The sequence below is a fragment of the Lathyrus oleraceus genome, chromosome 5 (genome assembly GCF_024323335.1).
Source record: "Lathyrus oleraceus cultivar Zhongwan6 chromosome 5, CAAS_Psat_ZW6_1.0, whole genome shotgun sequence".
Taxonomy (NCBI): domain Eukaryota; kingdom Viridiplantae; phylum Streptophyta; class Magnoliopsida; order Fabales; family Fabaceae; genus Lathyrus; species Lathyrus oleraceus.
Window position 1 is genome coordinate 643703168 of NC_066583.1, and position 72089 is coordinate 643775256.

At 40.3% G+C, this 72089-nt stretch overlaps 4 protein-coding genes and 1 non-coding gene across 5 annotated transcripts; 4 read left to right on the top strand and 1 right to left on the bottom strand.

The window, feature by feature from the left end:
• The first annotated feature begins 18300 nt into the window (after positions 1–18300).
• LOC127082640 (uncharacterized) lies at positions 18301–20157 on the top strand. The gene is made up of 3 exons (XM_051022870.1): positions 18301–18650; positions 19152–19452; positions 19567–20157. The coding sequence occupies exons 1-3, from the start codon at positions 18301–18303 to the stop codon at positions 20155–20157; spliced, it is 1242 nt and encodes a 413-aa protein (XP_050878827.1).
• Positions 20158–23263: 3106 nt separating this feature from the next.
• LOC127082641 (uncharacterized) lies at positions 23264–23971 on the top strand. Its single transcript, XM_051022871.1, has one exon. It carries the CDS (start codon positions 23264–23266, stop codon positions 23969–23971), a length of 708 nt encoding a protein of 235 aa, XP_050878828.1.
• Positions 23972–25527: 1556 nt separating this feature from the next.
• On the top strand, positions 25528–26316 carry LOC127082642 (uncharacterized). The gene has a single exon (XM_051022873.1). The coding sequence runs from the start codon at positions 25528–25530 to the stop codon at positions 26314–26316; it is 789 nt and encodes a 262-aa protein (XP_050878830.1).
• A 45-nt stretch (positions 26317–26361) lies between these two features.
• LOC127082643 (uncharacterized) lies at positions 26362–28455 on the top strand. Its single transcript, XM_051022874.1, has 2 exons — positions 26362–26631; positions 26818–28455. Exons 1-2 carry the CDS (start codon positions 26362–26364, stop codon positions 28453–28455), a joined length of 1908 nt encoding a protein of 635 aa, XP_050878831.1.
• A 27632-nt stretch (positions 28456–56087) lies between these two features.
• Positions 56088–56194, bottom strand: LOC127089133 (small nucleolar RNA R71). The gene has a single exon (XR_007790907.1). It is a non-coding gene; the product is annotated as a small nucleolar RNA R71 (small nucleolar RNA).
• Between the last annotated feature and the right edge of the window lie 15895 nt (positions 56195–72089).

Genomic DNA, 72089 nt, shown 5'->3' on the forward strand with positions numbered 1-72089 from the left:
TGCACAATCTTCTTTATGTTCTTATTTGCTGCCTCAATAGCGTCGTTCATCTTAGGACGATAAGGGGAAGAATTGTGATGTTGAATGTTGAAGTTCTGGCACAACTCCTTCATCATTTTGTTATTGAGATTAGAACCATTATCAGTAATGATTCTTTCGGGAATCCCATAACGATAAATGATTTCTTTCTTAATGAAACGGGCAACCACATGTCTGGTGACCTTCGCAAATGACGCTTCTTCGACCCACTTGGTGAAATAGTCGATGGCAACAAGGATGAAACGATGCCCATTGGAAGCAGTCGGCTCAATCTTTCCAATCATATCAATGCCCTACATAGCAAACAGCCACGATGAAGACATCACATTCAGAGGATTTGGCGGCACATGCACCTTATCAGCATAAATTTGGCATTTATGGCACTTCCGAGTGTATTTGAAACAATCAGATTCCATGGTCATCCAGTAATAACCCGCTCTCAACAATTTCTTAGCCATTGCATGTCCGCCAACATGAGTACCGAAGGAGCCTTCATGAACTTCCTGTATCAACATGTCCGCTTCGTGTCTATCCACGCATCTGAGCAGGACCATGTCGAAGTTCCTCTTATACAACACATCGTCTTTGTTCAGGAAGAAACTGCCTGCCAATCTTCTGAAAGTCTTTCTGTCATTGTTAGATGCCCCTGCAGGGTACTCTTGATTTTTCAGAAAGCACTTGATGTCGTGATACCAGGGCTTGTCATCAACTACCAGTTCAGCAGTAAACACATACGCAACCCTATCAAGGCGCATAACATCGATTCTTGGAGCATGGTTCCACCGAATCACCTTGATCATGGAAGATAGAGTAGCAAGAGCATCTGCCATCTGGTTCTCATCACGAGGTATGTGATACAACTTTACTGTTGTGAAGAAAGTCAACAGTCTTCTCGTGTAATCTCTGTAAGGGACCAGATTAGGCTGGAGAGTATTCCAATCACCATTCACTTGATTGATTACTAGAGCTGAATCTCCAAAGATGTCCAGAGTCTTGATTCTCAAATCAATGGCTTGCTCAATACCCAAGATGCAGGCTTCATACCCAGCTTCATTATTGGTGCACTCGAAAGTCAGACGAGCAGTGAAAGGCATGTGAGCACCCTTCGGAGTAGTAAGGACAACACCAATTCCACTTCCTCTGGCATTGACGGCCCCATCAAACGTTAAAGTCCACTTTTCATCTAGATCAGGTCCCTCCTCAACAACTGGCTTTTCACAGTCTTTCATCTTGAGGAACATGATGTCTTCATCTGGAAAATCAAACTTCATTGGCTCATAATCATCAATTGGCTGCTGAGCAAGATAGTCTAACAGAATACTCCCCTTGATGGCTTTCTGGGATGTATACTGGATGTCGTACTCTGTCAGTACCATTTGCCAACGAGCAACCCTTCCGGTGAGAGCTGGCTTCTCGAATATGTACTTGACTGGATCCATCTTGGAGATCAGTAAGGTTCTGTGAGTCAGCATGTATTGTCTCAATCGCTTAGCAGCCCATGCAAGTGCACAACATGTCTTTTCAAGCATTGAGTACCTCGACTCGCAGTCTGTGAATTTTTTACTCAGGTAGTAGATGGCATGCTCTTTCCTACCTGTCTCGTCGTGTTGACCGAGAACACAACCCATGGAATTGTCTAGTATTGTCAAGTACATAATCAGCGGTCTCCATGGGACTAGAGGCATGAGGATAGGAGGATTCTGCAAATACTCCTTTATCTTTTCGAAATCTTTTTGACAATCATCATTCCACCTGATAGCCTGATCCTTTCTCAACAACCTTAAAATTGGCTCACACGTGGCTGTTAGGTGAGAGATGAACCTTGCAATGTAGTTCAACCTTCCTAAGAAACCACGGACTTGCTTCTCTGTTCTTGGCTCAGGCATCTCTTATATCGCTTTTACTTTGTTAGGATCCACCTCAATCCCTTTTCCACTAACAATGAAACCCAACAATTTTCCAGATCTCACCCCGAAAGTGCACTTGTTCGGATTAAGCCTCAGCTTGAATTTCCTTAACCGCTCAAACAGTTTCTGCAGATTCACCAAATGTTCTTCTTCTGTCTGAGATTTGGCAATCTTATCATCAACATAAACCTCGATTTCATGATGAATCATATCATGGAAAAGAGTTACCATAGCTCGTTGATATGTCGCCCCAGCGTTTTTCAAACCGAACGACATCACCTTGTAGCAGAAGGTGCCCCATGGGGTTATGAAAGTTGTCTTCTCCATGTCTTCTGGTGCCATCTTAATCTAATTATAGCCAGAAAAACCATCCATGAAGGAGAATACCGAAAACTGAGCCGTGTTATCCACCAAAACGTCGATGTGAGGTAATGGGAAATCATCTTTGGGACTAGCTCTGTTCAGATCTCGGTAGTCGACACACATCCGTACCTTTCCATCCTTCTTAGGTACTAGAACAATGTTTGCAACCCATGGCGGATAGTTTATAACTGCCAGAAACCCTGCATCCAACTGCTTTTGCACTTCCTCCTTTATCTTGACAGCCATCTCTGGTCTTGTTCTTCTGAGCTTCTACTTGACCGGAAGACAACCCTTTTTGAGAGGCAAACGGTGTACCACAATGTCTGTGTCGAGCCCTGGCATATCCTGATAAGACCAAGCGAAGACGTCAACATACTCTTGCAGCAGTTCAATCAACCCCTTCTTCACATCGTCTTCCAAAGCAGCCCCTATCTTGATTTCTCTCTTGGCGTCCTAAGTGCCGAGATTAATCACTTCAGTAGACTCTTGATGCGGTTGAATGACCCTTTCCTCCTGTTTTAACAGCCTGGCAAGTTCTTCAGGGAGTTCACAGTCTTCATCACTCTCTTCTTCAGCTTGAAAGATCGGATTTTCAAAGTCGACGCGAGCCATAGCAGAACCGTTATCAATAGGATCCGGTGATGTGCATCTGCATGAGTGATGGTATGTGCTTATGAGTGTGAACAGTAAGTGAAAACTAAACAAACATTGCCAAAATGTATTATTATTTTTTTTTTTAATTTTGAAAACTGCAAAAATAGAAAGATAGTGAACAAAATATTTGAATGCAAAAAGACGTCCTTCATTTATGATAAACAATGCAGGTATTCACATAGATGGGCCCTACAATGAGTCATTACGCCCTGGGCGGAACATAAGACTTGGACATGCATGAACAAACATAGAAAATTACTCTTCGAGAAGAGTGACTTGGACAATCACTTCAGAAGACCAATTGTCGATGACTTCACCCGGGATCCTCGGACGCACCCAGTTGTCGATGTCACAATCACTATCCCCATCTTCATCGTTGATTGCAGAGATTTGGCCATACTAAATGATGCCAGCGCTGGAGAAAGTAATCGGCCCCTGTCGAGTCTGAGGTGCTGAAGTTGTAGAAGTCAGAGTTGGCTGATACCCAATCCCAAACTTGTCTTCCTTCATCGGTAACTCCAACAAACGTCCCCAACCGGGAGCAACACCTGAGTCTACCAAGGCCTGTGCCTGCTTGAATGACGAGATAGAGGCACCCGCTTTAACCTCTTCCGCCGGAGCTGCGTCCTTGATCTGAACCGCTTCGAAGGCTTGACACATGGTCTCATGAATTTCACCTTCTACTTCTACATACTTGAATGTAGACAGGTTACTGACCAGAATGTCCTCCTCACCACAGACAATGATAATTCGTTCGTTGACTGGGAATTTGATCTTTTGATGCAGAGTTGAGGAGACTGCCCCAGCGTTGTGGATCCACGGACGACCCAGCAAACAACTATACGAGGGACTGATATCCATCACATAGAAGACGGTGTTGAAGGTTTGTGATCCAATCAGAATTGGCAATTCTACCTCTCCAAACACCGACCGCTTAGAGCCATCGAAAGCTCTCACCACGAGATCAGAAGGCTTCAAGACTAAACCTTCTACTTCTAACCTTGACAGAGCTCTCTTGGGTAACATGTTGAGAGAGGAACCTGTATCCACCAGAACATGTGATAACACAATATCTTTGCATTCCATCGAAATGTGCAAAGCCCTGTTATGATTGCGTCCAGCTGGTGTTAAGTCAGAATCAGTAAAACCCAACCCGTTGCTTGCATGAACATTTGCAACGATCCCTTCTAGTTGGTTTACTGAGATCTCCTGAGGCACATAAGCAGCATTAAGAACCTTCAGCAGTGCCTCCCTGTGTGCCTCCGAACACAACAGGAGTGAGAGAATAGATGTCTTAGACGGCATCTGAATCAACTGATCAACTACCTTGTTGTCGCTTTTCTTTATGATCCTCAAGAGCTCGTCCACATCCTTCGCAAAAGTAGGCTCAGAACCAGCCTGGGGTGCAGAGGTACCCTCGTTTACAACTTGCTTGCCCTTGGCCTTCGCCGCGGCATCAGCATTATCAGTTTGGGTGACGGGTGGTGAGAACAGTCTACCACTCCTGGTGAATCGCCCGATTCCACCAACGTTGTCCACTGCGGGACCTACTATCTCAACTTCAGATTCAGACTTCTCCTCTATTTTCAGTGGTTGCTCCACTCCATGATCGTGCGTGTACACATTCCCCTCATAATGCCAAGGAATGGCCCTTTCGCTGGTGAAAGGTAAAGGACCAGGGGTCGTGATGGTCATAGTGGATGGTCGCACTGGTGGCACTGATTGTGCTTCTGGCACATTGATCTGAGCAGTTGGATAGAAAATGGTGATAGTAGCAACATCACAGTCGTACTCAAAAATCTCATTCATTGAAACATAAACATCCGAAACATCGGAATCAAGTTCAATTACATCAGCATCAACCACATTGTTTGGGATATCAGCAACAACATTGGAAAAATTAAATACATTATCAGGAATTACACAATCAACAGGATCATCATTTGTGAACTCTTCAGCAGCATCTTCAAATACCTCTTCAGCAACCCCTTCAACGGATTCTTGGACAGACAAGTCTTCAGTCTGGAGGATATCATTGTCAAGCAAGGCCTGGATACCCTGCTGCAGCTTCAAACAATCTTTGCTCTATGTAGCACAGTCCAAACAACCCTTCCCACAACCGGGGAAAACATCGGCCTTCAGCAAGTGTTCTTTGATCTCCAACAGCGGAGTCTTCAACTTCAACACATCCTTGATGGACTTGGCTTCTCCTTCCAGTATATTAACATTTGCACCACCATGCTGCGGCATGGGATTGTTGACGACATTAGGAGCCGGCACAAAGTTGATGGCCTTCGAGTCAATGAGGTCCTGAACTACGTGCTTAAAAGCTTTGCAGTTCTCAATATTGTGGCTAGGTGCCCCAGAGTGGAAATTACACCTAGCGTTGGCGTCATATCCCACTGGAAGCCTACCAACGGGAGGAGCCAAAGTGCGTAACTGCATAAGTTGTAATTGTTGAAGGCTAGGAAGCAACTGAGCGTACGACATTGGAAGAGTGTCGAAACTCCTGTCCATCATCCTTTGCCTCTGTTGATAGGCGGGTCTGTTACCCGGTTGCTGTTGATACTGAGTTTGTTGACGTTGTGGTTGTTGTTGTTGCACTGGTGCTGCAGCCGGAATAGTCACAGCCGCAACATACGATTGTTGGTGATAGTTCTGAAAGTTGTTTCTTCTGATACCTCTGCTCTGATATGAAGACAAAGAATTTACATCCCCCTCTCTCCTCTTTTGTCCCTGAATGAACGACTTCTTCACCCCTAATGATCTAACCCCATTCTGGATCTTGCACATCTTCAAGTAGTTCTCCACCCTCTCACCGGTAGAGACTACATCAGCAAAGTTGGAGGCATTGCAACCCACCAGACGCTCCAAGTAAGGTCCGGGCAGAGTGTTCTTGAACATGTCAGCCATTTCCTTCTCCAACATAGGAGGTTGAACATAGGAAGCTGTCTCTCTCCAGCACTGAGCATATTCTCTAAAGCACTCATTGCTTTTAAGAGACAGATTCTGAAGTTGGGTTCTGTCTGGAGCCATGTCTGCATTATACTGATACTGCTTAACGAAGGCCTCATCCAAATCCCTCCAGCAACGGATGTGGGCTCTGTCCAGCCTCAGGTACCATTCCAGGGATGCCCCAGCTAGGTTGTCTTGGAAAAAGTACATAAGCAGCTTCTCGTCATCGGAGTATGCAACCATTTTACGAAAGTAGGCTTGCACATGGGTCTTTGGGCAAGAGTTGCCATTGTATTTGTCAAATATCATAACCTTGAATTTCGGTGGCACCCTCACGCCTGGGACCAACCCCAAGTCAGCAACGTCTACCCCCAGAGGATTCTGTCCTTCCACTGCCTTCAACCTCTCCTCTAATCTCCTGAACATGGGGTCCATGGCATGGCCCATGCCAAAGTCTTCCTGCATCTGGGTGAACTGATCGTCCTGATCATCATGGACGGGCTGTTGACCGGAGTTGACATGTGGGATCGGGGTAGGCCCCGGTCCACTGGGTCCGTTAACCTCTCCAGCTGGAGGATCAGTCACCGTCTCTGGTTGAGTAGTGGCGGGATTCCTTTGTATCATCTGTCAGAGATCTTGCTGTCCTTGAGCCACCCCCTGGACCACATTCATGAATTGGTTCATGCGGATCCTCATCTCGGCGAGTTCTGCCTGTAGGCCCTCCATAGCTATATGCTGGTTTCTACGGGTACCGTACCGGTGGATTCCTGAATCAGCTATCCTGCTAGTGGAACACCAAATAATATGAGAACACCGCAGCGGTACCTGTTATGCAAGACATGCAAATGAATATGTAAATGCAATGACATGTTTATCAAATCCAAAGGGTATTCTACCCCCTTGATTCCAGTCTCACGAGAAGATCGAGTCATGGATAAACTTCGGAGATCGAGATGCAATAAAGGGAAACCATCATATAAATGAATCCAAGGAGAAGGGCCTTAGCCAACAGTATATCAAAAGAGGATTTCCACAACAAGCCCGTAGATCATCACTACAAAGCAATAAAGACACATAACAAGTAAAGTGAGGAATAGAAACCAGGAATCAGCCTCCTGTATATAACCCATAAGGACTGCTCCTCACTTCAGCCAGTAGTGCCACTGTGTCAGGATGATCTGGAGATTCTGTCAAACGCCGGATAAGCAGATTCCTCTTGTGAATAATCCCATCCAGTTCGTTAATGTGCTCTATGTAGTAATTCTCATCATCCTCTCCGAAAACCTCTTTAAGTCTAGACTTCTTCAGACCTGCCAACACCTTGAGTTCTTCAATCTGCTCTTGAGCCTTGTTGAGTTGATCCGTGATGTAACCATTGGTTGAACGGGCGCATAGAAGCTCATTGCTCTTCTCTTTCAACAAAGTCCTCAGTTTCTCCATCTGATCAGTCAATTGAACCACCATCTCTTCCTCTTTCGCCTTCCGAGAAGCTGAAAATGCATCCCATTGCTCTTGCCACCCAGCTAACTTACCATGAGCATCCGTTAACTGCTGCTTGACTCGCCTCAACTCAGAACTGGATGACCCTAAGGCTTTGTCTGTCTTCCTGAAGAAATCCACCTCCACAGCTAATTTCTTCTCTGCTTCCTCTAGCAATCTGATAGCTTCCCTCTTCTGATATTCCGCTTCATGGTACAAGTGCATACAGTCTTGCAATTTCATAACCAACTCCGAGTTTTCAGTTTGAAGTTCTCCCATGGCTTTCTTCAATTTTCCGTACTCCTCTTGGCTTTCCATTGTTGACTGCTCAGGAGTAGGTGGATACCAAGGTTCTTCAATAGGAAATGGCAGACCAAACTCTTCAACTCTTCTCTGAAGCCAATCTTCATATGGAGAATAAGTCCTGCAATCTCATTTTCCAAGCACAGTCCTTCCTCTCTTGATCACCTTGAGCCAGGCCTCAGCTACCTTACGGGATATAGTCAAATCAAATGACGAATGGAAAAACAGAGATTCTTCCACATATTTTTCCAAAGGCGGAGTTCTTAAAGCATATCCAAACTATCTAACTACTAGAGACGGATTATAGTTGATACCTCCTCTTCTTCCTACCAACGGTACATTTGGGAAGTTCCCACAACTGTGAACGATATCCGCCCGAAGCAAGTTCTGGTCTAACCACCAAGAAATATCCTTAGCTCTTATCCCCATCAATCTCTTCGACCAACTCAACGAGTCCTTGAAGTCAACGAACGCTCCTGACTTGGGTAGGTGGGAACTGAACCACTTATAAAACAAAGGCGCACAACAATTCACCAATCCTCCTTTTCTATTCTCATTCCTGTGATGCGTTGAATGAAAGAAATCTCCCAACAAGGTCGGCACTGGATTTCCCAACACGGAGAGGCGTATTGCGTCTATGTCCACAAATTTGGCAACATTAGGGAACAGGACAATCCCATACACACAAAGAGCCAACACAGTATTGAAACCTCTCTGATCACCATCTTCAAACTTCTTCTTGGCTTCTCCCACTAAGAAACTCAAATGAAAACCACTGACTCCTCCCTTCTGACACATATTAGACCTCAAGACTGATTTCCCCAAATATGTGGCTGAAGCAACCATGCTGAGATCGGGCGTAAACTCAGAACTGTAGAATAGCAACTACGGCTTGATAGGAACTCTGAGAAAACTAGCAACCTCCTCCAAAGTAGGGACCCCAAGATATAATCCGGGAATGTAAAACACCTTAATGGAGGGTCATAGAACTGCAACAGTGTAAAGAGAGTATCATGTTGATCTTTGGAGAGAACCGTGACGAAACTTAGAATCAAACCGTAATCCTTCCGGAATCCTTCTAGAGAATCATGATCCATTAACTTCATCAGCTGTTGAATAGGCTCCAAACAAACCACAGGAAACTTGTAGGCGACATGTCTCTTTCTGCCAATGTCCATCTTAGAAAAACCAGAGAACCCCGACCGGAATCAAGAAGAAGATATAAACCCCTAGAAACGGATAAACACGTGTTAAATGACATGAATGCAGAATGATGTGATGCAATGCAGTGACATGGAAATCAGGACTGCTGTATCTGCTTGAACAACTGTCAGGTTGCATTGTCTGAAGAGAAACCCACTGAAGAATATAATACGATATCAAAGTTCTGCTCCAGAAAACCGGGTTGGTTGAAGGTTAAGGTTTCCTGAATTTAGGCCGCCTCTCACTGGTAGGTTCTAAGAACAGAAGTTTGTCAGCTTTAGCCCTTCAGTCGAGAATAATACGTTTACCACTGAAGGTTTGACGTTACTACGGGATAAAAGACCTCCACTGACTCCCCTCAACAGGACATCATAAAGCAAGTTCCCAGTCTCGGGGTCCTCAGGTTGAGCAGCGAGAATGCGCCCAACAAAGCTAACATAAACGCGTCTCGGAGGAGAGGCCTTGACTGAGTCCTCGGGAAATGGTCACCAGAGTCGACGATTTCTAGAGGAACATCTGTCGTTATGGAACACCCATAGAACATAATATATCCAAAGAAACCTCGTCTGGATGTGGGTCTCATGAACGACTTAACGTAGCAACATGCCACGCAAGCCTCATGACTATCCACTCTAAAACCTGTGTGTACGCTCAAGCCTGGGTAGTGGGCTTATCTCTCATACAACATCCCACCCCAACAAACAACCAACCTACAACACCCACAGATACAACAAACATATGTACATGAATGCAATAAGGTAAAGCAGGTAAATAAATAACTGTACAAAAGAATAAACACCCAACAAACAAGAAACCTACAAAAGCTAGGAGGGACTCGCTTAGGGAAACCGGGTCCCCAGCAGAGTCGCCAGCTGTCGCAACCTAAAAAATATAGAGGTGCGAAAAAATCAACCGGCGAGAAAAGAATGAAAGAAGAGTCGCCACCGTGCGTTATTTATCCCAAATGAGGGAAAGGAAACGCTCGAAGTAAACCTGGAGAAAAGAAAGGAAAAGACAAGGTCTCGCAACCAAATCTTGGGTTCGGGAGTCGATTATGCGAAGGAAAGGTATTAGCACCCCTACGGGATCCACTCTTGTTGTTCTTGTCTAAAGGGTGTGTGTTTATCTAATGTATTATTTACTAAAAGAGGGTCAAAGAAAATGACTCGCACAGATGTCGCATCCACTGCATACGTATCTCATCTGAGTATGAGAATCAGAGTCTTCGTAGTTCGGCTACCTATGGGTTAAAGAAAAGTGTGCTTGCTAAGACATCGCGTCTTATGCCTACGTATCTCATCGGGAATGAGAATCAGAGCAAAACGTAGTTCAGCTAACTACGGGAACAAAGGTCTCGATTGCAACTAGGGCAAGAGAAAGGGAAGGTCTCGATCGCAACGAGGGCGAGAGAAAAGAATCGCAACAAGGGCGAAAGCAAACAAGGATTAGTTGTTAGTTGTCAGTCAAAACTCGACAAGACATCGCATCTCGTGCCTACGTATCTCATCTGGACATGAGAATCAGAGTTGTCGTAGTTCGACTACATAGGGATTGAGGATTGCCATTTGAACATGGTCTTACAAAGGAGGACACTAGTTGTGTCAAAAGAGAGTGGGCAATGTGTTCACGTCCTAGCAGTAGGTGTCGCAGCTCGCTGAATCGAGTCTTAGGCAGTTACCTCTTTGCAATAGGACGGAGTACATGCCACAGGATCGGAGACGCACAGAAGGTCTAAAAAATGGGGAAGCTCTGGCCTAGAGTTGTCATGCAATATGTACTTAAGTGTTAGAATTTACAAGTGGGAACATCTAGCTAATGTTAGCATGCAAAGAAATAAGGGAATTCTACCTATGTTATCATACAAAAGAATAAGGGAATTCTACCTATGTTATCATACAAAAGAATAAGGGAATTCTACCTATGTTATCATACAAAAGAATAAGGGAATTCTACCTATGTTATCATACGAAGGGGTTCTACCTAATGGGTGCTACTTAATCGGAACAAGAATCGACGAATGGAGCAAGGAGAAGAGTCACTGGTAAGGGTAGATGGCGATGCATGAAGAAATCGACTTACAGGTGGTAGATGGCGATGCCTGAAGCAATCGACTTACAAGAGAAATGGCGATGCATGAAGCAATCGACTTACAAAAGAATGGAATGATTACGTGCTGGTTATGTTAAGTTTGGAAAATGATTACTCGATGTTGAATCGAGGTTTTGATCTTGTTATGAAATGGTTATCGGATGTTCATTTTATTTCTTGTATTAACAGATGAATAAAGAATGAAATAATAAACATTATACACTTCATGGGAGAGGGGTACATTTGTTATGAATGGGGATTGTCCATGGCAATTAAGAAATACAAATATATGCCTCATACACCATACAAGTAGGCAACAATTATCAAACAAATCAGATAAGATATAAATAGGTATATGATCAAATCAAATAATAAAAGAATGAAATAATGAAGCATTAAACAATGCATGAGAAGTATAAACATGTTAAACAATCAAACAATAGAAGCATGGATGAAAGAAACAAGCATAAAAAATATCAGATGAACCAGACAAGTGAAACTATGCAAACAAAGGATCACTGAATAATTTAATCGGGAAATGATGCAAGGATCAAGTAAAATCAAGATGAAAAGCCTCTAATATATGGCATATGAGATGAACAAGGGAGGATCAAAAGATCTCTTCAATTGCCTTAAGCACCTAAGTCAAACATCAATCATAGAAAAGTCAACTGAAAAGTCAAGTCAACTTGAAAATTATCAAATAAATAGTAAATTAATTAAATAAATTATGAAAAATTAAATTAAATGAGGTGGAGTCAGGATATCATCATCCCCCAAAAAGATTTCAAAAATAATGAAAATTGGTTATTGAATTAATTGAATCAAAACAAAGGTCAAACCGAAAGTCAAACAATAAGACTAGGTTAGAAATAAATCAAGAATAAATAGTAAATTAATCACAAAAATTATGAAAAATTAAACTAAGTTAAATGGGGTCAGGACATCATCATCTCCCAAAAAGATTTTAAAAATAATGAAAATTGGTGTATAAATTAATTGAAATAAAATAGAAGTCAAATGAAAAGTCAAACAACAAACTAGGTCAAAAATAAATTAAAAATAAATTAAAAATGGGAAATAAAATTCCAATAAAAGGTCAGGTTGATCATGAGACATTGGTCAACCCTCATCCCAAAAATCAGAAGTTAAAAATAATTCTAAGTCATGAAAATAAAATTAATACAAATAAGTGTGTTAAAATGGACTATTTGAAACAAATAATTAAAATAAAATATTAGCATTAAATAAAAACGAAAATAAAAACTTTAGATGAGTGTATCTTTCAAGCCAATAAATTCAGCCTATGATAACAACTTTAGATGAGTGTATCTTTCAAGCCAATAAATTCAGCCTATGATAACAACTTTAGATGAGTGTATCTTTCAAGCCAATGATCCAAATTGGGTGGTTCCAAAAATGTGTGAAAGAGGACATATCAAGTTACAATTGTCATGAAGAAAGTATTTTCAAAAGATTCCTTGAAGTGCAAGAATTCGGATCCATAAGTCTTGACAAAGTTTGCAGATTTTGGACTTAGAAAATTTTCGAAGTGTTCTAAAATAATGTCTTACTTTGACCAAGCATATCTTTCTCAATTTTAATCCAAATGAAACAAACTTTATATCTCTAGAAAGCTTGGAACAAGAAGAACAACTTTCAGGTTGGAGAAATTTTCAAATGGAGCTTTCATCTTGATGGAATATAGGCTTAAAGTGGGTGCAACAACCATAAAAACTTGCCTTAAATGGAAAGTCAACTATTTCCAAATTTGGTAACTTTTCCAACTCCTGATTAAATGATGAATCCATGATCCAACCTTGATAAAATTTCACATGTAGGCTCCCTTAGGCATGAATTTTGAGATTCCACTTTTAAAATGTCAGGAGTTGACTTTTCTGGCCTCACAGTTGACTTTTCCCAATCTGTTTGATTTCTGATTCCATTGGTCAGTTGAAGCACCTCTGGCTCAAATAAAGAGCTGATTTTTTGCATGTAGATCCTTGTGAACATGTGGAGGGCCATGGAAATGAGTTTCACTCAAGGAATAAGAAATAAACCGATTTTATACCAAACCCTAGTTTAGGGCAAAAATGCTCAAGCACTGATTGCACTGACTGCCAATGGATCTTTGTGAGATGATTGTGGATCTTTCTATGCCAAGATAGCCACGAATCCCTGATTTCTGATTAAATGCAGATGCACACTCTTGGAGCTCTGAATCTTCCACTGATGAACTATGGACCACAATAGGATACTTGGACTCCCTTGAGACCCTTGAGACTTGTATATTTGGAGAATGAAGTTCAATTCTCAGTCTTTCTTTGTGTGGGCTCCTTCTGGTAAGGAGTGATCAATCAAACCCTGATTTCCCAAGTCACTAATGCAGTATGTAATGAGTATGACCTAGTATGATGCTAATGCAATGTGAAACATAATTCCATGATTTCCATGAACAATGAAGGGTAAATTTTAGGGTATTACAGATGTTTCTAACTATGATGACTGGAAACCTCGTATGATAGCCTTCTTGAGGTCTCTGGATAGCAAGGTCTGGAGAGCTGTCAACAAAGGATGGGAAGATCCAACGAAGACAGGTAAAGATGGAATCATTATGCAAATTCCTGAAGAAGAGTGGGACAAAGAGCAAGAGGCATTAGCCCTTGGAAACTCTAAGGCTTTGAATGCACTATTCAATGGGATAAATAAGAACATTTTCAGACTGGTGCATCACTGTGAACTGGCTAAGGAAGTTTGGGATACTCTCAAAACAACTCATGAAGGTACCTCCAAGGTAAGGATGTCTAAACTCCAGATGCTGACTACTAAGTTTGAAAATCTGAGGATGAAAGAGGATGAGACTATTCATGACTTCCACATGAATATTCTTGAAATTGCCAACACTTCTGGAGGCTTAGGAGAGAAAATGTCTGAAGAAAAACTTATAAGAAAGATTCTCAGATCATTGCCCAAGAGATTTGTCATGAAGGTTACTGCTATAGAAGAGGCTCAAGATATCTGCAATATGAAGGTTGATGAGCTTATTGGTTCTCTCCAAACTTTTGAAATGGGCTTGTGTGAGAATGTTGAAAAGAAAAACAAAAGCATAGCTTTTGTATCAAATACTGAAGAGGATTCAGAAGAAGGAAATATTGGAGGTGATGAAAGTATATCAGAAGCTATAGCCATGCTTGGAAGACAGTTCAACAAGTTCATAAAGAAGATTGGTCAAAAAGGTAGACCAAATGTCAAGAACACTTCATCTGACATCAGTAGAAGATCAAAATCTGAAGAAAAGTCCAACCAAGGCAAGGGAATCCAGTGTCATGGATGTGAAGGTTTTGGACACATTAGAGCTGAATGTCTTACCTTCCTCAAGAAGCAAAAGAAGGGACTATCTGTCACCTGGTTTGATGGAGACTCAGAGTGAATCAGAAGGAGAATCTGCAAAACATGTCACTACACTAACTAGTGTATGTGCCTCTGATGATGACTCAAGTGGAGATGAACTTGCATTTGATGAACTTGCTGCTTCATATAAAGAGTTATGTGTCAAAAGTGCAGAAGTGTGTCTACAAGGAGAAAAGCAGAAGAAACTTATCAAGGAGCTGGAAGCTGAGAAGAAGAAGCATCTGACAGTCATAGATGATCTAAATGGTGAGATAACCTTGCTGACCTCTAAGCTAGATCAAATGACAAAATCCATCAGAATGCTGAATAAAGGAACTGACACTTTGGAAGAAATTCTAAAGGTGGGACAGAAATCAAGAACCATGTCTGGTTTAGGCTTTGTTAAGGAATCCTCATCTAATTCAAAAGCTCAAAGGCCGAAGTTCAGAAAATCAAGCAGAAGTCACAACCAATGTCACAACATCATGGAAACAGGAGGATTAACCATCAAAAGAAGAAATTTCAAAGATGGAGATGCCACTACTGTGGAAGATTTGGTCACATAAAACCCTTATGTTACAGGTTGCATGGTTATCCTAACCAGACCCCTCAAGTCAGACCTAAGCAGAAGGCACCTAAGCATAATGCCCCTATCCAGAAACAACAATGGGTTGCTAGAATAGCTCACACATCTCTAAGGGCATCTACCAAAGAAGACTGATATTTTGATAGTGGTTGCTCAAGACATATGACTGGGATGAATAACTTATTGGTAGATATACAACCTCATACTACCAGTTATGTGACCTTTGGTGATGGAGCTAAAGGAAAAATCAAAGGTGTTGGTAAGCTGGACAGTCCTGGAGTTCCAGAACTGAATAATGTGTTGTTAGTAAAAGGACTAACTGCTAATCTCATTAGCATAAGCCAGATATGTGATCAAGGCTTCAATGTACAGTTCACTAAGGAAGAATGTGTTGTGACAAATGGAGAAAATAAGGAAGTTATGAGAGGATCCAGATCCAAAGATAACTGCTATCTATGGGAGCCTAAAGTCTCAAACTACTCCTCAATGTGCTTCTTAGCCAAGGAAGAAAAGGAAGTGAAGCTGTGGCATAGAAGACTTGGACATCTTCATTTAAGAGGAATGAAAAAGATCATATCCAAGGAAGCAGTTAGAGGAATCCCAAAGCTGCTTATTGATGAAGGAAAAGTCTGTGGAGAATGTCAGGTTGGCAAGCAAACCAAGCTGTCACATCCTAAGCTTGGACATCCTACAACATCCAAAACTCTGGAACTTTTACACATGGACTTAATGGGACCTATGCAGGTTGAAAGTCTTGGTGGGAAGAGATATGCTTATGTGGTTGTTGATGACCATTCCAGATACACATGGATAAGCTTCATTAGAGAAAAATCAGATGCATTTGATGTCTTCAAAGATCTATGCATAAGACTCCAAAGAGAAAAGGATAGTAGTGTTATCAGAATAAGAAGTGACCATGGAAAGGAGTTTAAAAATTCCAAGTTTGATGATTTCTGCTCATCTGAAGGAATAAGTCATGAGTTTTCCTCACCTATTACTCCTAAGCAAAATGGAGTAGTTGAAAGGAAGAACAGAACTATTCAAGAATCTGCTAGAGCTATGATTCATGCAAAGAAGCTTCCTATGCACTTTTGGGCTGAAGCTATGAATACAGCTTGCTATGTTCACAACAGAGTTACCTTGAGAAAGGGAACCTCTTCCACTCTGTATGAAATATGGAAAGGCAGAAAACCTACTGTGAAGTACTTTCATATCTTTGGAAGCAAATGTTACATTCTTACAGATCGTGAACAGAGAAGAAAAATGGACCCCAAAAGTGATGAGGGTATATTCCTGGGATACTCTACTAACAGCAGAGCATACAGAGTTTTAAACTCCAGAACTAATGTCCTGATGGAATCCATAAATGTTATTGTTGATGATAAAGATGAAGAATCCAATGTCATAGAGGATGTTGGAACATTCCTTGAGACTTCAACAGAAAATGTACAGGATACTCCTCCTGGACTTGAGTTAGAAGCATCCAACAAGGTGCCTTCGATCAGGATTCAGAAAGACCACCCTAAGGATCTTATCATAGGAGATCCCAATAGTGGTGTGATTACCAGATCAAGGGAGAATAGCTCAAATTCTTGCTTTGTATCCAAGGTTGAACCTAAAAATGTGAAAGAAGCTCTGACTGATGAATATTGGATCAATGCTATGCAAGATGAACTGGAGCAGTTTAAAAGGAATGAAGTATGGGAGTTAGTTCCAAGACCTGAAGGGACTAACATCATTGGTACCAAGTGGATTTACAAGAACAAGTCTGATGAGAAAGGAGTAATCACTAGGAATAAAGCAAGACTAGTGGCACAAGGGTATACTCAAGTTGAAGGGGTTGATTTTGATGAGACTTTTGCACCTGTTGCAAGACTTGAGTCAATAAGGTTGCTGTTAGGTGTTGCCTGCATTCTGAAGTTCAAATTGTTCCAAATGGATGTGAATAATGCCTTTTTAAATGGCTACTTGAATGAAGAAGTCTATGTGGAACAACCTAAAGGGTTCAGTGATCCTAATCTACCAAAACATGTGTACAAGTTGAGGAAAGCTCTATATGGATTGAAGCAAGCTCCTAGAGCTTGGTATGAGAGGCTGACTGAATTTCTGACTACTAATGGTTACAGAAAAGGAGGGATAGATAAGACTTTATTTGTGAAGGATGAAGATAGAAAAATCATGATTGCCCAAATATATGTGGATGATATTGTCTTTGGTGGAGTGTCAGATAGAATGGTGAAACATTTTGTTAACCAGATGCAATCTGAATTTGAAATGAGTTTGGTTGGGGAATTGACTTATTTTCTTGGACTGCAAGTTAAACAGATGGAAGATTCTATGTTTCTCTCCCAAAGCAAATATGCCAAGAACATAGTTAAGAAGTTTGGTATGGATAATGCTAGTCACAAAAGAACTCCTGCACCTACTCATTTAAAGTTAACTAAAGATGAAGGAGGTTCTGGTATTGATCAATGCTTGTATAGAAGCATGATAGGTAGCCTACTATATCTAATTGCTAGTAGACCTGATATTACCTATGCAGTTGGTGTGTGTGCTAGATACCAAGCAGAACCCAAAGTGAGTCACTTAAATCAAGTCAAGAGGATTCTCAAGTATATTAATGGGACTTGCAATTATGGTATGCTCTACTCTCATGGCTCTGAGCCTATCTTATCTGGGTATTGTGATGCTGATTGGGATGGGAGTGCTGATGATAGAAAAAGCACATTAGGAGAATGTTTCTTCTTGGGAAACAATCTCATATCTTGGTTCAACAAGAAACAGAACTGTGTATCATTATCCACTGCAAAAGCTGAGTACATGGCAGCTGGAAGCAGTTGTTCCCAACTGGTATGGATGAAACAGATGCTGACTGAGTAGAATGTCACTCAGAATGTCATGACATTGTTCTGTGACAATCTCAGTGCCATCAACATTTCAAAGAATCCTATCCAACACAACAGGACCAAACATATTGACATTAGACATCACTTCATAAGAGATCTGGTAGAAGACAAAGTGATTACCTTGGAACATGTGGCAACTGAACTACAACTTGCTGACATATTTACAAAGGCTTTGGATGTTACTCAGTTTGAAAATTTAAGGGGCAAGTTGGGAATATGTCTTTCTGAGGAATTATAGCAACTAAGGATGCTAGGAATTTACTGTTTAATATTTCAAATTATTAAACAATTGAAAGTGTGCTCTGATTGGTCAACAGATAATAGTTATTTCACTTGCAACAAGCGTTACTTCTTCCACTCTTTCAACTTCCATTCACGCAAGCATCCTCTCAGAGAAATTTTTCATTTCGTCTCTAAGATGCTCATCATGTCTCAACAATCCAACTCTTCTCCTTCCAAGAACATGCCTTGTTCCCCTAGCGCTGAACCAAGCAACCCTAACAGAGAAGATCCTGTTGCTGACTCTGTGAGTACCCCACATGCAAGAAGACCTAAAGAAACTGTATCAGGCTTCTCCTCATCCATCGTTCTTGAGGAGCGAACCAAAGAAGGTTCCAGGTATGTTCACAATGCCATTGCCACTATAGTGACTGGAATACTGTCTGGAAATCATGAGGTCCCTGGGGTTTCCATTCCCTTAAACACTATTGAACCTGATAGTGTTGCTGATCAAGAAAATACTGAGTCTTTAGGAAAGAATATCTCTGATGACGTTGAGTAAACTGATGCTCATAAGGAGTCAAATGTTTACAAACCCTTAGATAATGTGGCTGGTGAGGAAGTTCATGTCACTCATGATGTCAGTGACAACCCTAACTGTGAGGCTGAAACAGTAGACCTGGAGGAATTTTCTGATAATGAGCTGTTGTCCTCTGTCCTCCCTAGCATAGCCAAAAGGGTTATGACTATGAGAGAAAAGAAAACTGTGGCTCAAAGGTCCCCCAGAAAGAAGATTGATGTTCCAACCTCTTCAAAGACAACAGTGGCAGTCGAGAGTTCCCTCAAAAGGAAAGTTCATGGTCCAACCAAATCTTGGAGCAAAGTGGTGCCCAAGAAAAAGAAGACCAAGTTTGTTGTTGTTGAGTCTGACTCAGATGTTCCTTGTAATGTCTCTGACATTCTATCAAAGAAGAAGCCAACCACTAGCAAGCTTGCAGCTAGTGTCCCTGAGGTACCAATTGACAACATATCTTTTCATTTTGCTTCAAGTGTAAACAGGTGGAAATATGTTTATCAGGAGAGCCTGGCTTTGGAAAGGGAATTAGCTCAGAATATCCTAGACTGTAAGGATATTATGAATCTTATTCAAGAGGCTGGTTTAATGAAGTCTGTGACTCAGTTTTCAAAGTTCTATGAGATGTTGGTAAAGGAATTTATTGTTAATCTGTCTGAAGAATGTGCTGATGGCAAGTCTAAGGAATTCAAGAAAGTGAATGTGAGAGGCAAGTGTGTGAATTTCTCTCCTTCAGTGATCAACAAGTATTTGGGAAGGCCTGATGAAGCTCAACCTGAGCTTGAGGTGACTGACAACAAAATCTGTCAAGTCATCACTGCTAATCAAATAAGGAAGTGGCCTCTCAAAGGAAAATTGGTGGCAAGTAAACTGAGTGTCAAGTATGCAATGCTGCACAAGATTGGAGCTGTTAACTGGGTGCCCACCAATCATAAATCTACAGTTGCTGTAATGCTTGGAAAGTTTATATATGTTGTTGGAACCAAAGCCAAATTTAACTATGGCTCCTATATTTTTGATCAAACTTTGAAGCATGAAGGAAGCTTCAGTGTGAAGGGTCCTATAGCCTTTCCTTCTCTCATTTGTGGTATTGTTTTGAATCAGTTTCCAAACATCTTAACTGAGAATGATTCTGTGAAGAAAAGAGACAACCTTATGTCTTTCAATCATAAGTTGTTCCTAGGTACCCATGTCCCTGATATTGTCATGACATCAGGTGAGACATCACGTGTAAGCAATCAGCCAGGTAAAGTTGTTGTCAATGCAATGCTCAAAGAAACCTGTAGGGAATTAGAGGCAAGGAAGCTGAACTTGGAAAAATTGATTAGCTCTTTGGAGATGACTGAAGGTGATGTGCTAGCTGATGGTGGAGAATTTGGTGAAGCTGCTGCTGTTGCAGAAGAAGCTGAAAGACAAGGTGAAGAGGGAGAAGTAGATGCCAGTCCTGATGATGGCACAAATGATGATGCTGACTCTGAGTCAGATGACTAGAACATTTCTTGTGTTTCTGATAATTGCTTGTACTTTTATTTTTTTTGGTCTGTAATATTAAGTGTTGCTTTGGCAACATTTTTGACAAAAAGGGGGAGTAACACTTGTACCCCAGGACAACATATTTCTTTGAAGTTGAAGGTCCTCTAAACAAGAGGTTATGTTGCTGTTTGCTCTCTTCTTGATCTTCTCTTGTGCTGCTGTTGTTTGAATTTTAACTTCTATGTTTGCTAAGTGTATTAGATAATTTGATTCTCTGCTTTAGTCAAAAATTTGCCAAAGGGGGAGTTTGTAGATGTTTTTTATTGGTTGCATTTTATGTTAAAACACTTACTGTACTTAGATGTCTTGACTGATGTCATGACATGCTTAAGTAGTATGCTGCATGATTAGCTAATACAGGATTTACTGGATGTCAAACTCAATGTTATGACATTCATTCATGACAACATTTTCTGGATGTCAAACTAAATGTTATGACATTCATCCCTGACAGCAGATGCTAAAGTATAGGCTAATTTTTCTGTTATGTTTCAGTATTTATCTCAGGCTGATTTTCAGGAAACTAACAGCTGTGCTAAAATTAAGAGACCTAGCATATAGCCTATTTGTTAGCACCCTAATGTGTGAAAATTAGGTTAACTTGCTTAACCCTAACTTTATGAAATTCAAGTTCAAGGCCCAAGTACTGCATTATAAAAGGATGGCAATCCTACTTTCAGCAATTCAGTGATTTGAAGCATGAAGAATTCAATATATCATTATATATCATTGATGTACTTTCATTATGTCTTGAATTAGGTTTTACTTGTGATCCAAGCAATTATCACCTAGATGATTGCATTGGACTAGGGTGTTTATTGAGTTGTAATTGTTGTGTCACTCTTAGCTTTTAAGCGTGAGTGCTGTGTTTCTTGATTAAAGCTTTTAAGCATAATCAAGAGTTGTTTGAAGTATATCTTCACCACTGACTTTAAAATTCTTAATGGTTGTAATCACTACTGTGATTGAGGGGGAGTGAGTAGGTACTCAGGTCTTAGTTTAGATTGAAATTGCATTGGGTAGGTCTTAAGTGATAGGATTAAACTGGTGGTTTAAGTCCTGAATTAATACCTCTTATAGTGGATTTCCTCCTTGGCTTGGTAGCCCCCAGAGTAGGTGTGTTTGTCACCGAACTGGGTAAACAATTCTCTGTGTCATTTATTACTTTTTACATTTACTTTCTGCATACATTACCTGTATGCGCATAATTGGATGTCATAACATCCAGTGTGACATCGATAGTCTATTACTAGAATTTCACATACAACTTAACCAAATCATTTTCTTAACAAACTATACGAAAAAGGAGATGGTTTTGAGCTTTCAACTCCTCTTCTCAAATGCTTGGATATGAGTTGTTTTACTCAGTCATTCAAGTACTTGTCGTTCATTCTAAAATACATCAACTATATACAACCTTATTTTCATAAATACTCAGATGAAACAGAAAGCGGTCTAGAGTCTTCTATTCCCTTTCCCGATTATTAGGATACGAGTTGTCTTACTCGATTATCCGAGTATTCGTCATCCAACCAAAAACATCTCAACCAAACAAAACATCCAACATATTAATCCAACTTTTCACCCCCGTGTGACCAAAACTAGTTTCAGAAAGAACACTGTCTAATCCTTTCTAATGCACACAACAAACTAGTGCTTAAGCCTCCGCCGAGAGTAGACAAGCCAACGTTTAGCCTTTAGAACACGATCTAAACATTCGTTCACTAAAAGACACCAACCAGTCGTAGTTTCCCGAACTACGAATGCTCTGATTTCCTTATTACACCATAAGGATACGTAGGCAGGACATTGTTGTATCTCCGCGAGCACACTAATAAAGAACCTCCCCTTTCCCTTTTTGAGGTTCTCATCCATTTCTATTTTCAATATTCTATAACCCAAAGATAACAAACAAACATAAATTAACACTCGAAATGCAAATTAGAACTAAAAGGTTCCCGTTGAGTACAACGGACGTGAGGGGTGCTAATACCTTCCCCTTGCGTAATTAACTCCCGAACCCGAATATGGTTGCGACGACCATTATTCTATTATTCAAAAGGTTTTTTCGATATTTTCCTATCCCTTTATTGGGATAAATAAAGTTTGGTGGTGACTCTGTTCGAACATAATTTTTTCCGTGACCATCGCGAGGAATCGTATTTTTCGAGATGCGACAGATGGCAACTCTGCTGGGGAAAAAGCTCATAAGAGACTGAAGCCTAATTTAGTTCAGTTTCTGTATTGTGTGTTAATCTTATTTGTTTGATTGTTATTTTTATTCTGTTATTATTATTCTGTCATAATTATTGTATTGTGATCTATTGACTATGTCTTATTTGGGGCTCTCTGTTGGTGATACTTTGTGAGATAGGCTCTCCACTCGAGTCTGAGAAAAAACATAAGATTAAGTTGGTGGTTGCGTAGTGGACGACCACAAGGAGTCTTCCTTGTTGGGAAGATACGAAGACCCCGTCTAGAGGAGATTCTCTTGAGATATTATTGCCCGACGAGTTTTCGTCACGACGATAGTATTCTCAAGTTGGATCAATGACTCTAGGGACCTTTTAACACATTATATCCGGTCGTTATGTAGTATTTACCTAAAAAGTCCTAGACTTATTGGGTTAATACGAAGGCCCCAATCAGATGAGATCCCTTGGGCGTATTACTACCTTACAGTAGTATTCCCAACCTCGATCTATGACTATGAGAACCTCATTAGAACCTTGGACTCGAGAGTTGTGTAGTATGGACCCACGAGGAGTCTTCCTCTTTGGGACCATACGAAGGCCTCACCTAGACGAGACTCTTTTTGGGGATGTTATTGGCGGATGAGCTTTTGTCATGACAATAACCTTCCTAAATAGTGATTGATGACTTTGGGAACCTCTTGGCTTTAGCATCCTCCCAAAAGGGTTTTGTTTAGTAACCAAGGATACCCACTCTCACGGCCTGTATGTTGACCTACCCGTGGCATGCATAACATCATCCATAACATGGCATTCATATTATTTTATTTCCAAGGAATCTGAGTGTCATAAGTTGCAGGAATTCAAGAAGCATGGAATCAAGCAAAAGAAACATTTACTCTTTCAAGTTTAAAGACCCCGATCTAAGGAGCTTACGTGACTTGGTCTCTCAGATGCACCCGGTGTACAGAATCAACTTTGGGAAGAATTATGACAATCTGCTCAGCATCCTCAACCAACGAGTGGACCACACGGCTTTAGTCACTCTGGCCCAATTCTATGACCTACCTTTAAGATGCTTCACATTCCAAGACTTCCAGCTAGCACCAACGTTGGAAGAATTCGAGTGTCTTGTTAGGATTCCTATGAAGAACAAGCCACTATTTGAAGGGATAAATGAATCTTTACCCCTTGAGATCATTGCTGGCACGCTTCACATGGACGAAAAGGAAGTAGAGGCTAACCTAAACACCAAAAGGAATACCAAAGGATTTTCACTAAGTTTTCTCTTGGAAAGAGCTCATACCCTACTAAAAGCAGAAAGTTGGGACGCTTGTTACTCTGCTATTGCGTTGGCCATCTATGGCATCGTCCTGTTCCCAAATATGGATGGTTTCATAGACATGGCTTCTATTTGCGTTTTCCTTACTGGAAACCCAGTGCCCACCTTGTTAGCTGATGTTTACTATTACATGAGCCATAGGTACACCAAGAAGAAAGGAATGATTGCTTGTTGTGCTCCTTTATTATATCAGTGGTTTCTAGAACATCTTCCAAAGACAGGTGCTTGGGTTGAATAGACAGATGTTAGTTGGCCTCAGAGATTGGGATCCCTCCGATCCGAAGATCTTTCTTGGTATTCCAAAGAATACATCAACATGGACATCATATTCAGTTGTGGAGATTTCCCTAATCTACCACTTATTGGAACTCAAGGATGCGTGAATTCTAACCCGGTTCTATCACTAAGATAACTTGGCTACCCAATGGAAGGCCCTCCAGAGGCAGGGTCTTTTGAAGCTTTCTTGTTGCTTGACTTTGGGGTTGAGAATCCTAGCTTGTTCCAACGAATCAAAGAGGCTTGGAAGAATGTCAATCGAAAAGGGAGAGCTGATCTGGGGAGAGCAAATGGGATTACAAAAGAATCATATTTTCATTGGGTAAAGGAAAGGGTGGGGATGATCAAAATGTCATTCGTCATTCGGATACTTGTACCTCTTCCTGAACCTAAGCTCACCCATGTCCCTATTGAAGAAGTGGAGGAACTTAAGACCACCATGACAAAGCTAGAAAAAGAGAATGAAGAGTTGAAGATAAAACTCTAGCAAATCATCAATGAGAAAAACACCATGAAGTGGGAGCTTGAGAGAAAGGATGCACAACTTCAAGCACATGTGGAAAAGTTCAACAAAGAGGAGCATAAGAGGAAAAAGATCAAAGTAGGACTAGAACAAGCTCACCATTGTCTAGATACTCTTAAGGGTCAATTACGAAGAGCCCAGAAAGAATGTCAAGACAATGAGCATTAGTGGCATCTAGCCACGAAGGAAAACAAGACGATAAGAGATACACTTGGGGCTCAGATAAAAGAACTCACCATTTCTGTTCATCATGCAAAGGCTGAAGTAGATCAAGAACGCCAACTCAAGAATATAGGCACCGAAGCTTCTAGGGTTTCACCCATGATGTGGGAGGAGAAGTGTTGAGAAGTAAGAGACGCCAAAGAGTCTGCCAGCTATTGGAAGAACCAGCTAGAGTCACTACACCAAGACAACCCCATATGGTTGAAGGAACGAGAGTATGAGATTGAAGATTATGATCCTTTAAGAAGACCATAGACTTCTTGCAAGGAGATAGGGAAAAGTTCCATGCTAAGCTCGATGGGCTAGTGGGGTTCTGTAATTGGGCGGCTAAAGAATTACCATGGAAGTTAAGAGACGCAGTTGAAGAGTTAAAGGAAGATAGCACTCCTCCAGCCATAATCAGTTTCATTCTGCTCTGTAGAGGGTTGTTGAAAAGATTCAAGGAAGAACCAGAAGAGCTCCAAGCCCGAAAGGCTGCAGTTTAACTTTCTTATGTCTTATATTTTGTTCATTTGACAATGTATTTTGAACTAGGGTCTTTTGTTGGACCCCTATGTTATGTACTTGAATGAATGGCGTTATTTCTTGTTTCTTTGAATTACTAACAACTAATGGAACTCGAATGATTCCCTGAAAATAAAATATGCATAACATTCGCATCTGCATTATGCATCACGCTTCATAAAAATTCAAAAAACTTACCCAGCCTTTTTACCCTTTATCCAGCAACACTAACTAATCAACATCGATACGAGACGCGAAGTAACTACAAGATGACGTTAGAGCAAGTTGAGGCTAACCAAGTTACCATGAGGACAGACATCAATACGATCCAAGAGAAAATGGATCAACTGTTGGAGACAATGCTCGCAATTTCCCAAAGAGAGAGGGTTGTGGATGAAGAAGCTAGGGCAAAAAGGAATGATAGCACACCAGGTTTGGACCCCCAAGACGAGAGTTTCGTCCCCACCAAGAAGAGACTGGTTCATATACCGGTAGGAGGCAAAAGAGATGGGGATTATGCAGAGCCTTCTGATGCGTCTACTCATCATAGATCCGAAATTGGAGATGACCTGTACGATGATTTCTATGTGCCTGATCAATCGAAGCCTAAGACATTTCTAGATCTTGTTGCAGATAGGCTCCGTACCCTGGAAAAGAAGATCAAAGCTATAGAGGGGAATAATATCTTCGGCACCTCTGCCATGAACATGCATTTGGTATCAAATTTGGTCATCCTGGCTAAATTTAAAACTCCTGATTTAGAGAAATACAGAGGACAGACTTGCCCAAGAAGTCACCTAGTAATGTACTTCAGGAAAATGGCTGCTCATACCGAAAATGACAAACTGCTTATACACTGTTTCCAAGACAGCCTAAGTGGAGCGTCCCTAAGATGGTACATGAGCTTAGAGCAGGGGCGGATTCAAAGCTGGGAGGATTTGGCTGACGCATTTCTCCGTCAGTACAAATATAACTTAGATATGGCACCTGACCAAATGCAGTTACAAGGCATGTCCATGAAAGAAAATGAGTCATTTAAAGAATATGCCCAGCGATGAAGAGAGTTGGTTGCTCAGGTAGAGCCACCATTGTATGAAAAGGAAATGACCGGAATATTTGTGGACACCTTGAAGGACCCATTCTTTGATAGATTAGTGAGTAGTGCAACATCCGACTTCACACATGTAGTCACAATTGGAGATTGCATAGAGAAAGGGTTAAGGGATGGAAGGATTCCAGGAGCTGTGGCAGCCCCTAGCGCACCGAAAAAGTATTCTGGAGGCTTTCAGAAGAAAAGAGAAGGTGAAACAAATGCTATATCCATAGGCTATAAGGGGAAGCAACAGACTTCATATGGCCAAGTCTCCGCCGTGGTACCCATAACTTATCAACAGCCAATGCAGCAACAACAAATGTATCAACCACAACATCAACAACATCAACAACATCATCAACAACAAAACACCGCGCCACCAAGACAATTCAAGCCAAGGCCTCCAAGAAGGCAACTTGATCCTCTACCAGTACCTTATAGCCAAATATTCCCCTATCTGCAAAAGGAGGGCCTTTTGACATTGAGGGAGCTAAAACCGATTGTTTTTCCATATCCACCCGGATATGATGCTAACGCCCACTGTGAGTTTCACATGGGAGCTCCCGGTCATACCTTAGAGAATTGTTTCGCATTTCAAAATCGGGTACAAGACTTAATCGAAGCAAAGGTTGTCTCCTTCACTCCGAGATGCCCGGACGTGAACACAAATCCCATGCCAACACATAAGGATGCTTTCGTCAGTGCCATTGAGGAGAGTGATCAAGATAAATTGATCCGTAAGGTTGAAGAGATTCAAACCCCTATCGCCAGGATAAGAGCACAATTGCTGAAGAGTGGTCTAATCCCGGAAGAGCTAGTTGTTGAAGAGAACAATAAAAGGTTGAGGAATTTTATACAACAAATGTTGGATCAAGGCGAGTTACAGATAAATCGCCGTGTCAAGAAAAAGGGAGAGAAAGATATAGCCGTGGTGGACATTCCTTACAATGAGGTTAACGTGGAAATACATATATTCCCATTGGTGATAGAGTTTCCAGCACCATTCGCGTATGAAGATGAGAAGGCGGTCACGTGGATATATCAGCCCAGAGCTTTTAAGCAAGGGCAGGAAGACCAACCCTTGAGGATCAACGAGCCAAACGTCACCTCGATTGTAGGGCCGGCAAGAATGACACGTAGTGGCCGAGTGTTCGCACCAAGAACTGCTGATACTTCTGCAAGGGCTAAAGGGAAGGAAACTGTTGTCCAGATCCCCGTCCCTAATCAAGAAATGCAAGACATGCACCTGTCTCCTAAAGCTGCAGTCACTCGTGAAGAGGCCGAGGAATTTCTGAGGATAATCAAGAAGAGTGATTATAAAGTGGTGGACCAGCTGAATCAAACACCTTCAAAAATCTCCATGTTATCTTTATTGCTCAACTCAGAAGCACACAAGAACTCATTGTTGAAGGTATTGAACGCCACACATATCACAAAAGACATAACGATAGAACAGTTTGACGATGTGATAGCTTATGTGACCACTGGAAATTTTTTGGGTATTAACGATGATGAACTGCCGGTCGAGGGAAAGAACCATAACAAGGCCCTACATATCTCCTTGAAATGCATAGACACTATACTATCAAGGGTATTAGTATACACAGGTTTCTCACTGAACGTCATTCCGAAGACAACTTTGATAAAGCTACCAATGGAAGGGATAAGTATGAAGCCCAACACCCTAATCATAAAGGCATTTGATGGCTTAAGGCGAGCAGTGATAGGAGAGGTTGACTTACCAACCAAGATAGGTCCAACTATTTTTAATATCACGTTCCAGGTCATGGACATACATCCCGGTTATAGTTGCCTACTTGGGAGACCCCGGATTCACTCCGCAGGCACCGTCACCTCTACTCTACATCAAAAGCTAAAATTCATTACAAATGACAAGATGATTGTGATTGGAGGGGAGGAGGATATCTTGGTTAACCACTTGACATCTTTCCGGTATATTGACGTGGATGGCGAGATAACTGAGACACCATTCCAATCCTTGGAGGTGGTAAATATGATGGCCATCCAACAGAAATTGGAGACCCCGAAATCAGGACCATCCATGGCCTCGTGGCAAGGAGCTAAGGTTGTGTATGGAAAGTGAAAATGCTCAAGACTGGGGAAAAATGGTGGAAGTGAAAAAGAAACGAGACAAGTTTGGCCTGGGGTATGACCCGTCATCAAATAAAGCCGGTAACCAACATGATAAAGAGAAGATTCCTTCTGTAGAGGAAACGTTCACCAACACTACCCACATTTTTGGCAAACAGATGGCGATGATCAGTGATGAAGATCGCGAAGAGGGGGTGTCTAGCTGGATGCCACAAGCCGCACCTAATGAAGAGCTGACAAACTGGAAGGCTGTGGAAGTTCCCCAAAATTTTCAAAAGTAATTTTATTATTTTAGACAAAACCCTATGCTCTTCCCAAGGCATAGTGGCGTGTTGTAGGGCCTCCTTTATCTTTTTCAAGAGTTTTTATATCATTAATGAAATGGCAATTTGCATCCGAATTTTTGTTCCTTTCCTTTCGTTTTTTATTATTACAAAAAAAAATGGCATCAATTTTTATGCACACACTTTCTAAATAAACTGCATAAATCATAACATGCAGAAACACCATCGAGACCATTGATAACGACACTGCTAGGGTCCAATATGATTTTGATTGTCCAATCTACCAAGCTGAAGACGAAGTGGGGGAAGATTACGAACTCTCTGAAGAGTTGGCCAGATTACTCAGACAAGAAGAGAAGGTCATTCAACCACACCAGGAGGACATTGAAGTTATCAATCTAGGAACAGAAGAAGACAAGAGAGAAGTAAGGGTAGGCGCCGCGCTTCAAGATGCAGTGAAGACAAGATTGATAGAGCTCCTCCACGAATATGATGACGTGTTTGCATGGTCATACCAAGACATGCCCGGATTAGATACTGATATCGTAACCCACAAGCTTCCCCTTAAAGAAGAATGCTCTGCTGTCAAACAAAAACTAAGAAGAACTCGACCAGATATGGCTCTCAAGATCAGAGAAGAGGTGAGAAAGCAGTTTGACGCTGATTTCCTGGAAGTCACTAAGTACCCACAATGGGTTGCCAACTTGTACCGGTACCGAAGAAAGATGGGAAAGTTCGCATGTGCATAGACTACCGAGACTTAAACAGAGCCAGTCCCAAAGACGATTTCCTATTACCTCACATTGATGTATTGGTGGATAACACAGCTCAGTTCTCCGTATTTTCCTTTATGGATGGCTTCTCTGGATACAACCAAATTAAAATGGATCCCGAGGACATGGAGAAAACCACGTTCATTACCCCTTGGGGCACTTTTTGTTATAAAGTAATGCCGTTTGGATTAAAGAACGTTGGGGCAACATATCAACGTGCCATGGTGACTCTCTTTCACGACATAATTCATGAAGAGATTGAGGTGTATGTTGACGACATGATTTCCAAATCCCAGACAGAAGAAGAACATATCACTAACCTGGGGAAACTGTTTGCTCGTTTTAGGAAGTTTAGGTTGAGACTTAATCCTAACAAATGCATATTTGGGGTTCGATCTGGGAAGCTTTTAGGCTTTATTGTAAGCCAAAAAGGAATTGAAGTAGATCCCGACAAGGTTTGAGCCATTCAGAACATGCCCGCACCAAGGACTGAGAAGGAGGTTCGTGGTTTCTTGGGGAGACTAAATTACATCGCCAGGTTTATCTCTCACCTTACTGCCACATGTAAACCAATATTCAAGCTTCTAAGGAAGAATCAAGGCGTAGAGTGGAATGTGTCATACGGTGAACTGACTTTGTGTGTTTTGCTTTGGAAAGCAAATGTCGCGGATAGCAAGAGTCGCCACCGACTTTTCTTTTATCCAATAAGGAAAGGTGGAAAAGAACAGGAAAGACCTTAATTAGATTTTGGGTTCGGGAGGTACATTATACAAAGGGAAGGTGTTAGAACCCTTTGTATCCATGGTTAGCCATGGGCTCTTAATTGCTTGATCACTTATGTTTGTCTGAAAAAAGGTGTTTGTGAATTGCTTAAAAATATTTTGAAAAGAGAGTTTAACTTTGTAATGATTCTTGTACGAATGTATACAAAGTGGTTATCTCGTTTAGTTTTGAAAGTTGTTTAGAAAAATATAACTCGGTAATGATTCTAGTACGAATGTATACCAAGTGGTGATTTTCTAATAAAGGTTTTGAAAAGTGTGAGGTGTGAAAAGTAGTTTAAGCTGTGAGCAAGCATTTAGGAGTTATACCTACCCAGGGTCCTTATGGGCATTTCCTATCCTTATGAGGGTAAAACTGTCCTTACTATTGAGAAGTAAGTAGTTTTATCCTTTGGATGTAAAAGGGTCATTGTAGGGTCATCGTTTGGTCATTGAAGGCAACATTTGTAAGGATACCTTAGCATTCGAAGGGACGATCATCATTTAACCGTAGGCTACAACGAAGGGTCATCGAGGGGCAAAATCATATATTCGCAGGCAACATCCGAGGGACTATGATTTATTTTATAGGGACATGATGATTTAACCGAAGGGTCTTTGCTAGGTGTATCCCCACGTTCGCGGGACATGACCATAATACCGTAATATCGTAAGGCAACAGAGAGAGGTCCAAGATCACATATTCAAAGGCAATGTTTTACAATCAATTAGGCGATTAGGGTGAATCCCCCACATTATAATCAATTAGGTAATTAGGTCCACATTAAAATCAATTAAATAAATAGGATGAATCTCCACATTAAAATCAATTAGGTAATTAGGTCCACATTAAAATCAATTAGGTAATTAAGATGAATCTCCACATGGGTATCCCGCAAATAAAGTGGAATACCTAACCAGCTACCTTCTCCGGGAGCATGTGAGCCCTTACAAAACTCAGCAAACAGGTCAGAATACCAAATCAGGGTGCAATCGAGAATTGCACCGCACAAAAGGAACACAGCAGTAGGACAGAATAGAACATAATAGAAAAATCATAGAATAAAACAGATCCGATAAACATAGAACAGAACAGAAAAATCAGCGACTGTCACGTTCGCTGCTACCTCGCCTAGCGAAGGCTTAGCGAACGCTCGCTACATGCTCGCTTAGCGATGGACTAGCGAGCGGCTGCGGGTTTTAGTTTTGATAACAGTACAATTTCAGCAAGCTGCACACCCTATGGCATTCAATTACAGAAATAACATGGTCAAACATTCAGGATATTCAGGCATACTTAAACTCACATGCAAAATCTAATTACATATCCAAAAATTCAACCATGATGCATTATGTATTTAGAGATTACAGATTGGAAGCATAAAACAGTAATGATGCGCAAACCTGTTGGCAATGGAATTGCAACGTTGAATTGGCAGATCACTTTTGGTATCGGATTGAGTTGGGCGGAGGTAACCTTCGTGCAGATGAATTGCCTTCAGGGTTTCCTTTAGGGTTGCTCTGAATTCTCTTGGTTAACCTCCAAGGTTTGATTGCTAGGGTTCCGATTCGTCTCCTTCTGTCCCCTTCCGTTTTTCCTTCTCCTTTTTTCTGACTGAAGTGGTGGTATTTATAATACTCTTTTTGTGACCTAATGGGCTCAGAATGAAGCCCAGAATTTTCTGGTATTCGCAAGCTTCGCTAGGCGAGTGGCGTAGCGAAGGGTTCGCTAGGCGAAGGATTTGCTCGCCTAGCGAGCATGCCGGTTTGGGCCATTTTCTGGATTGGGCCATCTGTGAGCTGGGTCTTGGTTCCTTTAAGGTCAACGTCTTGAAAAATAAGTTGGAGTGCCTTGAAAAATGCCTTGTAACATTAACGGGCAAATTTTGGGGTATGACAACTGCCCCTGTTCAATATTCTTGAACCGAGAGAGTTAGAATGGTGTGTACGCCATTCGTGATCTGGAGGTGGAAGATTATTGAACACTAGAATGCCCCAAAAAATTTGCACTTGTTAATCGAAAGTTGGTCTTGATGGAGATGGGCTTAAAGATGCCATCCAGGAAGTTTGATGATGAGAGCTTCAGAGTGCGTCGTACATTAGACGATATTTGAAGACATGGGTGTCATACCGGGTCATACGCTAGACCGTATCGTGATTCCTCCATTGTCGACTTCGCTGGGGAGTCAGAGTGTGTTATACGCTGCTGGGGATAAGGGATCAGAATGGATCATACGCTAGACCGTATCTGAATAGCAGAGTGAGTTGTTCATTAGGCGGATGACTTCGCTGGGGATGAAAGATCAGAATGGATCGTACGCTAGATCGTATCTGAATCGCAGAATGAGCCGTCTATCAGGCTGTATCTGAGGATGAATGGGGAGTCGTACGCTAGACCACGTTTCAGAACGTACAGTACACTAGGTAGTATCTGGATGGCAGAATGAGCCGTCCGTTAGGCTGTATCTGGAGAAATAAAGGTCAGACCGAATTGCACGCTAGATCGTATCTGAGTAGCAGAATGAGCCGTCCGTTAGGCTGAATCTGATTATGAAAGGGGTAGTCGTACGCTAGACTACACGTCAGAATGTACCATACGCTAGGTAGCATCTGAGGAGATGAACATCCAAATGGTAGACCGTCTCTGAGCAGCAGAATGAGCCGTCCGTTAGGCTACATCTGATGATGAAAGGGGTAGTCATATGCTAGACTACACTTCAGAATGTGCCGTACGCTAGGTAGCATCTGAGGAGATGAACATCCGAATGGGTCGTACGCTAGACCGTCTCTGAGCAGAATGAGCCGTCCGTTGGGCTGCATCTGATGATGAAAGGGGTAGTCATACGCCAGACTACACTTCAGAATGCACCGTACGCTAGGTAGCATCTGAGGATTTGAAGGTCCAACTGGGTCGTACACTAGACCGTCTTTGAGCAGAATGAGCCGTCCGTTAGGCTGTTTCTGATGATGAAAGGGGTAGTCATATGCTAGACTACACTTCAGAATGTACCGTACGCTAGGTAGCATCTGAGGAATTGAAGGTCCAACTGGGTCGTACATTAGACCGTATTGGAGTAGTTGAAGGTCAGAATGGATCGTACGTTAGATCGTATCTGAGTTGAAGGAGTCATATGTTGAGCTGAATCAGAATGAACCATACGCTAGGCTATATCTGATAGTATTTGTATATGTTGTATTGGCAATGAATATCTGGGGTGGGCTTAAAGACGCCACCATTGGGCGGATATCAGAATGCTTGCCAGAGTGAATGCTCATATGGATTGTATCTGGGAGATGTAGTTGATTCTTGAATGTAATTGATAAAGATGTCCGTCTGGATGGACTTTTGTTTTGACTGTATCAGGAGGATAATTAACTGAAAAATAAAGTTAGCTCCATGCCATGTCATGATGCATGAGATGTTTTATGCTTATGAAAATAAATGCGAACAATGTATGCATGTGGATGCTGTGAAATGATGTAATGAATGAATTATGCGTCTGAAAAGTTTTTTTCTGGCGACCCCCTGGGGAAAATAAATCCCCATCTTCTGGTTGGAGATACTTGTATTGATGACCCTTTCTCATCTAGGGATACTTGATTTCTGTCTGATGGTAGAAATAATTAACAGAAGCCTGGCTGGGGGTGGAAGAGATGACCAATTTGTCTAGTAATGCCAATTGCTTCTGGGGAATAACTGGCTTTGCTGGGGAATAGAATTAGCAACGGATTCATTGGAAAGCGTGGTTAGACCTTCTCCTCGATCCTGAAGTCTTGTAGTAATCGCTATTTCTATTTTAGGCATGCATATTTAGTACATATCGATCATATTCAAATGCATATATTAATTCAAATTAAATCCATGGACGCTTACGCAAACAAAACAGAAAAAGTAAAACAAAAGCATCTTTTTGGAAATAAAATTATATTGATTTTGAAAGAGGGCCTATAAACAGGAAATTTGAGCACACGGAGACAGAAATCTTAGTAAGAGGAAATCGTCGAGACAACAAAGAAAAGCTATGAAGAAAAAATCCTATTGGTTTTAATTCTGCTACCGTCATTATGTCTTCAAGCATCTCCTCTCTGCTGTCGGATAGAAGTGATTGGCTTGTTCAGTCCCTTTGACTTGGGTGAAGCTGACTGAGAACGGGACATGGTCATACGCTTTTAATCCCTAATTTTTGCCTGGACCACCTTTTCAGGTTTTCAGTCCACCAGGATACCCTTTTTTTGCCCAAACCGCCTTTTCAGGTCTTCGACTCGTCGGGTGTACATTTTTATATGTTTATCCCTAATTTTTGCCCGAACCCTCTTGGTTCGCCGGGATGCCCTTACTTTTGCCTAGGTACATCGACCTAGCGGGTCTCTTTTATGCATAGTATTTTTTGACTATGTCTGCATTCACGGGATGTGGGAAGTCTTCGCCATCCATCGTAGCAAGTATCATGGCTCCACCAGAGAATACCTTCTTAACTACAAATGGCCCTTCGTATGTGGGGGTCCATTTGCCTCTGGGATCACCTTGTGGTAGAATGATACGCTTGATCACCAAGTCGCCAATTTGGTACACCTGCCTCTTGACCTTTTTGTTAAATGCCTGGGTTATGCGCTTCTGATATATCTGCCCATGACAAACAGCCGCAAGTCTCTTTTCATCAATCAAATTTATCTGATCGAGTCGAGTTTGAATCCATTCATCCTCGTCTAAACCTGTCTCTTTCATGATTCTTAAAGAGGGAATCTGAACTTCCACCGGTAAGACGGCTTCCATTCCGTAGACTAAAGAGAAAGGAGTTGCCCCTGTCGAAGTGCGTACTGAAGTGCGATAACCATGAAGAGCAAATGGTAGCATCTCATGCCAGTCTTTGTACGTTACTGTCATCTTTTGTATGATCTTCTTGATATTCTTATTAGCAGCCTCCACGGCGCCGTTCATCTTTGGCCGGTACGGAGAAGAGTTATGGTGTTTTATCTTGAACTGCGTGCAGAGTTCAGTAATCATCTTGTTGTTCAAATTAGTGCCATTATCAGTGATAACTCTTTCAGGGACGCCATATCGACAAATAAGACTATTCTTGATGAATCGGGCCACCACATTCTTGGTGACAGAAGTAAATGAGGCTGCCTCTACCCACTTTGTAAAGTAATCAATAGCCACGAGGATGAAACGATGTCCGTTGGAAGCAGTAGGTTTAATCTCTCCAATCATATCAATGCCCCACATCGCAAAGGGCCAAGGGGCTGTCAACATGTTTAATGGAGCAGGAGGCACATGTACTTTATCCGCATAGATCTGGCACTTGTGACAGGTTCTGGAGTGATGGTGGCAATCCGCTTCCATGGTAGACCAATAATACCCGGATCTCAGAACCTTCTTGGCCATTGTATGTCCACTAGAGTGAGTCCCAAAAATACCGTCATGCATGTCTTCCATAATCTCTTCTGCTTCCTTTTTATCCACACAACGAAGCAAAGTCGAATCATGATTACGTTTGTATAATATTCCATTACTCAAAAAGAATTTAGCGGAGAACTTCCTCAGAAATTTTCTGTCATTGACGGATGCCCCTTCAGGGTATTCCTGAGTTTCTAAATATCTTTTTACTTCGTGGAACCAAGGTTTCTCCTTTACTTCAGCAGCGTTAAGTTCATGACAATATGCTGGTTCATCTGGTCATTCAATGGTGATCCTGGGAGCTTCATTGTCCCATCTGACTCTGAACATAGATGACATGGTGGCCAAGGCGTCTGCCAACTGATTCTCCTCTCGTGGAATATGTTCGAATGTAATCTCTTCAAAGTATGGGATTAATGTCAACACCCGCTCTCGATAAGGGATGAGATTCGGATGTTTAGTGTCCCATGCTCCTTTGATCTGACTGATTACCAAAGCTGAGTCTCCGTACACACTCAAAAACTTGATTCTCAGGTCTATAGCAGCTCTGAGTCCCAAAATACATGCTTCATACTCAGCCATATTATTGGTACAATCGAAACATAGTCTAGCAGTGAAAGGCGTATGGCAACCCTTGGGAGAAATAATTACAACACCAACACCATTGCCCAACGCATTAGAAGATCCATCGAAAACCATAGTCCATCGGGATCCCTGTTCGGGTCCTTCACTTGGTCCAGGTTCTTCGTAATCAGTAACAAGCATGACGTCCTCATCTGGGAACTCAAAATTCATAGATTGGTAATCATCCACTGCTTGATGAGCCAAATGATCAGCTAGCACGCTTCCTTTGATTGCTTTCTGGGTAGTATACTGGATATCATACTCTGTTAAAATCATCTGCCATCTCGCTATTCTTCCGGAGAGGGCAGGTTTCTCAAATATGTATTTGATGGGATCCATCTTAGAAATCAACAAAGTGGTATGATTCAACATATACTGTCTTAGTCGGCGAGCAGCCCAGGCCAAAGCACAGCAAGTTCTCTCGAGCAGTGAGTATCTGGTTTCACAGTCGGTAAACTTTTTGCTAAGGTAGTATATGGCATGCTCTTTTCGACCAGACTCGTCATGTTGCCCCAACACGCACCCCATTGAATTTTCTAACACGGTCAAATACATGATTAGAGGTCTTCCTTCAACTGGTGGTATCAGGATCGGAGGTTCCTGGAGATACTTCTTGATTTTGTCAAAAGCTTCTTGACATTCGTCATTCCATATCATCTTTTGATTCTTCCTCAGTAGTTTGAAGATGGGTTTGCAGGTAGCAGTTAAATGGGAGATAAACCGGGCGATGTAATTCAAACGTCCCAAGAAACCTCTGACTTCCTTATCCGTACGGGGCACTGGCATTTCTTGAATAGCTCTCACCTTGGCCGGGTCAACCTCAATTCCTCTGCCACTGACAATAAATCCCAAGAGTTTACCGGATCTTACTCCAAAGGTGCATTTGTTCGGGTTCAACCTCAACTTGTATTTCTTCAACCTCTCAAACAGTTTGTACAAATGATCGAGATGTTCTTCTTCAGTATGAGATCTGGCTATCATGTCATCCACATATACCTCTATTTCATGATGAATCATATCATGGAACAAAACCACCATAGCACGCTGGTACGTTGCCCCGGCGTTCTTTAAACCGAATGGCATTACTTTGTAGCAGAAAGTGCCCCATTGCGTCACAAACGTAGTTTTCTCCATGTCTTCAGGTGCCATCTTAATCTGGTTATAACCCGAGAATCCATCCATGAAGGAGAATACTTTGTGTTGAGCGGTGTTATCTACCAGAACATCGATGTGCGGGAGCGGAAAGTCATCCTTGGGGCTCGCTTTATTCAAATCTCTGTAATCTACACACATTCGCACCTTACCATCCTTCTTTGGCACTGGTACCACATTAGCAACCCATTGAGGATAAGAAGTAACAGCCAGAAAACCTGCATCAAATTGTTTCATAACCTCGGCTTTGATTTTCTCAGACATTTCAGGACGCATGCGACGAACTTTCTGCTTAACAGGACGACAATCTTCCTTCATTGGCAGCCGATGCACTACTATATCAGTATCCAGTCCTGGCATGTCTTCATAAGACCAAGCAAAAATCTCTACATAGTCATGTAACATCTGAATCAATCTTCCTTTGACACTATTTTCCAAGCCTGCTCCTATTTTGACTTCTTTCTTGTCTACTTCAGTACCCAAATTTACAATTTCAATCGATTCCTCATGCGGTTGTATGGTCTTCTCTTCTTGCAGTAACAGTCTGGCAAGTTCTCCAGGGACTTCACAATCTTCCTCACTTCCATCCTCGGCTTGGTAGATCAGATTTTCAAAGTCATAATGAACAGTAGTAGAACTATTATCAACAGGATCCAGAGTGGGTATGGATCTGCAATTTGTTACGTGAGTGTGTGTAAGAAAACATAGCTTGTTTGGAAGATGACAGGAAAGATAAAGAGTGCAATATTTGAATGCAAAAAGGTCCATTGATATATTGAATGTGAATATGCTTATGAAAATGACAAAACCCTTAACAAATTAGCTATTGTGCCCTGGGCATAGACACAATGCTTTAAGAAGTTCAATTGTAAAAATTAAAAAAATGCAACACTAAACAGACAATAACAATTACTCCTGACTAAAGGAAATCGGGATAGTGTCTTCAGCCTTCCAATTATTGAGTCCGTCACCAATTGTTGGGAAAATACAGCTATCCAGGTCGCAATCGCTATCAGCATCTTCTACAACATTAATTTGATCTTTGACCATCTTTTCAGAGTTAAATCCCAGACCAGACTTGTCAGACTTGTATGGTACGTTGATCAGTTGACCCCAACCAGTACGACCACCATTTTCAACCACGGCTTGAGCATCTTTCAGAGAAATCATGGCAGGAGGAGCGCGAATAACCTTGGGCACAAGGGGAGTTGGCTTAAGGACAGGACTGGGCGGGTGGACCATTTCAAATGACTGAGTGGGAGTCTCAAAGAATTCGCCATCCATCTCGACGTATCTGAAGGCCTGCACACTACTGACAATATACTCTTCTTCTCCACACACGGTGACAATCTTACCCTATATTGGGTACTTCAGCTTTTGATGGAGAGATGAAGCTACGGCACTTGCCCCATGAATCCAAGGGCGTCCCAGCAAGCATGAATAGGCAGGACGGATGTTCATCACGTGAAAGGTAGTGTTGAAGACTTGAGGTCCTATCTTGATAGGGAGAACCACTTCACCATGGACAACACTTTTCGCGCCGTCGTATGCACGCACCACAGTATCACTAGGTTTCAGTTCGATGCTTTTATAGTCAAGCTTATCGAGTACAGCTTTCGGTAGCACATTCAAAGAAGAGCCATTATCGATCAACACATGAGCCAAGGTGATCCCCTTACACTCAATGGAGATGTGCAGAGCTTTGTTATGATTCTTTCCTGCTTGTGTCAGATCAGCATCGGAAAAGCCTAGGCCATTGTCAACAGTCAGGTTAGCAACATAGTTTTCGAACTGATCGACAGATGTCTCCTGAGGTACATGAGCGGTCTTCAAGAATTTTATCAATGCATTGGCATGAGATTCAGAAGATAACAACAAGGATAACATCGAAATTTTAGAAGGAGTATTCCCCAGCTGTTCTACCACATCAAAATCACTCTTACGGATGATTTTCAGCATTTCCTCCACTTCCTGCTTGGCGACATCTTCAGTAGTAACTTCGACCGGTGTCTTGGACTGAGAAGGGTTGTTCACTGGTTCTTTTCCTCGAGTTTCAGGGGCGGGAGGTGAGATTTCTGGAGAGAAGATCCTTCCACTTCGAGTAACTTTACTAGTCCCAACAATGTCATTAGGATTAGCAGAATTACCAACTTGCTTCACGCCATGGATGTAAACATCACCTCCATAATTCCACGGAATGGCTTTGCTTGAGGAATACGGTACTGGACCAGGTGCAGTAATAATCAGGGGAGCTACCTTGGGCTCAGCAGTAATCTTCACAGGCACTCTAGTAGCGGTAATCTTCACTGGAACTTTGGACCTAGCAATCACAGATATTTCTTCAACAGGGTTTTCCACCTTAGGAATCCTTTCAAAGAGAATTGTACGATCATCCATCAGCCGTTGAATACCATTCCTCAATTTCAGGCAACCATGGGGTCGGAGTACACAAAGATCACAATTTTCAGCACAACCTGGAAATAAACCAGCTTGCAATAAGTTCTTCTTGATGATCAGGAGAGGAGATGTTAAGTCCGCTACATTAGAAATATGAGAATTGTCATCCACATCATTAACAGTCTTGTCATGGTTAGGCATAGGTGCAGTGATGACATTAGGAGTCTCTGGAGGATCAAATTCAATTTCTCCAGCATCGATCATATCCTGAATCTTATTCTTCAACGACCAACAATCGTTTGTATCATGCCCGGGGCTATCGGAGTGATACACACACCTGGCATTGGGATTATAACGAGGAGAAGTAGTGTTGGGATTCGTAGGAGGATCTCTGAGGGTAATCAAATTTGCTTTTAGCATACCCTGCAGTGCCTGTGCTAAAGTCATATTGATCTTGGTAAACTGCCTTCTTGGCCTGTCTTGTCTGTACTGGAGGTTTTGAGATGGCGGTGCTGCAATCGTAACTGCTCCAATGGTATGGTCACGATTTTTCTTGTTACGACCCATTTGACCGTACACAGCGTTTGATTCGTTCCTCCCTTGGTAGGACCTTTTGGTGCTTGCAGAGGTAGTCGCCTGTATCTTTCCACTTCGAATACCGCTTTCAACACGTTCACCCGTCAAGATAAGGTCAGTGAAACCCGATGAAGAACTTCCCAGTAGATGGCTGTAGAATGGGCCAGTCAGTGTACCCATGAACATGTCCACTAATTCTCGATCGGTCATAGGGGGTTTGACTCGGCCAGCCAAATCCCTCCATTTTTGAGCGTATTCTTTGAAGCCTTCTTTAGATCCCATAGTCATATTCTGCAACTGTAGCCGAGTAGGCGCTAGTTCAGAGTTATACTGGTAGTGCTTGTAGAAAGCTGTTGCCAAATCAGTCCAGGTGCGGATGTTAGAGCTCTCCAGCTGATAATACCATTCCAACTGTGTGCCAGATAGACTCTCTTGGAAGAAATGGATCCATAGCTTCCTATCAGTGGTATACAGTTGAATCTTTCTCACATAAGCTCTCAGATGCATCTGAGGACAAGACGCACCATCATATTTAGTGAAAGCGGGGACCTTGAACTTGCGGGGAATGACCACATCAGAGACCAGACCCAAGCTTTCAAAATCCAGACCGGGTGCCTTCTGACCCTCCATAGCTATCATGCGTTCTTCCAGCAGTTTATACTTATCATCTTTTGGAAAGTACTGTTCATTCTCATAATCTTCATCGTCATCCTCCTGGCTGAAAGGATCAGCATTCTCCTCTTCTGAATCTGTCCCCTCTTCTTGATCCTTCGGAATTCTAATCTTGACTCCTGCAGCCTGTCCTTTAAGCCTTCTTCCCGGGTTAATGTAACTCACAGGTTCCTTGTCTTTCTTCTTCTCGAGCAAGAGAGCCTTCAGTTCTTCCTGCCCCTTGGATAAGCTCAGCATCATCTCCTGGAATTGAGCATTCTGAGCCTGGAGATCTTTGACAGTTTGTTCGAGAGCCATTTTTCTGTTTAGAAGGAAGACCGTGAGAATATTGATCTTTTAGGATACCTGTTATGCAATGTTATGTTATGCTATGCAATGTATGAAATGTTTTTAAGGACTCCTGGAATTTAACTTTGCGTAAACCACCAAAAAGAGGGAAACTTTTATTAATAATTTCTTTAATCAATGTTCATTACAAAAAGGACATAATGAAAATACAATGAAAGCTCAAGTCTCCCAGGGACGGCTTCTTTTTGGGCGAAGATATGTATTGAGTCTTCGTTCCTCATTAAGCTGACTGGTGAGCTCTAATGCTTTCTTCCTTTCTGCAACGAACTGAGTCTCAAAAGTATCCCTTTCCTCTCTCAACTGGATCCAGGATCTCTTTAATTCTTCAACATCGGTAGGCATATCTGGATAAGGAATGATCTGAGGAATACCTCCTTCCACTTCTGGTTCAACAATCAGCGGCCCGACTGCAAGGTATGGCATGACAAGTTCACGAGTTCTGGCGCGTACCCATCTGAGATAAGGTTCCATAGGAATAGAGTTTTTCTGTCCTAAAGTGCTTCTTTTCACCATGCCCCAGGCTCGTACAAATCTTTGACGGAGACCTTGGGAATCGTTGTCATAGTCAAACACAGTGCCCTGGATAATTATTTCATGTGGACCATCTCTTCGCGCATAACCAAACTGGCGTAGGGCTAAAGCGGGGTTATAAGTAATACCTCCTCTTATCCCCAGGAGTGGTACATTAGAGAATTCTCCACAACGGTCAATGATGATAACATTTTCCTCGAGATGAGGACACCAACGGATGTCTGAATGGGAAAGCGACATTATCCTTTGAGACCATTTCAAATTCTGCTCATTCTTCAAGACTGATTGAGGAAGGTGCGAAGTAAACCACCTAGATAATAAAGGTACGCAGCACATGAGAGTCCCTTGCCTTTTCATAGTACGAGTGTGAAGGGAATGCAAAATGTCTCCAAGCAAGGTAGGCACAGGGTTATGAGTGAGAAATATCTTAATAGCATTCATATCTATGAATTGGTCTGGATTAGGGAACAACACCAAACCATAGATTAGTAATGCTAGGACATCTTCGAAAGCATGGACATCCATAACTTTTAAGAATTCTCGGGCCTTATTTATCAGAAATTTGGCAAGTAAACCCTTAACTCCACTTCTTGTTACCCAATTAGTTTCAATATCGGACTTTGTCATGTGTAAAGCCGCGGCAACTTCTTCAGACTTCGGAATCTTTTCTAAACCACTGAAAGGTGTTTGATCAAGGATAGGTATCCCAAGCAGCCTGGAGAATTCTTCTAACGTAGGCACCAACTGATAATCCGGGAAGGTGAAGCAATGGTGTTTAGGGTCGAAGAACTGGAATAAAACTCTCATCATATCTTCTTTGAAACCAGTGGTAACCAAATTGAGGAGAGAACCATGTTTCTTGATGAACTGAGCCTGATCAGGAAGTTCTGACACTAAACTCTTGAGTTGAGGAGAGATCGCTACAAGATTGATCCGGATGGTCTTCCTGGAAGCCATAACCTGCTTAACAGAGCAAAGCTAAATCCCTAAGTCCTTGAAATGGTTAGTACAATGTTATGATGTTATGATGTTATGATGTTATGATGTTAAGTAAATAATAAGCACAAATAAGTCACACAACAATCATTCCTAAGTTTTAAGGCTTGCATGAGTTTCGTAGGTAAGTACCCTCCCCACTGAAGTTTGGTTGGTTCAACCTGTCCTAGAATAGTAACCGGGTTCTAGAAGGATCTCAAATCATTGACCTTCCTTTAAGTCCACTTCAGTGCAACACCAAGTGGTTGACCGAAGCTTCCCTAAAGTCCAATCTCAAAGAGTGTAGTATCGAGTATCAACCAACCCCAGTCGGAACCGAAGTCAGTTATCTCACTACTTTCTAATGGCTAGGATGAGTCAATTAGGGTTCTAAAGGTCTGGTTAATGCTTTGATGACACCACGCGGAAGCCAAATTTTTCCTCAAGTAAACGTGAGGAACATCAGGACATCCAAAGTGTCACATTAACCGTAGCCATCATTTTGACCATTCCAGTATACGCCGGATAGTCGCGATGATCTTTTGCTACTTACCTAGGGTATACTAGATCCGGGTGTAGGATCTTTCACTCAAGCATAGAATACCCAATCAATCCCTTAAAAGTAAATCAGACAATTTAAATAAGTGATCTTGTTTTTAAGGTAACCTCTCTTTTTAATGCTCCCCAGCAGAGTCGCCAGTTCTGTCATACGGTGAACTGACTTTGTGTGTTTTGCTTTGGAAAGCAAATGTCGCGGATAGCAAGAGTCGCCACCGACTTTTCTTTTATCCAATAAGGAAAGGTGGAAAAGAACAGGAAAGACCTTAATTAGATTTTGGGTTCGGGAGGTACATTATACAAAGGGAAGGTGTTAGCACCCTTTGTATCCATGGTTATCCATGGGCTCTTAATTGCTTGATCACTTATGTTTGTCTGAAAAAAGGTGTTTGTGAATTGCTTAAAAATGTTTTGAAAAGAGAGTTTAACTTTGTAATGATTCTTGTACGAATGTATACAAAGTGGTTATCTCGTCTAGTTTTGAAAGTTGTTTAGAAAAATATAACTCGGTAATGATTCTAGTACGAATGTATACCAAGTGGTGATTTTCTAATAGAGGTTTTGAAAAGTGTGAGGTGTGAAAAGTAGTTTAAGCTGTGAGCAAGCATTTAGGAGTTATACCTACCCAGGGTCCTTATGGGCATTTCCTATCCTTATGAGGGTAAAACTGTCCTTACTATTGAGAAGTAAGTAGTTTTATCCTTTGGATGTAAAAGGGTCATCGTTTGGTCATTCAAGGCAACATTTGTAAGGATACCTTAGCATTCGAAGGGATGATCATCATTTAACCGTAGGCTACAACGAAGGGTCATCGAGGGGCAAAATCATATATTCGCAGGCAACATCCGAGGGACTATGATTTATTTTATAGGGACATGATGATTTAACCGAAGGGTCTTTGCTAGGTGTATCCCCACGTTCGCGGGACATGACCATAATACCGTAATATCGTAAGGCAACAGAGAGAGGTCCAAGATCACATATTCAAAGGCAATGTTTTACAATCAATTAGGCGATTAGGGTGAATCCCCCACATTATAATCAATTAGGTAATTAGGTCCACATTAAAATCAATTAAATAAATAGGATGAATCTCCACATTAAAATCAATTAGGTAATTAGGTCCACATTAAAATCAATTAGGTAATTAAGATGAATCTCCACATGGGTATCCCGCAAATAAAGTGGAATACCTAACCAGCTACCTTCTCCGGGAGCATGTGAGCCCTTACAAAACTCAGCAAACAGGTCAGAATACCAAATCAGGGTGCAATCGAGAATTGCACCGCACAAAAGGAACACAGCAGTAGGACAGAATAGAACATAATAGAAAAATCATAGAATAAAACAGATCCGATAAACATAGAACAGAACAGAAAAATCAGCGACTGTCACGTTCGCTGCTACCTCGCCTAGCGAAGGCTTAGCGAACGCTCGCTACATGCTCGCTTAGCGATGGACTAGCGAGCGGCTGCGGGTTTTAGTTTTGATAACAATACAATTTCAGCAAGCTGCACACCCTATGGCATTCAATTACAGAAATAACATGGTCAAACATTCAGGATATTCAGGCATACTTAAACTCACATGCAAAATCTAATTACATATCCAAAAATTCAACCATGATGCATTATGTATTTAGAGATTACAGATTGGAAGCATAAAACAGTAATGATGCGCAAACCTGTTGGCAATGGAATTGCAACGTTGAATTGGCAGATCACTTTTGGTATCGGATTGAGTTGGGCGGAGGTAACCTTCGTGCAGATGAATTGCCTTCAGGGTTTCCTTTAGGGTTGCTCTGAATTCTCTTGGTTAACCTCCAAGGTTTGATTGCTAGGGTTCCGATTCGTCTCCTTCTGTCCCCTTCCGTTTTTCCTTCTCCTTTTTTCTGACTGAAGTGGTGGTATTTATAATACTCTTTTTGTGACCTAATGGGCTCAGAATGAAGCCCAGAATTTTCTGGTATTCGCAAGCTTCGCTAGGCGAGTGGCGTAGCGAAGGGTTCGCTAGGCGAAGGATTTGCTCGCCTAGCGAGCATGCCGGTTTGGGCCATTTTCTGGATTGGGCCATCTGTGAGCTGGGTCTTGGTTCCTTTAAGGTCAATGTCTTGAAAAATAAGTTGGAGTGCCTTGAAAAATGCCTTGTAACATTAACGGGCAAATTTTGGGGTATGACAGAATGATGACTGCCAAATATCCTTCGATAAAATCAAAGAATACTTGCAAGAGCCACCGATTCTAATTCCCCCTGCAAAAGGGATACCTCTCATCATGTATTTAACCGTGCTCGACGAGTCCATGGGTTGTATTGGGACATCAAGATGAGACTAGTAGAAAAGAGCATGCCATCTATTATCTAAGCAAGAAATTTAATGATTGCGAGACCAAATATTCACTACTCGAGAAGACCTGTTGTGCACTCGTGTGGGCCGCTAAGCGTCTCAGGCAGTACATGCTAACTCACACGACTTGGTTGGTATCTAAAATGGATCCCATCAAGTACATATTTGAGAAACCGGCTCTCACTGGTAGAATTTCCCGATGGCAGATGTTGTTATCAGAATACGATATTCAATATGTTGCGCAAAAGGCAATCAAGGGAAGCGTATTAGGAGACCACCTAGCTCACCAACCGCTGGAGGATTACCAACCTTTGAAGTTTGACTTCCCAGATGAGAACATCATGGTTGTTAAAGATGCTGAAGACTCCGGACTAGAGGAAAGTCTTGAGCCAAAAGCAGGTTGGACGCTCATGTTTGACGGTGCTTCAAATGCAATAAGCCATGGAATAGGGGCAGTGTTGATGTCTCCCAAGAACTTCCATCTACCCTTCACCGTAAAGTTCTATTTTACCTGCACAAATAACATGGCCGAGTATGGAGCTTGCATACTAGGATTGGAAGAAGCTATTGAGTTGAAGATTAAGATGCTAGAAGTATTCGGGGATTCCGCTCTAGTGATACATCAGATCAGAGGTGATTGGGAAACAAGACATGCTAACCTAATTCCATATCGGGATTACGTGCTGAAGCTACTCCCAAAATTCAACAAAATCACTTTCTCTCATATTCCTCGAGAAGGGAATCAGATGGCAGATGCCTTAGCAACTTTGGCTTCCATGTACAAATTAATATGGCCCAACCATCAGCCTCACATTGAAATTAGGCGTTTTGACGAACCTGCACATTGCCTGACGACAGCAGAAGATCCAGATGGTAAACCCTGGTTCTTTGATATAAAACAGTATATGGAGAAGTGGGAATATCCGGCAGAGGCTTCCAGCCTTGACAAAAGGGCCCTCCGAGGGTTGGCATCGAAGTTCCTTTTGAACGGGGAGGTGTTGTAAAAGCAAAACTATGACATGGTTTTATTGAGGTATGTGGACAAACACGAAGTTGATCATCTTATGAAGGACATACATGAAGGGTCTTTCGGCACGCACGCAAATGGGCATGCCATGGCAAAGAAAATCCTAAGGGCAGGTTATTACTGGTTAACGATGGAAGCCGACTGTTACCATTACACCAGAGCATGCTACAAATGCCAAATCTATGCTGACAAAATACATGTACCGCCTACCCCGCTAAATGTTATAGCATCACCTTGACCTTTCTCTATATGGGGCATCAACATGATTGGAATGATAGAACCCAAAGCATCTAATGGACACAGATTTATCTTAGTGGCCATAGACTACTTCACCAAATGGGTGGAAGCTGCATCTTATGCGAATGTCACGAAGCACGTAGTCGCCCGTTTCTTAAAAAACAACATCATATGTCGATATGGGATTCCCAACAAAATCATCACTGATAACAGGTCCAATCTCAACAACAAGACCATGGAGGAGTTATGCACAACGTTCAAGATCGAGCATCACAACTCATCACCATATCGGCCTAAGATGAATGAGGTTGTTGAAGTTGCGAACAAAAATATCAAGAAAATCATCCAAAAGATGGTTGTCACGTACAAGGATTGGCATGAGATGTTACCTTTTGTGCTACATGGCTATCGCACGTCGGTACGAACTTCAACATGGGCAACCCCTTATTCCTTGGTATACGGCATGGAAGCAGTTCTCCCTATAAAAGTGGAGATCCCCTCGATGAGAGTCTTGATGGAGGCTAAGTTAGACAAGGCAGAATGGGTTCAATCAAGGTACGACAAGCTCAACCTTATTGAGGAGAAACGCTTGAAAGTGTTAGGTCACAGTCAACACTATCAGAGGCGTATTAAGAAGGCATTCGACAAGAAAGTTCACCCCAGGGTGTTTCAAGAAGGGGACTTGGTGCTGAAGAAAATCTTGCCCATTCACAAGGACTCCAGGGGAAAATGGACACCAGATTATAAAGGTCCATTTGTGGTGGTTAGAGCCTTTTCCGGAGGCGCTCTAATCCTAGCAACTATGGACGGTGATGAGTTGCCACTTCCCACCAATACTGATGCTGTTAAAAAGTACTTCGCCTAAAAAAGTGGAATAATAAAAGCCGCTAAATCGAAAACCTGAAAGGGCGATTTAGGCAAAAATGGCTATCCCGGTGGATCGAAAACCCGAAAGGGCGATCCAGACAAAAATTAGGAATAAAAATAAAAGAATTTTGACCCGCTGAGTTGAAAACCCGAAAGGGAGACTTAGGCAAAAATGGGTATCCCGGTGGATCAAAAACCCGAAAGGGCGGTCCAGGCAAAAGTTAGGGATTAATTCCAAGGCAAAGAGCTGTACTTTTAGGCATTTGACGTGTCCCTCAAAGACAAAGAATCAATCTACCTAACTTTTCAAAAGCAAAGTGTTCGGACTATCAAAGACATAAGGATCATAGCAGTGTGGAAACTCAATAAGAACTCAATTTTCACTGCCATTTTGTTTCTATGCACAACAATTACATCATTAAGGAATTGCATCTTTATGTACAATCGCCCATTTAAGGGTCAGATCAATAAAAGAGAAATTTTCTCAACAAAAGTTGTCCCCAAATCATTTTTGTATTTTATTTGTTTGTTTGCAAAGCATCTTTATTTTTTATAAACATCACTCTTAAAATTTTGGAGAAAATAAAACACATGTTTTGAACAAAGTGATAAAATTACCTTTGAAATAGTAAACGGACAAATCCCTTAGTCGCCAAGTTCGTTCTTGTTTTTCATAGAGGTGTAGGACTGTTCGCAGACACCTATGTTCCTTTCAACCACTGATTCACGCCTCTCATAAATGTACTCATGGTATAGCCAAACCGGGGCAAGGCTCCATTGCATTTCCAGTGGAAACGTTAATAAATCATGGATACAATATCGCGTGTTGAGAAGTCTGAATCCTTCAGTGGCTTGGAGCAACCCAAATATATTCCCAAAAATCACCCAGTGGGGCATCAAAGCTTGATCTTCATTGGTCACCCAATAACAAAAATCCACATTATTGGCATCATTCCTCAAAGCAAAAACACCTTAACCGGGGCATACCCCAATTACCCATTTGCATACCCGCATACATCACATACGTCATGTACATCAATTACATACATAACCTTCCTACCAAATAGGAAAATCCACCAAGAAATAATCATACCAATCATTGGCATACATATGCATAGCCTTATACGATTCGCATTCCTACATACACATCCTAAATACCCCCCAACAATTGCATACTTGCATACATCTCATGCATCATCCCATGCATGGAATTCCCACCTAAAATGGAACATCATACAAAAATCAAATATAAAATCTCAGGATCCAAGGGCATTCATGTATATCTTGGACATTTCTCATTTCCAAATAAAGTTATTACCCTGCATGTGCTCGTGGAACCATTTTTCAGTAAGCCATTTTTCAACTTTATGATTAATAATGATATTCCCAGCATTTTCTTTGTTATCATTGCTCCCCAAGCAGAGGTTACTCTAAAAAGTCTCTTATGAGCTTTTTCCCTGCAGAGCATTTCTAGTATATTTCCTCTAAAAGGAGTCTTTTCAAAAAAAATCCCCCAACAAATGAATATTCGAGATGCTGCTTCATTTATCTGAAGAATCTCATTTCTCTGTTCGAGATACTGCTTCATCAATTTGAAGAATCTTATTTGTTTTCTAGAGATACTGCTCTAGTATCCTCGAAGAGTCTTAGATTCAATTAAGGTATATTTCCCTTGTTGGAACATCTTAATTCTATCATATAAGATTCTGCTTCGACTCGATACAGAGAATCTCATTTTTACTGTTTGAGATGCTGATTCATCAATATGAAGAGTCTCATTTCAGGTTTTCTTTAGAGATACTGCTCTAATATCCTCGGAGAGTCTTAGATTCAATTAAGGTATATTTCCCTTGTTGGAACATCTTAATTCTATCATATAAGATGCTGCTTCGACTCGATACAGAGAATCTCATTTTTACTGTTTGAGATGCTGCTTCCTCAATATGAAGAGTCTAATTTCAGGTTTTCTTTAGAGATACTGCTCTAATATCCTCGGAGAGTCTTAGATTCAATTAAGGTATCTTTCCCTTGTTGGAACATCTTAATTCTATCATATAAGATGCTGCTTCGACTCGATACAGAGAATCTCATTTTTACTGTTTGAGATACTGCTTCATCAGTATGAAGAGTCTCATTTCATATTTTTTTAGAGATACTGCTCTAATATCCTCGCAGAGTCTTAGATTCAATTAAGGTATATTTGTCTTGCTGGAATATCTTAATTCTATCAGATAAGATGTTGTTTCGACTCGATACAGAGAATCTCATTTTTACTGTTTGAGATACTGCTTCATCAATATGAAGAGTCTCATTTCAGATTTTTTTAGAGATACTGCTCTAATATCCTCGGAGAGTCTTAGATTCAATTAAGGTATCTTTCCCTTGCTGGAATATCTTAATTCTATCAGATAAGATGTTGTTTCGACTCGATACAGAGAATCTCATTTTTACTATTTGAGATGCTGCTTCATCAATATGAAGAGTCTCATTCCAGATTTTTTTAGAGATACTGCTCTAATATCCTCGGAGAGTCTTAGATTCAATTAAGGTATCTTTCCCTTGCTGGAACATCTTAATTCTATCATATAAGATGTTGCTTCGACTCGATACAGAGAATCTCATTTTTACTGTTGAGATGCTGCTTCATCAATATGAAGAGTTTCATGCCATATTTTATTTATACTACTCTAGCATCCTGGAAAAGTCTTGAGATTTAGCTACAGATATCGTTCCATTACTAACATATCTCGACTATGTGTAGCGGAGTATTCGTTACCATTAGAGATATTGACTAAATACAAGGTAAACCATACAAGTCGAGTCGCCACCGCACTTCTATTTATCCAAAGGAATGGTTAGAAAGCGAACAAAAACCTAAAAGTTTTATCGAATCAAAAACTAGTAAAAATGTCAGAGATCGGGGTAAGGGGGTTGGTTATGCAATGGGAAGGTTTTAAGCACCCAAAACATCCTAGGTACTCCTAGGGAGCCCTTTTCATATTTGTTGTAAGGTTGGTATTTTGTGAAAATTTATTTGTGCAAACATGATTGAAGAGATGAGAAGAGAATATGCCAGCTATTTACATTTTGGTTTGGATGGATAAACCCATTGCCTACGTACCATCTTAAAAAAGATTAGGATCAAAACCTCGTAGTTCGGGGTAAAAATCTCAAAATAAGTTGGTGAATTGATTGGTCCAAAAGCCTTAAGGTCTTTTGTTATCCAAGGGAGAAAACTCAACCTAAAACCACAAATCCACCATGTGAGGATAGCTTCAACATGCTAGTGAGGGGTTAACCCTATAATAAGCATGGAAGACTCATTGTCCATCACTAAGGATATAGGTGAGTATTACATCTACCTCAAGGGTAACTCAAACCTAATAGCTAAAGGTTATGAAAAATTTGACTTAAAAGAGTGGCCATTGAAACCACAAAAAGATCATTTGAATGAGTGGTATTTACCAATGAAAAGTATGTAAAAACAATGGTCAAAGTTGACTTAGAAGTTCAATTCAAATATAAGTATTATGAAAAGAAAGTTTGAAAATCAAAAGCATAAGGCTTAGGTTTCTAATGTTTGAAAATAAGTGTTAAATATTGCACAAAAAGTTTTGGCTTGGGTTAGAGTGGAGGGAAGAAGAAGAATGGCTAAAGTCCTAATCATACAAGAGATAAGGGATAAGAAACAAGACCACAAATGGAGTTCCTCTCTTGAGATCATATTGATGATCCAAGTCGCTCTCATCCTTTGGAATATGCAAGCAAAGTAAGCAAACTTAAGCAATCAACATAATCAAACAAGATCTTGGAAAGTTCCTCAATGGACTTTAGATCTCTCTCTCTTAGAAGCTCATGGCAATGGTTCCTCACTTAGGCTCAATGTTGGGCTCCCTAGCACAAGAACACACACATTAAAAAGTTCTATCAAAAAAATCAAGAATGAACAAGCAAGAGTTTAGAAAATTGGTCCTCCCAAAGTTCTCTTTAGCATTTATAGCATTCTAAAGGCTCCATGCCTAGTTGCTCTTTGACTTTTATAGCACTCTAAAGGCCCAATGCCTAGTTGCTCTTTGACTCCAAATTTGCATAGGGGAAGTCCTAAAGTCTAAGTCCATTTGTCCATTTCTTTGCATTTGGTCCACAACAATCAAAGCAAAACACAAGCACAATGATATATACACAATTATGTACTCAAGTGAGCAAAGGCAAATTGCATTACCATAAACATGTGCTCAAGTGAGCAAAGGGGGAAAGTCAAATGAATAATATGTACAAGAATAGTAAATTGCATAAATGTAAAGAGCAAGAATTAAATGTCAATGGTTAATGGTTAATGTTAGTAGTTAGTGTGCCATAAGGCAAATTTAGCGCTATGTTAAGCAATCGTAATTGGACTTATGTAGAAGTCCCAACTATCTGAGGTCGGTCAATAATAATGTAGGCAACATCACAAGTTAGAGGTCTTGATTAGTGAATCAAACTCCAACAACTTGCCATGCCAAAAAGAAGATGAGAAATGATCTTGTATTGATTTAGGTCCTTTGCATGATTTAGAAAGCAATCTATCCTTAATGCAAAGACATTCACTTGATCCATGATCAAGATGAATTAGATTTGAATCAAGGAAGATTAAACCTCCCTAATCAATACTAACCACCAATCTTTAACTCATTGATCAAAAAAGAAAAAGAAGTAGGAGAAGAAGAATAAGAAAATTAAAGTGCATTAAATGAAATGGAATGAGATAATCAACAAGTATTGACCAAAGATAGAGTAGATCAAGGTCAAACAATAGAAAACAAAAGCAAAATGAATATTAGAAGTCAAGAAATAAACAAAATATTTTTGACATTTTTAACATTTAAAATAAAACTTGAATTAAAAATAAAAAGAAAGGTCAAACTTCAAACTCACATCAAATCAACTTTGAAAAGTCCAAGTGAATTATCCCAAGTTCAACAAGGTCAAACTAAGTTTGACAAAAAAATTCAGCATTTTTAAAAGTCAGAAACTATTTTTTATCAATTAAAAAATGCATAAAAATAACCTAATTGAACTAAAATCTCAAATAAATCTCAAATCAGTTAATAAATTGATGAGAATATTTTTCATATACCCATCATCATTCAAAGAGGTTGAGAAAATATTTTTGTATTTTTTGAATATCAAAAACTATTTAAAATAAATTAAAAATAACCAGAAAAGAGAAAAATTACTAAAAAATAGAAAATGATAAAATAAAAAATATTAAAAATCATTTTTAGAAACTAGAAATTAAAAGAGAAATAATGCAATTGGTCCCATAATTCTTGGACCAATAATAAAAGAGATATGAATTTTAGAAAATGAAATGGAATAAAAAAATAAAATAGAAATTGAAATCAGAATTAAAAATGGAAAAAAAACGTGAGCCCTTGGATCTGAGCTCATTAATTGAGCTGGCAGATCCAAGCATCCACAAGCGCGCGCCCAACGTCTTCCAAGGTCAATGCAACCACAAAATGGATTAAAATAAGTCATAAGTTTGGACAGCCAGGATTAGATCTGGAAATGAGCATGGACGACCACGATTGGATCTGGAGACCAGAGGGTGGCCAGCGCCACCGTCTTCTCCGGCTAGCTCCGATGAAGATCAAAATTTGCAGGGCAAAAAATGTTAACTAAAATACATGATCCAGGTACCATTCGAAAGGTGTAGTGATGTACATCACTCCTGATAACATGAAATAATATCACACTTTTGGACTCGATTTAATTAAATTATATTATTATTTGTTTCGATTTATTTTATATTATTCGATATTACTTGCTATTTTCCTTCTATTTATTTCAGGTAACACTATTTGAAGCATACGTGGAAAAAGAAAGAAATGGGGTGCAAAAAGAGGATGAAAAGCATTTCTCTAGAGCCCAGCCCACAAAGAAGCGCTGAGACCCTGTGACGACCGCCACACAAGGTGTGACGAGCGTCACGTCCCCCTGCTAAGTGTTACGAGCGTAACACGTGATGTGACGAGCGTCACACCCCCATTCCTATATTTTTGGGTTTGACGCGTAACAGAAGCACGTTCATCCTGCTTCTTCGCTTGACCAGTAGACTCGTTAAAACTTACTGAATGGACTATGGAAGAAACAGTTACAAAATGGATTGATATAAATATGACCAATTGTGGAACCCTGCTGCTCTCGCTCAATTTTCCAGTTTTCGGCACCGCATTATTTTTTACTGTTTTTCTTATTTTCCAGCACTCTACTTTCCTAGCAATTTTTATTTCCTTTCCTTTTCCAGTCAATTTTAAAGCATTCAATTAATTTTCTCACAATAGTTTCTACACCGGAAACTATTGTGTAATTTTTACTGGATCTAACCTTACGTTAGATCATAGTATTTTATTCCTTCGTTTTTATTTTCTTGTCCGATCGAAGATTGTAAGAACAAATCCAACCAGTTTGTGGTGGAGAGTTCAAGCATCGAAGCTAGGAATAATCAAGACTTCTATTAATTTTACAGGTTCTTTAATTTTATTGTTTAAATTTATATATGCTCTGCACTGCTATTTATTTATACTGTCTGTCTGATATGGTTGTATGTAAGCATAATTATTGTTTAGGCTTGTTTAGCATGTCTGGCTAAATAAACTTAGATATCGGTATGTAGAGTAAGTGGAATGAAGGAATCAAAACTAAGTTGGTTTAATTTTGTTTAAAAACATAATCACTCTTTTTATGGTCTCAATTTACAGAGTTAATACCAAGGTTTTTGTACGAGAGTAAAAGACATAAAGAAGTTAAAATCAATAGAACGACGGTTTGAGCTTTTAACTGGACAGTGTAAATTGGACATTAATTTTAAATCAGGGCGAAAGCAATTTTTAGAGTTAATTAAATTCTAATCATTTTCAAAAAGTATTTTTAAAGTTTAAATGTGAGGACGAGAGTTAAGCATTTAAGTTTAATTATATAATCTAAGTCAACAGAGCGAGAGTTTGAGACAAGGGTGTTTAAATGGTTAGCATTTTCTTAAAAAGAGTTTCTATAGATTCTATTGTTTTCAAAAAGTGATTTTGGACTTAACTAATTAGTGACAGCGCACGTTAATATAAAGTCATAGTCTATTCGACAGAGCGAGAGTTTGAGAAAAGGCTTTTAAATCAATAGTGTCTACTGAAAAGATTTACTTTAAAACTACGAAACCAACGAAGATTTGATTCCCTAATTACGACGACCTGCATACCGATATCCGCTTATTTGATATTTAATCTAGATCTTATTTTAGTTTTATTTTTCCCCTAATCAACAAAGTATCATCCGCCTTAGCTTTACGAAGTAAGCTTAGAAAACGGTATATCGATTCATAAGTCCCTGTGGGATCGATATCTTTTATTACTACGCGATTAGACTGTGCACTTGCAGTTAATACCCCAATAGACTCATAAAGTCGCGATCAAGTTTTTGGCGCCGTTGCCGGGGACTTTTATTTAGTCGATATCGTAACTCTTCCGTTACGCTGTAGAGACTAAGGCAATTTTTTATTTCTTTCTTTCGTTGATTTGTATGCCACATACTCGCTCACAAGGCGAACCGTATTACTTACGAATCAACGACGTTGAACGATATCTCCGAGTCTTACGATGAATTCGGGAGTATTGTACTGCAAACAATCTTCCTCCAATCGAAATTCCTGATCTCAAAAATCTTCTTCCTTCGCCGATACCCGAGATGGCAGAACCAGCTCGTGCTCTTCGAGATTACGCCGCTCCATCGCAAGACGAGCCGCATTCGAGTATTACTCCACCCGCAATCGAAGCAAACAACTTCGAACTTAAACCTTCGCTGTTACAGGCAGTGCAACAGAATCAATTCTCTGGAAATCCTACCGAGGATCCAAACCTTCATTTATCCGTATTTGTTCAATACGCTGATACTGTTAAAGCTAATGGTGTCACTTCAGAGGCAATTCGACTTCGTCTTTTTCCTTTCTTGTTAAGAGATAAAGCTAGAAGATGGCTTTAGTCTCTTCCTTCCAACTCAGTCACCACATGGAATGAGTTGAAGAAAGTCTTTCTTGCCCGATATTTTCCTCCAACCAAAACAGTTATGTTAAGAGCCCAGATAAATGGATTTAAACAGAAAGATAACGAGTCTCTTTTCGAAGCCTGGGAAAGATACAAAGACATGATGAGACTTTGTCCACACCATGGTTTAGAGGACTGGTTAGTGATTCATACCTTCTATAATGGTCTCTTATACAACACAAGATTAACAATAGACGCCGCCGCAGGTGGTGCACTTATGGATAAACCTTACGCTGACGCTTATCAACTTATCGAAAGCATGGCCCAAAACCATTATTAGTGGGGAAGCGACCGAACAATGGTAGAAAAATCTCAAACGAAAAGTGGCATGTACGAGATAAGTAGCCTTGATCATGTTAATGCAAAAGTGGATGCTCTTGCCCAGAAAATTGAAAGTTTAAATGTATCACCTCCAGCCACCGTGGTTGTCGTGACTCAAAATTGCGAAGTCTGTGGAATCCAAGGTCACACTCCTACAGATTGTCAACTCCTAACAGGAATCCAAGCAGAGCAGGTGAACTATGCACAAGGAAATCCTTACTCGCATACCTATAACTCAAACTGGAAGAACCATCCTAATTTTTCATATAAGAGTAATAATGCTTTATACGCACCAGGACAAGCTCCCAATCAAGCCCCAGCTATACCACCTGGATATCAAAAGCCGACCCCATCTACACCTAACAATAACGTTCCTAGGAAATCCAACTTGGAAATCATGATGGAGAACTTCATAGCTTCTCAACAGCAAACCAATAAAGATTTCTTAAACCAGAATGTACACACTAACGAACAGATTAAACAACTAGCAAGTAAAGTAGATGCCCTGGCTACCCATAACAAAATGCTGGAAACACAAATCTCACAAGTAGCTCAACAACAAGCGCCTACTGCTGCCCCAACTGGTACATTTCCTGGACAGCCCCAACCTAACCCGAAAAGCCACGCTCATGCAATTATATTGAGAAGTGGAACAGAGGTAGAAGGACCATCTGATCCAAGAATTGAAAACCAAAACTCTAAAAAGCCAACTGAGGAAGAAAATAAACCTAAGGAAAAGGAAGAGAGCAATAAGGAAACCGTAGAAAAGAAAGAACCTTATGTACCTCCACCGCCTTACAAACCACCTATCCCTTATTATGAGAGGCTAATTAAAACCAAAGACGCGGGCCAATTTAAAAAATTTGTTGACCTACTGAAACAATTAAACGTCACCATTCCTTTCACAGAAGCTATTACACAGATGCCCTCGTATGCTAAGTTCTTAAAAGAAATTATTTCTAATAAAAGGAAACTTGAAGATAGCGAAACCGTTACACTCACTGCTGAATGTAGCGCTATAATCCAGAATATGCCTCCAAAACTTAAAGATCCTGGTAGTTTCTCTATACCCTGTCACATAGGAAAATTTGTCATAGACAAAGCTTTATGCGATTTAGGAGCCGGTATCAGTGTTATGCCCTTATCCATATGCAAGAAACTGGAAATAGGAGAATTAAGACCAACTAAAATGTCTGTGCAATTAGCAGATCGTTCCGTTAGATATCCCGTAGGAATTCTTGAAAACGTTCCCGTGCGCATAGGTCAATTCTACATTCCAACCGATTTTATAATTATGGACATAAGAGAAGATGAAGTTACCCCCATTATATTGGGAAGACCTTTCTTAGCAACCGCCGGTGCCATCATAGACGTAAAACGAGGACGACTCACTTTCGAAGTAGGAGAAGAGAAAATTGAGTTCATTCTTTCCAAATTTTTGAAAGCACCTGCAATAGATGACACATGTTACTTCATGGATATCATCGACGAATGCATAAAAGAAACAAAGTTAGAAAATGATAAATCGTCTGACTATCGTGTAGAAAACAGACTTAACCAATGTTTAGCAATAACACCGGATCCTACGCAATGCCTTAAGAAACCAACCCTCGACTTGAAAACACTTCCCAAAAATCTGAGATATGAATTCCTAGACTCAGAACTTGAACGACCAGTGACAGTTAATGCAGACCTAGGAAAACTCGAAACCGAAAAACTCCTACATATCTTAAGAAAATATCCAACCGCACTAGGATACAACATCACCGATCTTAAAGGGATAAGTCCTTCTATTTGTATGCATCGCATCATGCTAGAAGAAGACTGTAAAACTTCTAGGGAACATCAGAGGAGACTAAACCCGATCCTGAGTGAGGTAGTGAAGAAGGAAGTAACAAAGTTATTAGAGGCAGGTATCATATATCCTATATCTGATAGCAAATGGGTTAGTCCTGTACACGTAGTACCAAAGAAAGGAGGTATAACAGTTATCGAAAATGAAAAAGGAGAAACTATAACCAAACGAATCGAATCGGAATGGAGAATATGCATTGATTATAGAAAGCTAAACAAAGCAACCCAAAAAGATCATTTTCCTTTACCATTCATAGACCAGATGTTAGAACGATTAGCAAAGCATTCTCATTTCTGCTATCTAGGCGGTTACTCAGGCTTCTTTCAAATACCAATTCATCCTGATGACCAAGAAAAGACAACATTCGCATGTCCTTTTGGTACCTTCGCTTATCGACGAATGTCGTTTGGCTTGTGCAATGCTCCTGCAACCTTCCAAAGGTGCATGATGGCAATATTCGCCGATTTTCTCGAAAACATCATGGAAGTCTTTATGGATGACTTTTCCGTATGCGGGCTAAGTTTCGAAGAATGTCTTGAAAACCTAGAAAGAGTTCTAGAACGATGTGTAAAAGTAAACCTAGTACTTAATTGGGAAAAATGTCACTTTATGGTACAAGAAGGAATTGTTTTAGGACACATTATATCAAATAGAGGAATTGAAGTAGACAAAGCTAAAATAGAAGTAATCGAAAACCTTCAACCTCCGAAAACTGTGAGAGAAGTACGAAGCTTCTTAGGACATGCTGGTTTTTATCGACGATTTATTAAGGATTTCTCTAAAATAACTAAACCTTTAACCGGATTATTAATGAAAGATGCTGAATTCATCTTCGACAATAAATGTTTAGAAGCATTTCAAATGCTTAAACAAGCATTAATCTCCGCGCCCATAATGCAGACTCCGGATTGGAATGAACCATTCGAAATAATGTGTGACGCAAGTGACTACGCCGTAGGCGCTGTTTTAAGACAACGAAAGGATAAAAAGCTTCACGTCATATATTATGCAAGTAGAACTCTAGATGAAGCACAGATGAATTACGCCACAACCGAGAAAGAACTTCTAGCAGTAGTATTTGCACTAGATAAATTTCGTTCTTACTTGGTCGGAGCTAAATTAATCGTTTACACTGACCACGCTGCCATTAAGTACCTCCTAACAAAAAAGGACGCTAAACCTAGACTCCTAAGGTGGATCTTGTTGTTACAAGAATTTGATTTGGAAATCAAAGATAAAAAAGGAACTGAAAACGTAGTGGCAGATCACCTTTCTAGACTAGAAAATCTGGAATCGGAAAGAACATCGATCAACGATGACTTCTCGTACGATAAACTTATAGCTAATTTGGAAGAAAATAGAGCTGATGAACAAGTAGAGACCACCTTGGCTGTATGCGTTACACCATGGTACGCCGACTTTGTCAATTATTTAGCCGCCGGAATGGTTCCACTTGATTTATCCTACCAATAAAAGAAACGATTCTTCCATGACATAAAACATTATTATTGGGACGACCCTTTACTTTTTAAAAGAGGCCCCGATGGTCTTTTCCGTCGGTGTATACCTGAAGAAGAGATAGAAAGTATAATCCAACATTGTCATTCCGCTCCTTATGGTGGACACGCAAGTACATCCAAGACCTGCTCTAAAATCCTACAAGCCGGTCTTTATTGGCCAAACATATGGAAGGATGTGCATGCTGCTGTCAAGAAATGTGATAGATGCCAACGCACAGGAAACATATCTAGACGTGACGAGATGCCACAGAAGGGCATTTTGGAAGTAGAGATTTTCGACGTGTGGGGAATAGATTTCATGGGACCTTTTCCACCTTCTTTCGATAACAAGTACATACTCGTAGCGGTTGATTACGTATCAAAATGGATTGAAGCTATAGCTTCTCCAACAAACGACACACGAGTAGTAACTAGACTCTTTAAGAATATAATCTTTCCAAGATTTGGTGTCCCAAGAATAGTAGTCAGTGATGGTGGATCGCATTTCATATCTAAGATACTCGAAAAACTATTGTTTAAGTATGGTGTAAAACAATGAGTAGCGACACCTTACCATCCTCAAACCAGTGGACAAGTGGAAGTGTCTAACAGAGAAATTAAGCAGATATTGGAAAAAACAGTCGCCACGTCAAGAAAAGACTGGTCATCAAAATTACCCGAAGCTTTATGGGCATATCGAATTGCTTACAAAACTCCCATAGGAACAACCCCATTTAGGCTTATTTATGGTAAATCTTGCCACCTCCCGGTAGAATTAGAACATAAGGCCTATTGGGCTATTAAAAATTTAAATTTAAACTATAAGGCCGCCGGTGAAAAGAGAATCCTTGATATAAACGAATTAGAGGAACTTAGACGAGACGCTTACGAAAATGCCAGAATCTACAAAGAAAGGACGAAAAAATGGCATGATAAGCGCATATCAAGGAATACTTTCAAACAAGGCGACGTACTCCTATTGTTTAACTCTAGACTTAAGTTATTCCCAGGAAAACCACGATCTAAATGGTCAGGCCCTTTCCAAGTTACTAATGTTTTCCCTAGTGGAGCTCTGGAAATTAAAGGCAAATCTATGGAAGCATTTATCGTAAACGGGCAGCGTCTGAAACATTATCACTATGATGAAAACAATGAAGACTCGCAAGTCCTGCACTTAGACGTATTGTCTCCTAAACCTATAGATTAACATTTACTAATTTTATGTCGAGCTTGCGACATTAAACAAAGCGCTTCATGGGAGACAACCCATAACTTTCTATTTTAGTTTATATTTTTATTTTATATTTTTTCTTCTTCTTTGATTATCCCTTTTGATTTTATTTAGTATTCATTCTTCATTTATTTTATTTTATAAAACTTTTCTTCTTTTCTTCTTTCGGCATCTGGCCAAATCCTGACTAAATTCTTGTTTTTCTTTTCTTTAGTTAACACTAACCTGATGGGACAAATTGATCGTATGGGTATCAAATTCAGAGGGAAAGCTCAGAAACAAAAGTTTGAAGAACTAGCAGAGAGAGAGATGCTACCTAGTTTCTATGCTGATGATTGGGCAATGACTACCCTTGGACTAAGAGAGAGTGTCATGTATCTGCTGAGTCAAATAGGGTGGGAAACCACTCCTATTCGAAGACAATTTGTCACTTACCGGAGGCTAACTCTAGAATTCCTTAGCTCCCTGATCTATCTACCCAGCCATGGAAAAGGAATAAGCAGAGGTTTCATTCAGTTCAGGATGTTCAATATGGAGTATCAATTTAACATTCAAGACTTTACTAACCTTTTAGGGTTTCCTACCTCTTTTGATACATTCACCATGAGCCAAGAAGACCTTTTTGAATATAGAGAACTTGAACATTTTTGGGGAAGTTTAACGGGAAATGACGACCCTGAGGAGCATGAGTTTCTTTCTGGAAACATACATAACCCAGCTTTTCGTTATTTCCATAAAATCCTAGCACACACTCTTTTTGGGAAAAAATCAAACATTACCACAGTTTCACGTGATGAACTCTTCATCATATTTTGTGCTTCCCAGAACCGTCCAGTGAATGGTGCCACTTATATGTTGGCGAATTTCGACCGCCTTATTCAAGATGACCGAGCACCAATTCAAATAGGCGGATTGATAACCATGATTGGTAATGCTATCGGATTACGCCAACCCATGCTTGACTTGAGCCCTTTTTGTGGCATTGCGCCTATGAGTATACCCTTCCTTTTCAACACTTTGTTTATCAGAAATCTGGGACCTGAAGAGTTTGAATTAATAATTAATAACCAAGTTCTTTGCCTATTCACCTTGCCTAGCCCGAGGACTAGTATTCATAACCGAAACAATTGGCTCTACAATCTGAATGGAATACCTTCTCCTATTAGATCTACTGAATCCATCCAAGACTATGAGATTTGTGACGACCAGATTCCTTATGCTGAGTCTGACCCTCAGACACCATCTGGTTATTATGATATTGACTCTCCACCTCATCCTATCCCGACCGAAGAGTCAGCAAAATACCTGATCTTAGACATCATATGCCCGGAGCTGATTATAACACCGCCATTCAAGCCTTGATGTCAGAACAAGAAGCCATCAGAAAAGAGCTAACTAATATGGGACATGAATTTCTGGGATACATGAGCAGTATGACAAATCAATTCCACGAGTTGCTAAACCGTGTTAACTCCTTTGCTCCTCCGGCCAAAGATCCTACAAGTGGCTAGAAGTTTTTAGTTAATTAGTTTTAGTTTTAGGGAATCTATAGTTTCATATAACATTATTTTAATCTTAGTATTTATTTTCCATGTTTTCTTTTACCTTCAAATGTTACATTATGTTTATTTTATGAAGCTATTGCATTATTGGTTTATTTTATTTTATTTTGTTCTATGCAATATCTACAATTATCAATAATGATATTTACTGTATGCTGCTTACATAGCCTATTAGAGAAAAAAATATATTTACACTATGGTGTAATAGAGTAGCATGCATGGTATTTCTAAAATATATCAATAGCAAAATAAAATAAACATAAACAAAACAAAATAAAAACAATAAAATTAAAAAAAAAATTATGAAGCACCCACGTAAGTGACCGTTGCAAGCTGACTAGTGTGACGAGCGTCACACAAGCCATCACGGTCGTCACGCAAATGCATGTGACGCCCGTAACACCTTCCGTCACGAGCGTGACAGCTCCAAAATAGGTGAACGTTAGTGACCGTTGGGGACACGACCGTTACACCTCACTTTTTTTCCCCATTCATTCACCTTTACTCCATCCCAATCACATTTCGTGATTGGAGGATTAATAACCACCATAGCACTTGGCTTAAATCTAAGGGACCGCCTTCAAAATTTATAATCCTTGCCACCTCTTTTTATGGATATAAGCTATTGTCGCTCCAGCCGCTTAATCAAAAATAGGGTAGGCGGAAGGTATTATCTTATGGTGAATAACCAAGAAGTCCCAAGCGTTGTTTTACCCAACATTGCCCTCACAGATGTCACCAACCCCGACCGATTCATCTACGACCTTAATGCTCCCAAAGCTACCGAGCCTACACAAGCAAACCCGGCCCCGAACGAGTTTGAAGAAATGGAGCAAGGTGATCAAGGTCTTGAACAACAATCAGCCCCGCTTAACCCTTCCGATAATGCAACTGGTCCATCTTCCCGACGTCGTCGAAGAAGAAGGCCAGCAACTAATGATGACATCATGGATGCTATTGATGTCATGCATGCGCAGAATACCGAAGTGATGCAACTGATGCGCCAGATGCAACATCAACAGGAAGCAAGGAATTCAATAACCGACCAGCGGTTCACTGATTTGCTCAACAGGTTTGATGACTTGGAAGTACGTCAACGCTCACCGGGCCCGAGAACACGAGGACGCGGGCAAAATTGAGCATATTTATTTTATTTCCCTTTCTTTTCGCTTTTCTTTAAAACATTGGGGACAATGTTTCACTTAAGTATGGGGGGGGAAAAACTTTGTTTCCGTTATGATTATTTCTTTTCCAACATTCCTCTTTCAAGTATGTTATCTTCCCTTTCATTGTTATTTCCCTTATCTAAATATAATATATTTATTTTAAGTCGAGTCCCTAGTGTGAAAATTTTGTATTATCTTTTCCCCTCAATTTTCTTGAGCCAAAAAAAAAATTAACACTTAACACACTCAATAAGTATAAAGGTTGCTTATTTTATCAAATTTGAGTAAAATTAAGACGAAAATTATTACCGCCCCAACGCTCTAAAAACCTCAACATGTTAGATCGGGAAAAGTACCTATTATACCAATCCCTTGAACTTTTAGTTTTATAGTAACCCCGAGTAGTTTATACGAGAAGTCGGCACCATCTTAATAGCAAACTACGTGGAGAGCCGATGAATATAAGTGAATGATTCCCAAAACAACAACAAAAAAAAAAAATATATATATATATATATATATATATATATATATATATATATATATATATATATATAAGGAAATGCGCTAATTAAGTTAGGTGATCCTTACCAGATCATTTAATCCAAAGGTTGCGGACCCTACAAAAACATTGTATGAACGATCCACTGTGAGATGGTTCAGCGGTTTCTGGTGCTGAACTTGGTAGGGCGGACTACGGTCCGATCCCCCGCAATTTGCAATGGACTAAATAACGAAGTTATCCAACTTATGTACCAGAACTTCTAGCTAAAAAGGGAATCAGAATCGCAAACCGGTTACTCCACTATGTGCGCGAAAAGATAAAGGGCTTAATGTGATTTCGCTAGAATGAAAACGGGTGAAATAAGAGTAAAAGAACTAGGATAGCTATAATAGCGTAACTCAAACTGGTTTTCATAAGGTGGGGTTATCTGAGGTTGTAACGGTAGTTGTTGATGTTAAGATTAAGCTCAGGCTATTTCTAAATGAGATTTACTTGCAACCTAGCGCGAATTGATGTGTGTTTAGAAATTTCATCTGGCTAATATTTTAAAACGATTTCTATATTGTATCTTGCTTGAGGACAAGCAAAAGTCTAAGTATGGGGGAGTTTGATAACATGAAATAAAATCACACTTTTGGACTCGATTTAATTAAATTATATTATTATTTGTTTCGATTTATTTATATTATTCGATATTACTTGGTATTTTCCTTCCATTTATTTCAGGTAACACTATTTGAACCATACGTGGAAAAAGAAAGAAATGGGGTGCAAAAAGAGGATGAAAAGCATTTCTCTAGAGCCCAGCCCACAAAGAAGCATTGAGACCCTGTGACGACCGCCACACAAGGTGTGACGAGCGTCACGTCCCCCTGCTAAGTGTTACGAGCGTAACACGTGATGTGATGAGCTTCACACCCCCATTCCTATATTTTTGGGTTTGACGCGTAACAGAAGCACGTTCATCCTGCTTCTTCGCTTGACCAGTAGACTCGTTGAAACTTACTGAATGGACTATGGAAGAAACGGTTACAAAATGGATTGATATAAATAGGACCAATTGTGGAACCCTGCTGCTCTCGCTCAATTTTCCAGTTTTCGGCACCGCATTATTTTTTACTGTTTTTCTTATTTTCCAGCACTCTACTTTCCTAGCAATTTTTATTTCCTTTCCTTTTCCAGTCAATTTTAAAGCATTCAATTAATTTTCTCACAATAGTTTCTACACCGGAAACTATTGTGTAATTTTTACTGGATCTAACCTTACGTTAGATCATAGTATTTTATTCCTTCGTTTTTATTTTCTTGTCCGATCGAAGATTGTAAGAACAAATCCAACCGGTTTGTGGTGGAGAGTTCAAGCATCGAAGCTAGGAATAATCAAGACTTCTATTAATTTTACAGGTTCTTTAATTTTATTGTTAAAATTTATATATGCTCTGCACTGCTATTTATTTATACTGTCTGTCTGATATGGCTGTATGTAAGCATAATTATTGTTTAGGCTTGTTTAGCATGTCTGGCTAAATAAACTTAGATATCGGTATGTAGAGTAAGCGGAATGAAGGAATCAAAACTAAGTTGGTTTAATTTTGTTTAAAAACATAATCACTCTTTTTATGGTCTCAATTTACAGAGTTAATACCAAGGTTTTTGTACGAGAGTAAAAGACATAAAGAAGTTAAAATCAATAGAACGACGGTTTGAGCTTTTAACTGGACAGTGTAAATTGGACATTAATTTTAAATCAGGGCGAAAGCAATTTTTAGAGTTAATTAAATTCTAATCATTTTCAAAAAGTATTTTTAAAGGTTTAATGTGAGGACGAGAGTTAAGCATTTAAGTTTAATTATATAATCTAAGTCAATAGAGCGAGAATTTGAGACAAGGGTGTTTAAATGGTTAGCATTTTCTTAAAAAGAGTTTCTATAGATTCTATTGTTTTCAAAAAGTGATTTTGGACTTAACTAATTAGTGACAGCGCACGTTAATATAAAGTCATAGTCTATTCGACAGAGCGAGAGTTTGAGAAAAGGCTTTTAAATCAATAGTGTCTACTGAAAAGATTTACTTTAAAACTACGAAACCAACGAAATTTGATTCCCTAATTACGACGAACTGCATACCGATATCCGCTTATTTGATATTTAATCTAGATCTTATTTTAGTTTTATTTTTCCCCCTAATCAACAAAGTATCATCCACCTTAGCTTTACGAAGTAACCTTAGAAAATGGTATATCGATTCATAAGTCCCTGTGGGATCGATATCTTTTATTACTACGCGATTAGACTGTGCACTTGCAGTTAATACCCCAATAGACTCATAAAGTCGCGATCAACTCCTATGCCACTCAATTCCACTCTAGATCCCTATTGAGAGAGAAATCAGAGATGGAACTTTGGTGGTGTTCAACTGAACTTGTTTGATTTCAAAAATTAAGAACACAACAATGATGCCTCTATGCAGAGGACTTCAGATCACACAAAATCAAGGCAAATGGAGCAATGTATAGGCTATTTCAAAGCAAAATGCAGTTGAGCAAAACCTTTGAATTGTGAAGAATTGAGTCACTCTCTTTGATTCCTTTTGCAAACAGAAGCTTCTATGGATCAAATGAAGAAGGTCTAGGAACTATGGATCTGGAATTTCAATCGAGGAAATCAAAATTCAGATCTGAAATTTTTAGAGAAAAATGAGATTTGTTCCTTTGGTAGGGGTGTGGATTCAATTCAGCAGAGGTTTAGGCGCCATTAGGTTGAAGAATGAGAGCTCACATGCCATGTATTTATAGCCAAAGCCATCTGAAAGTGCATGAACAAAGTGTGCATGGGAGAAGAGGGCCTCCATGCATGGGCCTGTACAGGCGCATGGAGGGCCCAATTCTGATTGGAATTGAATGCTATACACCACCAAATGAGAATTAGACGTGCAGAAATGACATCATGTACTCATGCAATGTGTTTGAAATGAATTTCACAAAATGCACTATAATGTTCTCCTCTTCGAAAATGATATTTCCAAAATTGAAACATAGGCTTATGGGTAATGGTTGGAAAGCTTGTTGCATAAGGAACAAATGTCATGTTGATCAAAACTTCATTTCGTCCTTGGAAATTAATGAAATTTGAGCTTGAAGTGTAGGGTGCAAAACATGCCTATGTGAAATTTCCAAATTTGGCCAATGTTCAAGCCCTTATGTTTCAATGATGCAAGCTCCAAATGATACAATCTTCAACATGAAAGTTGTAGATCTGTTTAAGACAATCAATTTGGACTTAAATTTTGCATCATTTGGATTTTCTTTGAATAAGTTATGGGCACTTGAAGTTGGACTTTTTCACATTTCAATGCATTTGGTCCAAAGTGACCTATAATGTTTTGCATTATCACATGTATTTCTTTTGATATTTTGCAATTTTTCTCAACATAACATTTGAATTATACACAATAAGATTTCCAATGCATTAAGTATCACCTCAAAATCATGAAAAATGAATGAGTTATGTTCTTGGAAAGTTGACCTAAAATTAGGGTTTCAGTCAAAATGACCTATAATGTCTTGGAATGGATGATGACCTTCCAAGCTTAAAATAATTTTTTGATGAACATGAAAGTTGTTCATATTGTTCTTAATAACATTTTTTCTCTTGGGATCATCTCCATTTTACCAACACATAAAAAGTTAGGTCTCAGTGTATTTCAAAATAGTCAAATGAATTGACTGATCAACTTCTCAAGTCCACACCTCATATCTTGATGAATTTATGATTGAGGACACTCAAATAAGTTCAAATATGCATGAAATGATGAATTAAATAACTTCCCTTGATTTTATTTGACCATGGGCTGAGGTTGCTTCATGAGCAAGGCACAGTTGATGAACAGATGAATTAGGGTTTCCTTGGGAAACACACCTCAAACCCTTTGATTTGCTTGATCAAAAATGATGAATTGAGATTCTTGGGAGGCATATTTGATGGATGAGATATTTGGGAACCATTAGCATGCTTTCTTTCATCTCCTCTTGACCACATCATTGCACATAGGATTTCCTAGAAGCTTTTAGACCTTGTGATTGCTCAAGCTATAAACAAGAAATGTTAGTGACATATTTTTGTGCTTTTGGTTAGGAAATAAATGAGAAAAGCAATTATACAATTCAAGCATGCTTGGTGATCTCAAACCACTCACAAGAGGTCCCACTCAAAGGCAAAGGGAACCAAGATGATTATGATCCTTGAGGCTATGCAAATGAAATGCTATGATGCCATGAGGGATCTTAGGGTCAAAATTAGGGTCTTACAGATGCCCCTATTTAAGTTCATTCTAGCCGGAGAAGTGAAGGTTAAAATCTTCGTCTCGACGAGGTAGAATGGGCTTAAATAATAACAAAGAGACGAATTTTGGCCCCTAAGAGACCTCGTGATGCAAATGTATGTATGCAAAAGTAATACTCTATGGAGATATGTGTCCACAAAGAAGGAAAGAAATCCGGAGAAACTGACAATCCATATGAGTAATTCACTCCATGGGACAGAGACTCTAGGACTCTTATGGGGATAAGAAAGGAGATAAATTGCGTGAGCAGGTCACAACTTAGAACTTGCTGAGACATGAGAGAGAATTCCACGGAAATAAATCAATGGAAGGACTCGAGCTGACTCAAAGGCGCATGTATTGGGGAATATGCCAATACAGCGGAACTATCCATAACGGATACCTCGGATGAAAATCCAGACTCAGATGGGGAAAAATCCACTAAGGGACTTCGCTGGGGAAGGTCTAAATAGAACTCCTCCGGGGAAACATCAGGGTGAGGTATTACCGGTTACTGGGTAATAAGCTCAAGAAGACATGTGATCCAAACACCGGTATGAGGGTGGAAGAACAACATGCTCGGGGAGAATGAATATCTAAGACCGGTATAAGGGTGAGAGATATCAAACATCCAAAATCATCTGAGGAAAACCTAAAAAGGTATATTTCAACTCAGGAAAATCTGACTCCACAGGGAACAAGAAGTCATAATAGGGAGCAGAAGGGAAGGAACACCAGGGATACCGGAAACCAGGTATAAAATGATGATCAATCAAAGGGAGAAACGATCATTACCGACAAACAGAAGATGAAAGATGACCCGCTGGGGATACATTGACAAAGATAATGATCCGGGAGATATATCGCCGATTACCGGGAGATATACTCGAAAAGGGTGAAGGACTATCAATACTGAATATTTGATAAAGATAACCGTCAAGGAGGGGATTACATCTACCAGATACTGGATAGAAAACCACGGAGGAGTAACCGTCATTGGTTAGGATGAACGAAAATAAGGTTAACTCTGCAAGGGGATAAAATAGGGTTTACAACTATCGGTATAAGGGTAGAAAACCACAGAAATAGGACTTATAACTACATGTATGAAGGTATAAGGCCAAAGACTCCGCCGGGGAAAAGATGGATAATTACTGGTTACTGAGCAATCATTCATCTAAACTACGGGGAAGCGCAGGACAAAAACAAGAGCAGCCAATCTAGGAACAAACTAGAGTGGTACGATGAAACAAGACTCATCCCTGTGAGGATATACCCCAGGGGAAACTCCATCCCAATATATGTGTTGGGAGGAAACAGAAACAACCATCATCCACGAGGATATAACTCAGTGGGGAATATGGAAGAAAGGATAAACACTTTCTGCTTATGGGGCTGACTTTATATGGGGAGATCAGACACAAACATCTGCTTGGGGAAATATTACCAACTAGAAGGAGATAACAATCAAAGATATATGGCAAAGAATGCAACATGAATATTTGAATGTTAAAAATTATGCATATATGTGTGGTTTATGTATGATGAATGCTGCCAAACAGACATATCTAACACAACCAAGTCCACTGATCGATCGGTGAACAAACATCTGGTACTACATCTCGAGAGAGAAAGCCAGGCCCACAGGAGAACATCCCATCTGATGAGGGGCAAGAGATACCAGGAAACAAAGATCTCTGCAGGGGAATGAACATCAGCCATTCCAACTGGGGATAGGATCATCGCATAGATAAACTCCGCCGTAAAAGCAACTTTACTGGGGAAGTTATCAAAAGGGGAGGATGGATCCCCGTGGGGAACAAACACCAATCAGAAGTTTCCAAGGTCGCCACTAAATACTGCTCTATCAAAGAGACCACATCTGCTGAGGAGGAAGGATCACTACTCTGCTGAATATTATACCAAACACTCTGCTCGGGAGAAAAACCACAAGAGGCTCCGGAGGAAAAGGATACAAGCATGCCAGGAATATGAACAAATGTCTTACCCTGTTGGGAATCATACCGTCTTTGGGAGAGCACTGAAGACATCCCCAGTATCTTCTTGTCGTTGTGAATGTTCACTTTGTTTAAAAACAGGTTATGAAATTTTATTTATTTAAAACAATGATATTTCTCAATTAAAACATGCAAAACATTTGGTTGAATAGAAACAAATAAGAGTGCAAATAATTGGATAAAGGCTCAAATTTATTTGATGGAATGGTAGTCTGCAAATGGCAAGACTCCATAGATCTTTACAAATTTGAAATTGGTGATATATATTGGAAAAAGGGCTACATTGAACATAATGACCATTTCTCCACCAACTCCGAATCCGATGTATTTGAAGCTTCAGTTGACGATGACTGAGCGAGAATCTCTGACAGATGATAGCTTGTAGAACAAAGTCTTGTCAGGATGCAGTTACTTGCCAAATCCCTAATTTTTGCCTAGATTGCCCCAGGGGGAGGTACTCAATCTAGCGGGATACATATTCATTTTTTATGTCTCTAACTTTTGCCTGGATCGCCCTTTCGGATTTTCAATCCACCGAGACGCTCATTTTTGCCTAAGCCGCCCTTTCAGGTTTTCAACTTAGCGAGCTATTCTGTTTTTATTTTAGGCGAAGTATTTCTTGACTGCATCTGAATTCACAGGACGAGTGAAATCCTCCCCATCCATAGTTGTAAGTATCAAAGCACCGCCTGAAAAGGCTCTCTTAACAATGTATGGACCTTCATAGTTTGGAGTCCACTTGCCCCTGGAATCGGGCGCGAAAGACAAGACTTTCTTGAGCACAAGATCACCTTCTCGGAACACACGAGGCTTGACCTTTTTATCAAAGGCTTTCTTCATCCTTTGCTGATATAACTGACCGTGGCACATGGCAGTCAATCTCTTCTCTTCTATTAAGTTCAATTGGTCATAAAGACTCAGAGCCCATTCAGCATCAGTCAACTTGGATTCCATCAAGACTCTTATTGATGGGATCTCCATCTCTATTGGGAGCACAACCTCCATGCTGTAAACAAGAGAGAAAGGGGTTGCCCCTGTTGAAGTGCGGACAGATGTACGATATCCATGCAAAGCAAATGGCAACATATCATGCCAATCTTTGTACGTAACAACTATCTTTTGGATAATCTTCTTGATATTCTTATTGGCAGCTTCAACAGCCCCATTCATCTTGGGTCTGTAAGGAGAAGAATTATGATGTGCTATCTTAAACTCGCTACACAGCTCTTTCATCATCTTGTTGTTCAAGTTAGATCCATTATCAGTAATGATCTTGTCTGGCACACCATAACGGCATATGAGTTGATTCTTGATAAACTTCACGACTACCTGCCTGGTCACGTTTGCATATGACGCCGCTTCAACCCACTTGGTGAAGTAATCAATTGCTACGAGAATAAATTTGTGACCGTTAGATGCTTTCAGTTCTATCATGCCAATCATGTCAATTCCTCACATGGAGAAAGGCCATGGCGATGAAATCACATTCAGAAGTGTCGGGGGAATATGAATCTTATCCGCATAAATCTGACACTTATGGCATTTCT

Coding starts and splice junctions, on each gene's coding strand:
- LOC127082640 (XM_051022870.1), top strand. CDS start 18,301: ATGTCTCAACAATCCAACTCTTCTCCTTCCAAGAACATGCCTTGTTCC. Junction 18,651..19,151: donor AATATCTCTGATGACGTTGA/GTAAACTGATGC, acceptor AAGTGTAAACAG/GTGGAAATATGTTTATCAGG. Junction 19,453..19,566: donor AAGCTCAACCTGAGCTTGAG/GTGACTGACAAC, acceptor ATGCTGCACAAG/ATTGGAGCTGTTAACTGGGT.
- LOC127082641 (XM_051022871.1), top strand. CDS start 23,264: ATGGAATCAAGCAAAAGAAACATTTACTCTTTCAAGTTTAAAGACCCC.
- LOC127082642 (XM_051022873.1), top strand. CDS start 25,528: ATGACGTTAGAGCAAGTTGAGGCTAACCAAGTTACCATGAGGACAGAC.
- LOC127082643 (XM_051022874.1), top strand. CDS start 26,362: ATGACCGGAATATTTGTGGACACCTTGAAGGACCCATTCTTTGATAGA. Junction 26,632..26,817: donor ATGGCCAAGTCTCCGCCGTG/GTACCCATAACT, acceptor TATCTGCAAAAG/GAGGGCCTTTTGACATTGAG.